This window comes from Nicotiana tomentosiformis, chromosome 2 (genome assembly GCF_000390325.3).
Source record: "Nicotiana tomentosiformis chromosome 2, ASM39032v3, whole genome shotgun sequence".
Lineage (NCBI taxonomy): Eukaryota > Viridiplantae > Streptophyta > Magnoliopsida > Solanales > Solanaceae > Nicotiana > Nicotiana tomentosiformis.
This window is the reverse complement of record NC_090813.1, coordinates 121,070,555-121,142,643: the sequence shown is the minus strand read 5'-3', so window position 1 is coordinate 121,142,643 and position 72,089 is coordinate 121,070,555. Positions and strand designations below refer to the sequence as shown.

Genomic DNA, 72,089 nt, shown 5'->3' with positions numbered 1-72,089 from the left:
TGTTGGTTCGCCTCGATGGCTGCATGTGAATTGACGTCTATTGGCTCTTTGACCCGAGATCCAACGGGATCGACGAGTGGCCTTCCACCCCCGGGGGTCAAGTTGTTGTTATCATCTTGAAGGCCAGCTTCGTTGTCGATAGGTAGGGCCATTAATTGAGAATTTGTCGTTTTTAATCTGAAATCAAAGATACTTCCAAGAGCAAGTGTACAATAGTGCGTTTTGTAGTGATTCGTACCAAACAACCATTGTTATCCTTAGCCCCACGGTGGGCGCCAAACTGTTTACCCGAAAAACGGATAGAGTTGAATTTATACGTAGTTCTAAGGATACATGGTACAACTTGACACAAATCGGAAAGTAAGTAGAAATATACTAGATATTGACTGTATGAAGAATGAAATACCAACCAAATTGAAATAGAAAGCTATTTTATGAACAAGCAAGATGAATCAATGTATATAGCTCACAAGAGGATAATCTCAATATAAATATCAGTATATTTTTCTCTATGAATATCAATAATATGAGAGTGTATCAATGCCTTAATGTTCGATCTCTTACAGAAATAATAGTCATCCCTCTTATAGTAGAGGGATCCTACTTTGGATATAATTAAAAATATATAGTGGGGAACCCATGATAGATTAGTTTTTCCCTAATTCCCGTCGAGATTCTCTCCCTCAGTGCGGCCGTAACGGCTTTTGTCTTTTAGCTCGATCTTGATCGGATTTGATATTGGTCGATTTCCAGATTTAGAGCTCGATATTAACTTGAGGCTCGATATCGACTCGGGCTCGATATTGGTCGGTCTCTAGCTCTTAGACTCGATGACACCACCTCACATCATAGTTCGATTTGGAATCGAGCTCGGTAATGAGTTCGAGCTCGGCATTCGATCGGTCCCAGAAATTTGAGCTCGGTAACCTGGCTTCGGATCTCATCCCGATATTATGAAGATGACCTTCGGTCCATTATGTTCCAATCTTGACTAGTCATACGAAGGTCGAAACTGGTTTTGATCGTATACACATACCTTGCCTTATACGACATTACGTTTCATATCCTACCCCATCTTATAGAAGAGCTCTAATCACAATCTCTAATAATGTTTATTTAAAATAAAAGGAGGCCCCAATCTTGGTAAACACAGAAGCCAATCTCTGATTCTGGTGTCCTATAACAACGTGGGTTTTGTCAGAATTGTATAACATTCCCCACATTACAAACTAGGGGACTCGTCCGAAATTTGCTGCACATGAATCAAAATTCAAACTAAATTTAAATATAGTTGCAATTTGCAAGTATTCTGATATTTTATTTTAAAGGCAGATACACATTATTTCTTTTCCTTTTTAATACAAAATATTTAACGTGGATGTGAGGGTCGAGCTCTTAATATTATAATTAAAATTATTATCTATCGGTCACTAGGTTATTACCTTAATAATGGTGCAATTTGCAAACTTTTCACAAACTCTTTCTTAATATTGAGCAATAGGGCGGAGTTATATATATATATATATATATATATATATATATATATATATATATATATATATATATATATAGAAGCGAAAAAGATTTAACATTTAGTATATATATGGGCTCTTTCCTTTTTCTGGTTGTATGGATCGGACCAGGACTGTGGCATTTGGGCTCTTTCCAGTCGGGTCAGAAAACAACTTTAACTGGCCCAAAACCATATATATATATATATATATATATATATATATGTATTTTTTTATTATAAAAGCATGAATACAATGTCAGTTTACAAAAATAACCTTATAATATTAAGCGTAATAACTCATAATAAAAGGACATAACCGGAATTCTAGATATTAGCCTTATAATCCTATTAATTTTAGGACATAATACTACACGTTAGGAATCGTACATGATTACCTTTAGGAACCATATTAGTATAATTACTTTCGGAATGTCTAATTCATATAGAATTGAACAAGTAAATATATTTAGTCATGTAATCCTATTACTTTTAGGATATACTTCTTAAAAATTACTAATACTAATTTAATTTGAAAACGTATTATAATGTCATATTGCTAATTTAATTTGAGAATGTATTATATTGTCCAAATTCATTTAGAAAAAGGAGATGTGTGTGTGTGTGTGTGTATATATATATATATATATATATATATATATATATACATATATATATTTTATTATAAAAGCATGAATACAATGTCAGTTTACAAAAATAATCTTATAATATTAAGCATAATAACTCATAATAAAAGGACATAACCGAAATTTTAGATATTAGCCTTATAATCCTATTAATTTTAGGACATAATACTACACGTTAGGAATCGTACATGATTGCCTTTAGGAACCATATTAGTATAATTACTTTCGGAATGTCTAATTCATATAGAACTGAACAAGTAAATATATTTAGTCATGTAATCCTATTACTTTTAGGATATACTTCTTAAAAATTACTATTACTAATTTAATTTGAAAACGTATTATAATGTCCTATTACTAATTTAATTTGAGAATGTATTATATTGTCTAAATTCATTTAGATAAAGGAGAGCATGTATTATTATAAAAGCATAAATACAATATTAATATACCAAAATAGCCCTAAAATATTAAGTCGAAGAACTCATAGGGAAAGGACATAACTGTAATAACCTATTTTTTGGACTACAATACCTTCTATGCTAAATTTTAATTTTAAAATTTTGTCAATTAAATTCTTATTAAAAATATGTAGGAAGGTTTAATAAAATCAACTTCATAAGAATCCTCCGTATTGCCAATACATTACCACTCTATAATGTCCAATACCAAAAAAAAATAAAATATTAAATGGATTGCATAAAGAGTTGAAATTAAGAAAAAGATACCCCCACGTTAATATTTTTTTATTTTATATTAAACTATTTTTCCATTCAAATAATATTTATTTATCAGTTTTTCGTGTAATATTGGAAAATACCAAATTATTAAATAACAACTAAGAAAATATTTAAGAATATAAATGTGTAAGAAAGAGAAAAACAAAATGACTAGTATGAGTCAATACCACTAATGATTCTAAAAACATAACGATCTAAAAGTAAAATATCATATCAATTTTTTACTCTTTGAAAATAAATTTTATGATGGATAAAATTATAATTAAGATTAAATATTCAAAACAAGAAATTAACTAATATTAAGATCTGAATCAACATAAAATAAATTATTTTTTATATTAAAACCAAATAATTAAACCTTTTAATTAATTATTTAGCAAGAGAGTCCAATTCAATTATTTTTTGAATTCATCATATGAGTAAAATGCTTATTCAAGTTTAAAAAAATCTTAGGATACATAAATTTATTCCATAAAAAGAGCTTTAGAAAACAAAGTAAAAAGGATAGTATATTATTAAGAATTAAAATGATATACAAGTGTATGAGGAAACACAGTCAAAGCTAAATCCTAATCAAGAATAAGTTTTTATGACAATATTATAAAGAGTCGATTCTGGTATAACGAGATTATTCTTTGTAGATGCCTCCGGCGGAATCGAAATAATATTTCTATATCATGCATTACTTGCAAATATCATATTAAGAGGCATGCCACTATTAATAATAATAGCAAATGGTGTACCAACAATAATTTTATTGCGAGGCCACTCACTTTAGATTTGATATACCTCTTCAAATAATTAAAATAACCATCACAAATATATCAAAGCAGAGCAATGGTGCTAAATTTATAAGGAAAACAAAATTGATAATATGGGATGAAACACTTATGGCTAAGTGTCAAACGATCGAAATAATTGTCCGGAGTTCTAGAGATATATTAGATATTAATGAATCGTTTGTTGGAAAATTAATGGTTTGGGAGGTGATTTATGTCAAGTACTACCAGTAGTTCCAAAATCGACAGAAGCAGAGACTGTATAAGCTATCTAGCCAAATTTATACTGTATAAGCTATCTAGCCAAATTTATACTTATGGCCTCAAATGAAAAAGATTCAATTGACAAGAAATAAAAGAAAGAACAGATCCAGTATCCAGTGTCTTCTTACTTCGTGCCGGAAACGAATAAGAGCATCTAATAAAAGATGATTTGGTTCTTCCTCAACACTTGGTTATCAATCTCAAATGGCAATGGTAGTGCATTTAAAAAGAGAAATATTTCTATCATTAGATTAAAATACAATTTGTGCAAATCGCATGATAGAATTAAAAAGATATCTTAGTTAGCAGAAATTAATATATTGATCAATTAAATAAAAGGTTGATTGCAAAATTTTATAGTAAAAATAAAATATTTTTCGCTTTTAACTCAACATAAAATGATACCAATAATTACTACCAAGAAGAATACTTAAATACTTTAATACTATCACGACCCAAATTAACCCTCCGTAAGGTGTCGTGATGGCACCTAGTTTTTACGACTAGGTAAGCCTAATATTACAAAAAATATAAAGAAAACACAACATTTTTAAAGATCAACAACATATTGTGAATAGCCAAGAGTAGTACCACTCGGCATATACAAAATAATTTCCCAAGACCCGCAATATCACTAAGTCACAAGCTGCTATAATCTATGTAGCTCTATACAAAAGTCTAAATATAATACGAACGAGGGAGTAGAAGGGGACTCCGAAGATCTACGAACGCAAGCAGTAGTACCTTGAAGTCTCCTAAAATCAGCAGCACGCACTAACCTTGAGGTTGATCACTCGCACCTGCATCTGCACACGAAAACATGTGCAGGGAAGGGCATCAGTACACCACAATGGTACCCAGTAAGTGCCAAGCCTAACCTCGGTCGAGTAGTGGCGAGGTCAGGTCGAAGGCCCTACCGGAGTAAATATAATAAATTAAACTGTAGAAGATATTAGTAAAATTTACGGTAACACAGTAAAATAAATTCTCAAAAATTTAACAGTTAAGGGAGCCCTTGGCTCAGAACAAGGTAAACATAGTGTAAAATCTCCCGGGATACCGTCCCGTAGTTCCAAATGAATATGCAGTACAAGGGGATCTCCCGAAATACGTCCGTAGTCCCAAAGTAAATATGCAGTGCTGGGGGATCTCCTGGTAAATGTCTATAATCCCAAAGTAAATATGCAGTGCTGGGGGATCTCCCGGAATACGTCCGTATTCCCAATTTAAATATGCAACACAAGATGAAATGGAAGGTATGCCATCGAGTTATACAGTTTATACTGAAAACAAATAAGGAAAGTAGCGACTTAACTAAGCATGGCGTACAGAATGTCAAATAGGCAATTAAAACATGTAATCATGCTCCTCTAATCTAAGGTAAACAATTAAACGTATTAGTGCAATTTAATAAGGGAAAACAGTTTATGATTTAGAAAGGAAAAATGGGATTTTTGCAATAATATCCCATGTACATACTCGTCACCTCACGTACACGGCGCCCACACATCAATTAATATCAAACATCTTAAGGGAAAAGTTCCCAACACAAGGTTAGGCAAGACACTTACCTCGACCGCTCAAATCAACTTGATATCACGTTCTTGCCATGAGTATCCGACTCCAAATGGCCCGAATCTATTCACATTAATTGCATAATGTAAATATAACTACAAGTAACTAATTTAACTAATTAATTCGAAGCTAAAGCGTGAAATTAGAAAAAATGCCCAAAACGTCTCCCCAGGCCCACATCTCGGAATTGGGAAAAAATTATAAATTATGAACACCCATTCACTCAAGAGTTCACTCGAACAAAAATCATCTAAATCTGACGTCAAATTCCCATTCAAATCTCAGATTTTCAATTGGGGAACCTTTTCCCCCATTTTCAAACTTCTACCCTCAATTTCCTTAATTAGATGAGGAAAGCAACAATATCTTAATGTATTATGATCAAAATAGAGTTAGAATTAGTTACCCAATAGTTCTCCTTCCGCAGATGCGGCTCCGCTCTTGCGGCTCACTCGTCGTATCTGCGACCACTGACTCCCCAGCATAAAAGCGCACCTGCGATCCCAGCCGCACTTCTGCGAGGCCGCACCTGCGGACTCCCCACCGCAGGTGCGAAAACACCAGAACTAGCAACTCAAAAATTTCTCTAAGTCCAAGCTTTCACCCGTTAAGCACCAGAAACACAACCGAGGCCCCCGGGACCTCAACCAAACCTACCAACCAATCCTATAACACCATACAAACTTAGTCAAACCTTCAAACCACATCGAACAATACCAAAATCATGAATTAAGCATGGATTCAAGCCTAAGAATTTAGAATTTTCCAATTTCTACAAACGACGCAGAAACACGTCAAATCTAGTCCGAATGACCTCAAATTTTACTCAGGTCACAAATGACACTACGAACCTACATCCACTTTCGGAAATCTATTCCGAGCTCGATATAAAAAATTCCACTATCGGCCGAAATCGCCGAAAATCTAACTTTCGCCAATTCAAGCCTAAATCTACTACAAACCTCCGAAACACATTCAGGACACAATCCTAAGCTCAAAATCACTCAACGGAGTCGACGAAATTCCATTCCGGATCCGTCTTCACACAGTTTGGACTACGGTCCAATCTCTAAGGATTAAACTCATAACTAGGGACTAAGTGTCCCAAAACTCCCCAAATTCCATAACCAATCACTCCGACAAATCCCAAAAGCAGAAACAAATACGGGGAAAGCAGATATTAAGGGATCGGGGCTCTAATTCTCAAAACTACCGGCCGGGTCGTTACATCCTCCCCCTCTTAAATCAATCGTTCATCCTTGAACGAGTATAAAGACATACCTAAAACTGTGAAAAGATGAGGGTACTGGCTGCATATATCCTGCTCGGTCTCCCAAGTCACCTCCTCGACCGGCTGACCCCTCCACTAGACCTTTACTGAAGCAATATTCTTTGACATAAGCTTTCTGACTTGCCTGTCAAAAATGGCTACTGGCTCCTCAACATAAGATAGATCTTTGTCCAACTGGACTGAGCTAAAATCCAATACATGAGTTGGATCACCGTGATACTTCCGGAGCATAGACACGTGGAATACCGGGTGTGAACTCCTGCTAGACTGGGAGGCAAGGCAAGCTCATAAGCAACCTCCCCAACTCGCCGCAATATCTCAAAAAGACTAATGAACCTCGAGCTCAGCTTGCCCTTCTTCCCGAACCTCATGACGCCCTTCATAGGCGATACCCAAAGCAAGACCCGCTCACCAACCATAAATGCCAAGTCACGAACCTTCCGGTCCGCATAACTCTTCTCCCTGGACTGGGTTGTGCGAAGTCTCTCCTGAAACACCTTCACCTTATCCAGGGCATCCTGGACCAAAATTGTACCCAACAATCGGGCCTCGCCCGGCTCAAACTATCCTACTGGGGACCGGCACCACCTACCATACAAAGCCTCATACAGTGCCATCTAAATGTTGGACTGGTAACTGTTGTTGTAAGCGAACTCTGTAAGTGGCAAGTATTGGTCCCATGACCCTATGAACTCCATCACACAGGCATGGAGCATATCCTCAAGAATCTGAATCGTGCGCTCGTACTTCCCGTCTGTCTGAGGGTGAAAGGTTATGCTCAGATCCACCCTAGTACCCAACTCCTGTTGTACGGCTCTCCAAAATCGTGATGTGAACTGTGTACCTCTGTATGAAATGATGGATATTGGAATACCATGAAGACGGACAATCTCTCTGATATAAATCTCAGCCAACCTCTCAGAAGAATAAGTGGTCAACACTGGAATAAAATGAGCTGACTTGGTCAGCCGATCCACGATCACCCAAATAGCATCTAACTTTCTCAAAGTCCGTGGAAGTAAAACTACAAAGTCCATGGTGATACGCTCCCACTTCCACTCTGGGATCTCTAACCTCTGAAGTAATCCACCCAGCCTCTGGTGCTCATATTTGACATGCTAACAGTTGAGACACTTGGCCACAAACCCAACTATATCCTTCTTCATCCTCCTCCACCAGTAGTGCTGTCTCAAATCCTGGTACATCTTCGTGGCACCGGGATGAATGGAGTACCGCGAGCTGTGGGCCTCCTCGAGAATCAACTCCCGAAGCTCATCTACATTGGGCACACAGATCCGGCCCTGCATCCTCATCACACCGTCATCACCAATAGTCACATCTCTGGCATCACCTCGCCGAACCCTGTCCTGAAGAACTAGAAGATAAGGATCATCATACTGGCACTCCCTGATACGGTCATAAAGAGAAGACCGAGAAACCACATAAGCTAATACCCGGCTAGGCTTTGAAATATCCAACCTCACGAACTGACTGGCTAAGGCCTGAACATCCAAGGCTAAAGGCCTCTCAGTTGCCGGAAGATATGCCAAACTCTCTGACAGGCGACTCAAGGCGTCGGCCACTACATTGGCCTTCTCGGGGTGGTATAATATAGTGATATCATAGTTTTTAAGTATCTCCAACCACCTCCGCTGACGCAAATTAAGGTCCTTCTGTCTAAACAAGTGCTGCAAACTCCGGTGATCAGTGTAAATCTCACAGGGAACACCGTACAAATAATGACGCCAGATCTTCAGAGCATGAACAATAGCTGCTAACTCGAGATCATGAACCGGATAATTCTTCTCACGCACCTTCAACTGTCTAGACGCGTAGGCAATCACCCTACCGTCCTGTATCAATACTGCTCCAAGGCCAATCCTCGAGGCATCACAATAGATAGTGTAGGACCCCGAACCTGTAGGCAATACTAATACTGGGGATATAGTCAAAATTGTCTTGAGCTTCTAAAAGCTCTCCTCACACTCCTCGGTCCACCTAAACGGAGCACCCTTCTGGGTCAGCCTGGTCATAGGTGCTGCAATGGATGAAAATCCCCCTACAAAGCGATGGTAATTCTCCGCCAAATCAAGAAAACTACAAATCTTCGTAGCTGATGATGGTCTAGGCTAACTCTACACTGCCTCCACCTTCTTGGGATCTACCTTAATCCCATCACAAGACACTATGTGGCCTAAGAATGCCACTGAATCAAGCCAGCATTCACACTTAGAAAATTTTGCATACAATTTCTTCTCCCTCAAAGTCTAAAGCACGGTCCTCAGGTGCTGCTCATTATCTTCCTAAGACCGGGAATATACCAGGATGTCGCCAATAAACACAATGATGAAGGAATCAAGATAAGGCCGGAACACACTGTGCACAAATGCATAAAGGTTATTGGGGCATTGGTCAGCCCAAATGACATGACAAGAAACTCATAGTAACCATATCTGGTCCTGAAAGCAGTTTTCGAGATGTCCGGCTCCCGAATCTTTAACTGATAATAGCTAGAACGCAAGTCAATCTTGGAAACCACCCTGGCACCCTGTAACTGATCAAATAAATCATCGATGCGAGGGAAAGGATACATGTTCTTCACTGTAACCTTGTTCAACTGCCGATAATCAATACACATACGCATAGAACCATCTTTCTTCTTCACAAATAAGACCGGAGCACCCCAATGTGATAACTGGGCCTGATGAAACCCTTATCAAGCAACTCCTGTAACTGCTCCTTTAACTCAGGAGGAGCCATACGGTAGGGAGGAATAGAAATGGACTGAGTGCCCGGCAATAAATCAATGCCGAAATTAATATCTCTATCAGGTGGCATACCCGAAGATCGGCTGGAAACACATCAGGGAAGTCTCTCACTATTGGGACTGACTCAACTGTAGGGGTATCAATACTGACATCTCTCACATAGGCCAAATACACATCACACCCCTTCTCAACCATTCGCTGAGCCTTAAGAAATGAAATGACCCTGCGGGGAGTATACTCTAAGGTACCTCTCCACTCTAATCTCGGCAAGCCTGGCATAGCCAGCGTCACGGTCCTAGCATGACAATCAAGAATAGCATAATGGGGTGACAACCAGTCCATGCCCAAGATAACATCAAAATCTACCATATTGAGTAATAACAAATCCGCTCTGGTCTCAAACCACTAAGAGCAATTAAACACGATTGATATACGCGGTCCACAACGAGAGAATCTCCTACGGGAGTAGATACATAAACAGGGGAACTCAATGAATCTCGAGATATCCCCAAATGTGGAGCAATGCTCTCCTCGCTATGCTCATTGCCTGCTGATAAGTGATGTCCATCTCCAACTCCCTGGACATACTGGTTCGAATACTGGGGTGGAGTCCCTCAATGAAGCGACGAACCCTCTATCTAATTGAAGCAACCAGAGCCGGTGCATGGCGAGCTAACTCACTGAAACAGACTAGATACTTCGACACAGCATCCTGACGCAACTGCTCAAACTCTGTGCGCCAAGCATCCCTGAGGCTCTGAGGAACATACTCACGCAAGAACATCTCTGAAAACTGAGTCCAAGTGAGTGAGGCTGCCTCATCCGGACTACTCAGCTCATAGGCACGCCACCACTGATATGCTGCTCCCCTCAGCTGAAAAACGATGAAAGAAACCCCACTCATCTCCACAATGCCCATAGTGCGGAGAATACAATGACACTCTTCAAGAAAACCCAGGGCATCATCTGAAGCTAGTCCACTGAAAGTAGGTGGGTGGTACTTCTTATACCTCTCAAGTCTGAGTTGCTCTGCCTCAGAAGCAGCTACCCTGATCTCATGCTGAACCGGAGCCACTAGGGGCATAGGAATTTACTCTGGGTCCTGATCAAACTGGACCCTCTGCTCAGGAGTGCAGGCTGCGGGAATCTGTGCCCCTCCCCCGGCCTGAGATGTAGCGGGAGCTATCGAAAAAGTCCAGCCTGAGCCAGAGTGCTAAACATGCTCATGAACTAAGCTAAAGTCTCATGGAGGGCTGGAGTATCAATAGGGATCTCTGGTGCTGTCCCTCCAACTAGAGCTGCTGGGGGTTACTCTGATGCAGCTCTCGCAGGTGCTCGGGCTGCACCGCGTGGTCGTCCTCTACCCCGACCCCGGCCTCTAGCAGGAGACTCGGGTGCCTGATCGTCGGTCTTTCCAGTACGGGTCCTCACTATCTGTGAGAAAGAATAGAATAGAGTTTTAGAATTTTGATGTCAATTACTAGAACGACAAGGAAATCAAATAAATATGATTTTTCTTAACAGTTACATAGCCTCCCGAAGATAAGTAAGGACGTCTCCGCACTGATTCGTGAGACTCTAATAAACCGGCTTGTGACTCGCGACTCCTATGAACCTAGAGCTCTGATACCAACTTGTCACGACCTAAATTAACCCTCTGTAAGGTGTCGTGATGGAACCTAGTCTTTACGACTAGGTAAGCCTAATATTACAAAAAATATAAAGAAAACACAACATTGTTAAAGATCAACAACATATTGTGAATAGCCAAGAGTAGTACCACTCGGCATATACAAAATAATTTCCCAAGACCTGGAATATCACTAAGTCATAAGCTGCTATAATCTATGTAGCTCTATACAAAAGTCTAAATATAATAAAGAAAGTCTCTAGGCGAGGGAGTAGAAGGGGACTCCGAAGATCTGCGGACGCAAGCAATAGTACCTTCAAGTCTCCTAAAATCAGCAGCACGCACTAACCCCGAGGCTGATCGCTCGTACCTGGATCTGCACACGAAAACATGTGCAGGGAAGGGCATGAGTACACCACAATGGTACCCAGTAAGTGCCAAGCCTAACCTCGGTCGAGTAGTGACGAGGTCATGTCAAGGCCCTACAGGAGTAAATATAATAAATTAAACCGTTGAAGATATAAGTAAAATTTACGATAAGACAGTTAAAGAAATTATCAAAAATTTAACAGTTAAGGGAGCCCTCGGCTCAGAACAAGGTAAACACAGTGGAAAATCTCCCGGGATACCGTCCCGTAGTTCCAAATGAATATGCAGTACAAGGGGGATCTCCCGGAATACGTCCGTAGTCCCAAAGTAAATATGCAGTGCTGGGGGATCTCCCAGAAAATGTCTGTAATCCCAAAGTAAATATGCAGTGCTGGGGGATCTCCCAGAATACGTCTGTAGTCCCAAAATAAATATGCAAGACATGGGGGATCTCCCGGAATACGTCCGTAGTTCCAATTTAAATACGCAACGCAAGATGAAATGGAAGGTATGGCATCGAGTTATACAGTTTATACTTAACACAAATAAAGAAAGTAGGGACTTAACTAAGCATGGCGCACAAAATGTCAAATAGGCAGTTAAAACATGTAAGCATGCTCCTCTAATCTAAGCTAAACAATTAAACGTATTAGTGCAATTTAATAAGGGAAAACAATTTATGATTTAGAAAGGAAAAACGGGATTTTTGCAATAATATCCCATGTACGTACTCGTCACCTCACGTATACGGCGCCCACACATCAATTAATATCAAACATCTTAAGGGAAAAGTCCCCAACACAAGGTTAGGCAAGCCACTTACCTCGACCGCTCAAATCAACTTGATATCACGTTCTTGCCACGAGTATCCGACTCCAAATGGCCCGAATCTATTCACATTAATTGCATAATATAAATATAACTACAAGTAACTAATTTAACTAATTAATTCGAAGCTAAAGCGTGAAATTATGAAAAACGCCCAAAAAGTCTCCCCGGGCCCACTCTCAGAATCGGGTAAAAATTACAAATTATGAACACCCATTCACTCAAGAGTTCACTCGAACAAAAATCATCTAAATCCGACGTCAAATTCCCATTCAAATCTCAGATTTTCAATTGGGGAACATTTTCCCCCATTTCCAAACTTCTACCCTCAATTTCCTTAATTAGACGAGGAAAGCAACAATAGCTTAATGTATTATGATCAAAATAGAGTTAGAATTAGTTACCCAATAGTTCTCCTTCAAAATTCCTCGAGAAATTATCTCACATCGAGCTCTAAATCGAATTTTGTGTTATGAAAATTCAAACCCTCGAAATCTCCTTTTTCTGCCCAGCGATTTCCGCACCTGCGGACAACCCATCGCAGTTGCGGAGTCCACTTACTTGGGCTGGGTCCGCACCTGCGCGCTTGAGTCCGCACCTGCGGATGCGCTTCTGCGCTCAATCGTCTGCGTCTGCGGAACCTTGGGCCCTTCTCACCTCCGCATCTGCGACTGCCCTTCCGCAGATGCAGCTCCGCTCCTGCGGCTTACTCGTCGCATTTGAGACCACTGAATACCCGGCCTAAAAGTGCACCTACGATCCCATCCTCGCTTCTGCGAGGCCGCACCTACGGACTCCCTACCGCAGGTGCGAAAACACCAGAACCAGCAACTCAAAAATTCCTCTAAGTCCAAGCTTTCACCCGTTAAGCACCCGAAACACACCCGAGGCCCTCGGGACCTCAACCAAACCTACCAACCAATCCTATAACACCATACGAACCTAGTCGAGCCTTCAAACAATATCGAACAACACCAAAATCATGAATTAATCACGGATTCAAGCCTAAGAATTTAAAATTTTCTAATTTCTACAAACGACGCCAAAATATGTCAAATCTAGTCCGAATGACCTCAAATGTTACACACAGGTTACAAATGACACTACGAACCTACATCCACTTCCGGAAATCTATTCCGAGCTCGATATCAAAAATTTCACTATCGGCCGAAATCGCCGAAAATCTAACTTTTGCCAATTCAAGCCTAAATCTACTACAAACCTCCAAAATACATTCCGGACACACTCTTAAGCTCAAAATCACTCAAAGGAGCTAACGGGGTCAATGGAATTCCATTCCGGATCCGTCTTCACGCAGTTCCGACTACGGTCCAATCTTTGAGGCTTAAACTCACAACTAGGGACTAAGTGTCCCAAAACTCCCTGAATTCCATAACCAATCACTCTGGCAAATCCCAAAAGCAAAAACAAATATAGGGAAAGCAGATATTAGGGGATCAGGGCTCTAATTCTTAAAACAACCGGCCGGGTCGTTACAAATACCAAATGGCCTTCTACCATACATGTTTGTTGTCAAGTTTATTATTTCTTACATATATTAGTGTCATCGTATATATAATAGACTAAATTAAAATTAATCTTCCATTGTATATAGGTTAATTTTGAAGAAAAATATGTCCATCATGCTACTGAAAAATTTAAATACGCCGAAGAGCTTATGTAATATCACACAGATGGTATATTGAAAATTTGACAATAACGTCATACATGCAAAAATTATGATACCGGTCAATGTGCTTCTAAGTATATTCTTATCCCTAAATTAAACATTTGTCTTCCGAAACTAAGGAATAACCTTTTAAATTTGTGTGAAAATAATTTTTAGTATGTTTATGTTTTGCAAATATAATAAATAAAGCACAAGGACAAACATCATAAATATTAGATTATATTTACCATAATATGTTTTCTTGCACGAATAATTGTATGTTGCACTTTCAAGAGGGATATCAAGATCGACAACAAGTGTTCTGGTTAAGGCAGAGCAACCAAAGCATTAGGAGGAAACATACACACAAAAATATTGTCCACAAAGAAGTATTCGTTAAGTTACCATCACATTAAAATACTTTTAAACTATAATACATAATTATCTAACTAACATGATAAAATTGATCATTTTTGTAAGTTTTGACGATGTTATTTTATTTTAAATTCATATATTATGCTAATGTAATAATATCTTTCAGCATTTAGATGATTGTTGTATTATTAAACATAAAATTTCTCTCATTAATTAAATTTTATTGTTCCTTCATATAAATAAATGTTTAAATCATCACGTGTCATTATTAACGTGCAACACACGTTCATAGATACTAGTTATTCTAAAAGCATGAATACAATATCGGTTTACAAAAGAAAACTGTCACGACCCAATTTCTCCTCCGTGTGACGTCGTGACGGTACCTAGTCTCTATAACTAGGTAAGCCTAACACTTTGCGGAATAATGAAATAAAAATATAAATTTAACCAATTATTCAAAAATACACAACAATCCCCAAAACCCGGAATATCGTGAATCACAAACTACAGAAGGAAAAGTCTAGTGTCTCTACACATCAGAATCTAACTAAGGAAGATACAGAAAATAATAGATATGAGAAAGAGTAGAAGGGGACTCAGAGGTCTGCGGATGCAGCAGATATACCTTGAAATCTCTAAAGTTGTCCCGGCTCACTAATAGTGCGGCCGATAAGGTGCACCTAGATCTGCACACGAAAAACATGTGCAGAGAGTAGCAAGAGTACACCACAATGGTACTCAGTAAGTGCAAAGCCTAACCTCAGTCGAGTAGTGACGAGGTCAGGTCAAGGCCCTACCGGAGTAAATATAATAAATTAAATAGTAAAAGATATAAGTAAAATTTATGGTAATACAGTTAAAGAAATTCTCGAATATTTAACAGTTAAAGGAGCCTTCGGCTCAGAACAAAGTAAACACAATAGGGAATCTCCTGGGATGTCGTCCCGTAGTTCCGAATGAATATGCAGTACAGGGGGATCTCCCGAAATATGTTCGTAGTCCCAAAGTAAATATGCAGTGCTGCGGGATCTCCCGAAATACGTCCGTAGTTCCAAAGTAAATATACAGTGTTGGGGGATCTCCCGGAATACGTCCGTAGTCCCAAAGTAAATATGCAGTGCTGGGGGATCTCTCGAAATACGTCTTAGTCCCAAAGTAAATCTGCAGTGTTAGGGGATCTCCAGGAATACATCTGTAGTCCCAATTTAAATATGCAATGCAAGATACAATGATAGGTATGGCCTCGAATTATACAATTTACACTAATCACAGATAAGGAAAATAGGGATTTAACTAAGCATGGCTCACAGAATGTCAATTAGGCAGTTAAAACACGTAAGCATGCTTTTCAAGTCTAAACTAAACAATTAAACATTATTAGTGCAATTCAATAAGAGAAACCATTTATGATTTAAAAAGGATAAACGGGATTTTTGCAATAATATCCCGTGTACGTACTCGTCACCTCATGTACACGGTGCCCCCACACCAAATAATATCGAAATATCCTAAGGGGAAAGTCCCCAACACAAGGTTAGACAAGCCACTTACCTCGAACCAAGATCAATCAATCGGTCACAATGCATTTCCCACGAATATCCGGCTCTGAATGGCCCAAATCTAGCAAAAAAAAATTACATATCATAAATACAACCATAATAGACTCATCTAATTAATGAAATCAACATTTTAAACAAAAATTCCGAAATTAACTCAAAAATCTCTGTGGGGCCCATGTCTCGGAATCGGGTAAAAGTCGCAAAATACGATCACTCATTCACTCACGAGTTTACTCGTACTAAAATTGCTCAAATCCGATACCAAAATCTCGATCAAAACCCCAAATATTCGGCCTAAGAACTTTTCTCAAATTTTCACCCCAAATCCGAAATTAAACGATGAATTCAAGTATAGATTAATGGAATATAACCATAAAGGAGTTAAGAATCATTACCCAATCGATATCTCTGAAAATCCCTCAATCCCTCGTCCAAAATTCGAGCTCCCAACTAAAGTGTTTTGATAAAAATGGCATAACCCCCGTTTTTGGAAACTTAATACTGCCCAGACGCGTCCTTCTTCGCGAATGCGGCCACACCCTCGCATTTGCGAAGTACAATTTACTTCGGCCCAAAAATCCTCCATCGCGAACGCGATGCACATGTCGCGAATGCGAAGACCACTCAGCTTGACCCTTCGCAGATACCTTACGCGAACGCGATGAAGAAAATGCCTGCAACATAACACTAAAAATTTGCTATCTTCCAAAGTCCAAAAGTGATCCGTTAAGCATCTGAAACTCACCCGAGGCCCCCGTAACCTCGACCAAATATACCAACCAATCCTAAAATACCATACGAACTTAGTCGAGCTCTCAAATCACATCAAACAATGCTAAAATCACGAATCACCTTCCAATTCAAACATAAAGAACTTGAAACTTCAATATTCTACAACCGATGCCAAAACCTATCAAATCACGTCCAATTGACCTCAAATTTGGCACACAAGTCATAATCAACATTACGGACCTACTCCAACTTTCGAAATCGGAAAACGACCCTGATATCAAAAATTTCACTACCGGCCCAAAACTCCAAAAATTCGACTTTCGCCATTTCAAGCCTAAATGAGCTACGGACCTCCAAAACACAATTTGGACACGCCCCTAAACCCAAATTCACCTAACGGAACCGACAGAATTCCATTCCAGAGTCATCTTCATATAGTTCCGACTACGGTTCAAATCTTAAGACTGAAGCTCTCATTTAGGGACTAAGTGTCCCAAAACACTCCGAAACTCAAAACCAATCATCCCGGCAAGTCACAATAGCAGAAATAGATATGGGAAAATAGTTAATAGGGGATCGGGGTTCTAACTCTCAAAATGACCGGCCGGGTCGTTACAAAAATCTTATAATATTAAGCATAATAACTCATAATAAAAGGATATAACCAAAATTCTAGATATTAGCCTTATAATCCTATTAATTTTAGGACATAATACTACACTTTAGGAATCGAACATGATTACCTTCAGGAACCATATTAGTATAATTACTTTCGGAATGTCTAATTCATATAAAATTGAACAAGTAAATATATTTAGTCATGTAATCCTATTACTTTTAGGATATACTTCTTAAAAATTACTATTACTAATTTAATTTGAAAACGTATTATAATGTCCTATTATTAATTTAATTTAAGAATATATTATATTGTCCAAATTCATTTAGAAAAAGGAGAGCCTATATTATTATAAAAGCATAAATACAATATTAATATACCAAAATTGCCCTAAAATATTAAGTCGAAGAACTCATAGGGAAATGACATAACTGTAATAACCTATTTTTTGGACTACAATACCTTCTGTGCTAATTTTTAATTTTAAAATTTTGTCAATTAAATTCTTATTAAAAATATGTAGGAAGGTTTAATAAAATAAACTTCATAAGAATCCTCCGTATTGCCAATACATTACCACTCTATAATGTCCAATACCAAAAAAAAAAAAATATATTAAATGGATTGCATAAAGAGTTGAAATTAAGAAAAAGATACCCCCACGTTAATATTTTTTTATTTTATATTAAACTATTTTTCCATTCAAATAATATTTATTTATCAGTTTTTCGTGTAATATTGGAAAATACCAAATTATTAAATAACAACTAAGAAAATATTTAAGAATATAAATGTGTAAGAAAGAGAAAAACAAAATGACTAGTATGAGTCAATACCACTAATGATTCTAAAAACATAACGATCTAAAAGTAAAATATCATATCAATTTTTTACTCTTTGAAAATAAATTTTATGATGGATAAAATTATAATTAAGATTAAATATTCAAAATAAGAAATTAACTAATATTAAGATCTGAATCAACATAAAATAAATTATTTTTTATATTAAAACCAAATAATTAAACCTTTTAATTAATTATTTAGCAAGAGAGTCCAATTCAATTATTTTTTGAATTCATCATATGAGTAAAATGCTTATTCAAGTTTAAAAAAATCTTAGGATACATAAATTTATTCCATAAAAAGAGCTTTAGAAAACAAAGTAAAAAGGATAGTATATTATTAAGAATTAAAATGATATACAAGTGTATGAGGAAGCACAGTCAAAGCTAAATCCTAATTAAGAACAAGTTTTCATGACAATATTATAAAGAGTCGATTCTGGTATAACGAGATTATTCTTTATAGATGCCTCCGGCGGAATCGAAATAATATTTCTATGTCATGTATTACTTGCAAGTATCATATTAAGAGGCATGGCACTATTAGCAATAATAGCAAATGGTGTACCAACAACAATTTTATTGCGAGGCCACTCACTTTAGATTTGATATATCTCTTCAAATAATTTAAATAACCATCAAAAATATATCAAAGCAGAGCAATGGTGCTAAATTTATAAGGAAAGCAAAATTGTTAATATGGGATGAAACACTTATGGCTAAGTGTCAAACTATCGAAATAATTGTCCGGAGTTCTAGAGATATATTAGATATTAATGAATCGTTTGTTGGAAAATTAATGGTTTGGGTGGTGATTTATGTCAAGTACTACCAGTAGTTCCAAAATCGACAGAAGCAGAGACTGTATAAGCTATCTAGCCAAATTTATACTTATGGCCTCAAATGAAAAAGATTCAATTGACAAGAAATAAAAGTAAGAACAGATCCAGTATTCAGTGTCTTCTTACTTCGTACCGAAAACGAATAAGAGCATCTAATAAAAGATAATTTGGTTCTTCTTCAACACTTGGTTATCAATCCCAAATGGCAATGGTAGTGCATTTAAAAAGAGAAATATTTCTATCATTAGATTAAAATACAATTTATGCAAATCGCATGATAGAATTAAAAAGATATCTTAGTTAGCAGAAATTAATATATTGATCAATTAAATAAAAGGTTGATTGCAAAATTTTATAGTAAAAATAAAATATTTTTCGCTTTTAACTCAATATAAAATGATACCAATAATTACAATCAAGAAGAATATTTAAATATTTTAATACCAAATGGCCTTCTACCATACATGTTTGTATCAAGTTTATTATTTCTTACATATGTTAATGTCTCTGTATATATAATAGACTAAAATAAAATTGATCTTCCATTGTATATAGGTTAATTTTGAAGAAAAATATGTCCATAATGCTACTGAAAAACTTAAATACGCCGAAGAGCTTATGTAATAGCACACAGATGCTATATAGAAATTTTGACAATAATGTCATATATGCAAAAATTATGATACCGGTCAATGTGCTTCTAAGTATATTCTTATCCCTAAATTAAATCTTTGTCTTCCGAAACTAAGGAATAACCTTTTAAATTTGTGTGAAAATAATTTTTAGTATGTTTATATTTTGCAAATATAATAAATAAAGCACAAGGACAAACATCCTAAATATTAGACTATATTTACCACAATATCTTTTCTTGCCCGAACAATTGTATGTTGCACTTTTAAGAGGGATATCAAGATCGACAACAAGCGTTCTGGTTAAGGCAGAGCAACCAAAGCATTAGGAGGAAACATAAACACACAAAACTTATCCACAAAGAAGTATTCGTTAAGATACCATCACATTAAAATACTTTTAAACTATAATACATAATTATCTAACTAACATGATAAAATTGATCATTTGTGTAAGTTTTGACGATGTTCTTTTATTTTAAATTCATGTATTATGCTAATGTAATAATATTTTTCTACATTTAGATGATTGTTGTATTATTAAACATAAAATTTCTCTCATTAGTTAAATTTTATTGTTCCTTCAAATAAATAAATGTTTAAATCATCACGTGTAATTATTAACGTGCAACGCACGTTCATAGATACTAGTTATTCTAAAAGCATGAATACAATGTCGGTTTACAAAAGAAAACCTTATAATATTAAGCATAATAACTCATAATAAAAGGACATAACCGGAATTCTAGATATTAGCCTTATAATCCTATTAATTTTAAGACATAATACTACACGTTAGGAATCGTACATGATTACATTTAGGAACCATATTAGTATAATTACTTTCGGAATATCTAATTCATATAAAAATGAACAAGTAAATATATTTAGTCATGTAATCCTATTACTTTTAGGATATACTTCTTAAAAATTACTATTACTAATTTAATTTGAAAATGTATTATAATGTTCTGTTACTAATTTAATTTGAGAATGTATTCGAGATCGCGTGTGCAGTGGTTCAGGGTCGAAGCAGTGTTCCTAGAATTGATGGCTCGAGAAGGATGATCCTCGGGAAGGTTTAAAGCTGGTAACGAGCTATTGGTTCAAGTGCTACAGAGACGGATTTTGAGTTAAGGCAACAACTGGGCAGCGAAGGATGAGGAAGGACATATGGAAGGTGCCTTGCGGTGGTTAGGTTCCAAAAAGGCCAAGTGTAAGAAAATAGAAGCAGAGTAGTTGCTTAAAGGAGATGGTTGACCAAAGTGGGAGAGTGGCAAGGTAGCATACGGGTTCTGTGGTAGGATAGCCACACGCCTTGGGGGAAATTTGAGTGATTTGGGATTCATGGTGGACAGTGACTATGTCTACGGGCTTAATTTAGAATATTGGCTGCTATATTGAGGAAGATTGGGTGTGACAGAAGGGAGTTGCTTAATATGAAGAAGGATACAACATGACTTTAGATTGGAATATATTGTCGCACCTTTAGTTGACGTCCATGAGGAGTGAACGGACTGGTGCAGCCGGTGAATGAGCTCGGACTCAGGATGATCTATTGATTTCGTAGTATTTGCACCCAGTGCAGCGACGTTGGAATATGTCGACATGTAATTTCCACAGGTGGGTTATCTCCTGTGAGTAGGTTAGCGGTCACGTGGTGTTGACGAAGCTTCTGCAAAGAATTTTACTTTTTATCCGGTAAGAGATTTAATATGTAAATGTGGCTAGTGGTTCGGAGTGTTTATTAAAGGTTAATAGAAGGATTTCAAGAAATTTGGCAAGTTGCGTGTGCAGGATCATGTCAACGATGAAGAAAGAATCTCGGTGGATTCTAGAGTTATGTAATTGTAGCTTCAAGCTAAGTGGGAGAGCCCCACCATCTACAATTGGATTGCATGGTTGTCTATTTGTGAGGTTCCTAGTTATCGGTGTATTGGTGGGTCATTGCAACTAAGGGAAGAAAATATCAGTAGTAATTTGAGCAAAGGATTTGGGGAATGTGTGCCATATTTGGCCTTATCGATTCATATTCAGGTTTTTGGAAGACTCAGAGTTTATGCTTTGTGTAGATATAATGCACAGAGAAAGTAAGACAGTCGGTGTTTCCTTAAGAAAGTGTCCATGTGCTAGCAGGGCCTTGGAGTTGATCATGTTTGGGAATAAGTCATAGCAAGTGACTCTCGATAACGGTCTTAGAGGGTTCAAAATTTAAAGTACGGTGCCTAAGGATCTCGAGTCCATAGTATGGTTGAGTATCGAGCTTTTGCAGCAGATTATGAAACGAGGCTTAGAGTACTCTGCGTTATCTTCTGATTGTGGTGTAGCATTAGAGAAACGGAAGAAAATAACTTTGAATTCATAAAAGAAGTATCAGAATGGGTGTACCAGTTGAAGAGGTAAAAGTGTGCACAAGGAGGAGTATGAGATGATTCGTGGGTTTTAAAACAGCGTGGTCTCATGAAATAAGGTCACTCGGGATGAGTGTGGATTTGAGTTTGTGATGTAATGAATGAAGTTATTATTATTTCTAAGTCAAGTTGATTATAAATTGAGAAAAAGACGGGTCAGCTAACAATGGTTGAATCGGCATGATGGTGACAATGATCAGTTCCTTCAGCGCATAGAGTTATGCATGTAATTTGTGGCGGTGCGTGCGAGGCTTGGCGACCGCCATAATTGATTTTATTTGGAGGAATTCAAGCATTATGGCATGTTATGTGTAGAGGGATCCCGGAAGAGTTGTGGTGGTTTAGACCACTACTTGAGGCCGGTATTTTTTTGCGGATATAGGAATTCAGTCACGTGTTGCAATAGTTCTCTTGAAATGAGTTAAGTAGAAGGTTGCTATATGATGAAGTGTCTACCCTATTAGTGGTTTAGGAGTTATGATGGAATTCTTGTACTCCTACGTATTTGCGTGATTAAGTGCATTAAGTAGCATGAGATTTGAAAGTTGAGGATTTAAGATTTCGGTTCGGTGTTGACAAGGATGTCACAAGCTCGGACAAGCAGAAAAGGAGTTAGAGGTTTAAAACAAGCTGGTATTGTCTTCAGTGTCACCTGAGATCGGCGTTATGTGCAAGATGCTTTGTGTATTGAATTGCGGATCCTTGATTCTCCTTACAGTATTAGTATGGATGGTGGTATGGATGTGCAGACTTGTTATCTATTATGGAAGGTCGTGAGAGCGTATTCCACGGGAGAATTGTATAAGTATGACAAGTAGTCACCTGATTGATTAAATATTTAACAACCAAGTATGAAGATTCTGGCGATATCGCTAATTCGAGAATTTTTGCCTGGAGGACGCTCGGTTCATTTAGTTGTGGAATGTGGAAGTTTGTTCCGGTTATGATGGTTGTTCTTGTGTGTTAGGGTAAAAAGGGTTATTATGGATCCTTGAAAGGCTATTATCCTAGTACGGTGCGATCAGAATCGGCTTGAGGTCTGTGGATGGCTTTAAATATGAATACGGGCTCTATATCAGGCCGGATGTGTTTATTTCAACATAAAAGCTCCCTATGGAGGAGTATTCAGACGTTGGATGTCGTTTCATCGTCGGTTATTTCATGTAATACTATATTGTGCCGTGTGAGTTGTGAAATGGCTTGATAAATTTCTTATGTGTTGAGGTTCCGCGTAGCAATGGTGTTATGTGAGCAGGATGGCTCTCGAGATTCAGATCATATATCACACCTTAGTTGTTCTTGAGTTTTGTAGCGTATGACACTATCGGTCCTTCCAGGGATGGTATTATGCACTTAGTGTGCTTGTGTCCGATATTCGGATATTTTGTAGTAATGAGCATTCTAGCTCGGTAAGTATTTCCTTATAGATTCTTTTTGTGCGGATCAGGTGGCACGCCGCCATGGGTATGTTGTTTGGATCGGGTTGCACGCCGCAACAGTGTGATGTTGAGTACAGTCCCCTATATTCTATTTTGTGTGTATTGTGTCCCATTTTCTGAGGAAGGTTCATGACACCTTTTCAGTTGTCTAATTAGTCACGTGGGTTGAGTAATCCTTTCCAGAGTTCGTCTTTCCTTATGTATCGCAATTAAGTCCGTAGCTTATTAGCTCATTGTGGTGTCATATGAGGCTTTTTGTCGTGCCTGAGGTGGCTTATTGCTTGGGCAGCTTGTACTGGGGTGAGACGAGACTACTGGACCTGAAATCAGTGCAATCAAATTTATATAAGGTATATTAAAGAATAATTATCGCTATTCGGTTCAGAATATGGTGATGGTCCTTGTGAGGAGGAGAGACTCCATGATTTGTTAATTCGGTAATTGATTATGAATTTCTACACATCTCTTCCGTCGTGGCAACATTTCAAGAGTTGGAGCATGACTTATATGTGTCATGAGGTGTGTTGTGGGCATCGGATTTTGTGGAATTTCGGCTATTGTTATCAGAGGATGTTATTATAGTCATGTGAATAATGCGGTGCATGGTGTGGATTTAGCAAAGGTAAGCAACCATGTATTGGTGCATCGTGTAGTGATTGATATGGTGTTCGGATGATGGAAACAGGCCTGGCGGAGAATTCCGGATGTTGGAATTGGGCTCTAAAGCTTATTTGAATAAAAAAAAAAGAATCTTCATACTGGCTCGGGCTAGTGAGCTCAACTAAGTTATGGTAGCACGGGTAGGTGCACAATGTGTTAAACAATGATTTCAGACAACTCCAGAGCAGTTCTTAGCACGTTCGAAGACGAACGTATGTTTAGGTGGGAGAGAATGTAACGACCCGACCTGTCGTTTTGAGCCCTAGCGCGTCGTTCGGCGGTTTGATTCCCTGAGCAACTTCACTTCAGGTATTATGACTTGTATGCGTGGTTGGAATTTAATTTCGGGAAGTTCAGAGTTGATTTGGAAAGAAAATTCTCATTTCGAAAGCTTTAAGTTGAAAGAATTGATTGATTTTTGACTAAACGACCTCGGAATCGGGATTTGAAGGTTCCAACGTGTTTGTATGTTAATAAGTGTACGAGTCATATTATAAGTTATGTGGGTCTAAGGAGACCCCTAAGTCTAAGTCAAGTTGAAAATTACATGATAGACTAGAGTTCCAAATGAGTACACACAAAACCTAACTTTGGACGAGCATGCCTATATATATATATATATATATATATATATATATATATATATATATATATATATATATAAGGAGTTGTATGGTGTATAACCTATCAAATGAAAGATCTTCGAGTATAATTTCTAACACTTTAAACCGTTCGTCATTTGGATATTTCTACAAAGAGTTATGGACATTTTAGTAAAAGGTGTCCAGTAGAGAAAAACTTGTAATACGAGATGCAACCTGCACAGCGCAAGGTACAACTCGCTGAAGCACCTGTGCCTATATAAGGCAGACACGGGCAGCAGCCATTTTTGGGGATTTTCTTAAGCTAGGGATTGGTTCTTTCATGGTGGATTCGACCTTGGGGACTACTTAAGAATACAAGGTGAGTTTTTTTTTATCCTTTAAGTTAATAACATCCTATTAACACTAGTATTAACATCCTTCAATCTTTGAAATCCTTAGAAATCTTTCAAGTTGTTCAAGAACACCAAATTTTCCCAAATATTGGAATTTTAAGGAAAAGCTTCAAGAAGGTAATACTAATGCTTCAAGCTCATTTCTTATGAGTCGGTGAGAGTAATTCTAATATTTGTTTTAAGTTATTATGGTTGGATAATTGATTTGATAAACCCTAGTTCATGGCATGAATAGTGTTCTTGAAAAAATGAGGGAAAGATAAATAATGTTCTTTGAAATGAAATTAAAAGATGCAATGAACCTATGGAATCATTTTCTAGCTTAGTTGGAAGTGTTCAACTAAGTAATTACCAAATTGAATGTTTTGGAAATGTTGGTTAAGGAAGATTATGAATAGTAATTTGGCGGTGTTGGAGAATTAATGTAGTAGCATTGATGACTTCAAATGGGTATTAAATGATAAGAGTGGAGTTGAATGTGCTAGTAAGTGAACCTATTAGACGATTTGAATTAGAGGCTTGTAGCCAACTTGTGAGCCATAAATGGATATTGATAAATATTTTTGAGTCATATTTTGACTGTAATTGAGATTGTAATTGTAGATATCAATTTGTTGGTGGCGTATGAGCATTTTACTCAATGTTACGATGTCGGAGGAGGATTAAAAGCTTGTGAATTTTTAATAAAGCGAAAGCGAGTTTTGGAGCGTTGGACATTGGTCAAGTTGTTTGAAAGGCTTGGGAGTCGGCTATGGAACTTCGGAGCGAGGTAAGTCTCTTGTCTAATCTTGTGAGGGAAAATTACCCCATAGGTAATTAAAATAATAATTGTTGCTAATTGTGGGGGCTACGTACGCACGAGGTGACGAGAGTCCATGCGTAGCTACTATTAATGCTAAAGTCCGGGTAGTTTAGGACTTTATATATTGTTTATTGTTGGCTAAAAATATTAAAGGATAGAAATCTCATATACTTAATTTTTTGTTTAAATTAATTAATTGTTAAGAGAAATTGTTCTTCCTCCTGAATTCATCTTATAATAAATATACTCTCATTCAGGAGGTACATAAGAAAATTCTCTCCTTTCTTGTGGAACTGGCCGAATGCCTCGGCAGGATAGATGCATCTATGGATCATGTCGCACGTCCCTCGGCAGTGTACACAATATTCTGGATCGGGCCGAACGACCTCGACAGAAATCGTGCTTAATAATAATAATAATTACACGATACTTTGATAGTTTATTGTAGCTTGTGAAGCTAATTGATAAATTTAAAAATCTTTGGAATTTAAGGATTATTATCCCTGCTAGCTAAGGAATTATTGTTATTCATGTAAATGAGATTAATTGATAAATTTGAAATTTATTGGAATTGAAGAAATTTAGTTAACATATTGAGAATCGTTGCATTTAAAGGAATTTAATTATTCTGCTGGTTAAATAAATTATTGTTATATTCTATGAATCATGCTGAATTATATATTTTAGTTTTATTTCAATTATTATTATTGACCCGTAGTGAGTGTGAAAGTCGGTCATCTCGTCTCTACCACTTCGAGATTAGGCTTGATACTTACTGGGTATACGTTGTTTACGTACTCATGCTACACTTGCTGCACTTTTTGTGCAGGACCTGACGCAAGTACTAGTGGGGGATCTATCGTCTTATACCCACGTTATCCAGAGGCATAGTGGTGAGTTGCCTTTCTGAACCGTTCTGCAACTACCAGTGTCTTCTTATATTTACATTCTGTCTATTTTATTTCAGACAGTATTTGGAGTTTATGTATAATCTAATAGATGCTCATACACTTGTGACACTAGGTTTTGGCACACACATTGGTAGAATTTGGTATTTTATTATTTTTCTTAGATTAAAAGTTTAATCAATATACGTTTAATTTATTAGTTGGCTTGCCTAGCTGTAGTGTTGGGCGCCATCACGACCTATAAGTGAAATTGGGTCGTGATATATAACATGATTATTCTTTGTAGATGCCTCTAGAGAAATCGAAATAATGTTTGTATGTCACGCATTACTTGCAAATATCATATTAAGAGGCATGGCATTGTGTCACGGCCCAAAATTCCACCATGGGAGTCGTGATGGCACATAGTCTCTAAGACTAGGTAAGCCGATTTCCATTACATTTTTGAAGCTATTTTTTTAATTAAATAAGTAATCAAAACCAACAGTGGAACAAATATAAATATACAACCTCCCAAGACTGGTAGTACTGAGTTACGAACTCTAACTGAATACATAGAACGATCACGAGGACCGAATGTACAATACTATTTGATTACAAGTTAACAGTACAATGAAATGAAAAGACTACAAGGGACTGCGACGATCGAGCAGCTCTACCTTGAATCCTTACGATCCCGCTTTAACTTTGTTCAAGTCCGCTATCTTCAATACCTGGCTCTGCACAAAAATATGCAGAAGTGTAGTATGAGTACGCCACGGTCGGTACCCAGTAAGTATCAAGACTAACCTCAATGGAGTAGAGACGAGGTACAGTCAAGACACTCACTAGTCTAATAACCTGTGCAATATAATATACAAAATACTAGGAAACAGATAGCAATAAGAGCAGGATAAAACAACCAGTGGTATGCGCAGCAAGACAACAAGAATACCATAAATATCACTCAACAATTAATAAATAAATGTACGCCCAATTAATTCAAGTTTTTCAAATAAATATCCTTCACATTTAATTCTTCCAAATAACTCTTTTTCAAATGTAGTTTTCTCAAATAATTATTTTTCAAATATAATTCTTTCAATAAATCTTTTCAAATATAATTTCCTCAAATAAATATCTTTCAAATACAATTCTTTCATATAATTCTTTTTGAATAAAAATCCTTCCAAATAAATATTTTGAATATAATTCTTTCAATTAAAAAGTCACCATGTGACACCTCATTTCATAGTCATAAAAATACGGATCTCAACCTATTTTCATATTTTTCGTAAACACGGGTCTCGGCCCATTTTCATATTTCCACGGCACCTCGTACCCATAATTAAATCATCATATTTTTCCGGCACCCCATGCCCTCATTTCATCTCACAACTGCACGGACAATTCACGTGCCAAATATCATTATCATTTCATCACAACACCTCGTGCCCCACATTTCATATCACAATTGCACGGGCAATTCACGTGCCAAATATCCTCATTATTTACTCACGGCATTTCGTGCCCACATTTCAATTTATAATCTGCCTGGCAATAGCCACATGCTCTCAATTTTAACATAAATCAGATTGTTATCAATTTACCAACAACAAGACAAATTGCACAAGGTATAAAAGTAAACACAAGAAAATCACAACATCACATGAAAATTATCAACACCACAACCCCACATCATCACATATCGTCCCTGACAATAGCCACCCCTTATCGCTCCTATTGCCACCCTTATCACTCTTATAGCCACCCTTATCGCTCCGCCCAGACAATATCAATAGCCACCCTTATCGCTCTTATTGCCACCCTTATCGTTACTATAGCCACCCTTATCGCTCTGCCCCGACAATATTCTAACAAACACAACAACACTGAAATGTCACCCTTATCTCCCCAAAATAATAACTCACACAGTACAATAATTTACACCGAAAATTATTACGGCAACATAACAAAATCAAATCATATCATAATTTGCCCAATGGCCACAACCAAATTCCAAAGATATAACAAAATCAATTAATTTCACAACAAATAGCCCAAGGCTCCACACAATATATATAACACCCAAAAATAATTATTTGCAGATGAAAAATCCATAATAAAATTAAATTTCAAGAAATATTAACCATCAAACTCACGGAATTCACATAAATATACAAGTAGTAATTTCATCAAATTGTCATATAAAAATAAATTCAACAACAAGGATTTAGTCATAGCAAATAGATGATTTATTAATTATCCACGATTATCCAATTTACTACACAATAATGCCTAAGACTTTAATCCAATAAAAATTTGCACATATAAGCCCGAGTACGTACTCGTCACCTCGCGTACACGGCTTTTCACATTTCACAAATGATACATAAGACTCAATGCCTAATGGGTAATTCTCCCACTCGAGGTTAAGCAAGACACTTACCTCTTTGAAGTTATGACGATATTCCAAAATCGCCTTCTTGCTTGAATTGACCTCCGTACAGCTCAAATCTATCCAAATTAATTGTATAACTTCATTAAAATTCATCGGAAACAATTCTGGATAATAATACGTCGACTTAAAAATTTATTCCAAAAAGTCAACAAAAGTCAATGCGGGGCTCGCCCCTCGGAACCCGACATAATTTTCACGAAATCCGAACACTCATTTCGATACGAGTTCAACCATACCAATTTTATTGAATTCCAATAACAACTCGACCTTCAAATCTTAAATTTTTGTTTTTGGAAGATTTTATAGAAATCTTGATTTCTTCCATTTAAATACGAATTAAATGATGAATATAATCATAGATTCATGAAATATAATCACTTTAGGATATAGAACACTTACCCCAACCAAACTTGTGAAAAATCCCTCCAGAATCGCCCAAATTCGAGCTCCAAAAATTCCAAAACGAAATGCCAAAAATGACCATTTTTGGTCCTTATGATTCTGCCCAGTTTCACACATGCGGACTCATTTTCGCACATGCGTGTTCGCTTTTGCGAGCGAATACACGCTTCTGCGATGTTACTGCCCAGCCACAAAGCTCGCACCTACGGAGCCAGTTCCGCTTCTGCGCTGATCGCAGGTGCGCAGCATTTCCGCTTCTGCGCTGCCTCGTCGCTTTTGCGTAGCAAATATCGCACCTGCGATTGCGCAGGTGCGGAAGGCTGTCCACATCTGCGACCTTCCTCCAGCTCTGCCCAGCTCGCTTCTGCGAGGTCGCACCTGTGCCCAAAATTTCGCAGGTGCGAATCCAACAGCTACTGCCATTTTCCAGCAGCTTCTTCCAAGTCTGAATTGCTCCGTTAACTTTTCGAAATTTACCCGAGGCCCCCGGGACCTCAACCAATTATAACAACATGTCCAAAAGCACAATACGAACTTAGTCGAGTCTTCAAACCACATCAAACAACGCCGAAATTACGAATCGCGCATCAAATCGAATTATAAGTTTTCAAATCCTCCAACTTCTATATTTTGCGCTGAAACGTATCAAATCAATACGGAATGACTTCAAATTTTGCACACAAGTCATAATTGATGTAAGTGAGATATTCCCATTTCCGAAATCGAAATCTGACCTCGTTATCAAAAATTCACCCTTCCGTTGGACTTTTTCCAAAATCTTATATTTTCCAACTTTCGCCAAAATGTGTCAAATTGTCCTACGGACTTCCAAATCCAAATCCGAACATACGCCTAAGTCCGAAATCATCATACGAAGCTATTGCCATCATCGAAATTCCACTCCTGGGTCGTTTGCTCAAAAGTTAACTCTCCGATCAACTCTTTCCATTTAAGTTTCTAAATAAGAATTGTTCTTTTAATTAAATTCCGAAAATCAAACTCGACCATACCCACGGGTCATAATACATATTACGAAAACTTCTCGAGACCTTAAGCCAATGAACGAGGTGTAAATTCTTAAAACGACAAGTCGGGTCGTTACACATTGTTAGCAATAATAGCAAGTGGTGTACCAACAACGATTTTATTGTAAGGCCGCTCACTTTAGATTTGATATATCTCTTCAAATAATTTAAATAACCATCACAAATATATCAAAGCAGAGCAATGGTGCTAAATTTATAAGGAACGCAAAATTGATAATATAGGATGAAACACTTATGGCTAAGTATCAAACAGAGTTCTAGAGATATATTGGATATTAATGAACCGTTTAGTGAAAAATTAATGGTTTGGCAGGTAATTTATGTTAAGTACTACCAGTACTTCCAAAATCGACAAAAGCAGAGACTTTAAAAGGTAGTTTGCCAAGTTATACTTTTGGCCTCAAATGAAAAAGATTTAACTGACAAAAAATATAAAGTGAGAACAGATCCAGTATTTAGTGTCTTCTTGCTTCGTATCGGAAACGAATAAGAGCATCCAATAAAAGATGATTTGATTATTTCTGAACACTTGGTTATCAATCCCAATGATAATAGTAGTGCATTGAATAAAAGAAATATTTCTATCATTAGATTAAAACGCAATTTGTGTAAATCGTATGATAGAATTAAAAAGATATCTTAGCTAGAAGAAATGAATATGTTGATCAACTAAATAAAAGGTTGATTGCAAAAATTTTATAGTAAAAACAAAATATTTTTATGTTTTTGGCTTAGTAGAAAATGATACCAATAATTACTACCAAGAAGAGTACTTAAATACTTTAATGCCAAACGGCCTTCTACCATACATGTTTGTTGTCAAGTTTATTATTTCTTACGTATGTTAGTGTCACCGTATATATAATAGACTAAGTTGATCTTCCATTGTATATAGGTTGATTTTGAAGAAAAATATGCTCGTCATGCTACTGAAAAACTTAAATACGCCGAATAGCTTATGTAATAGCACACAAATGGTATATAGAAGTTTTGACAATAACATCACACATGCAAAAATTATGATACTGGTCAATGTGTTTCTAAGTATATTCTCAGCGTTGAATTCAACTTTCGTCTTCCGAAACTAAGGAATATTCTTTTAAATTGTGTGAAAATAATTTTTAGTATGTTTATGTTTTGCAAATATAATAAATAAAGTACAAGGATAAACATCCTAAATATTGGACTATACTAACCATAATATATTTTCTTGCACGAACAATTGTATGTTGCACTTTAAAGAGAGATATCAAGATTGACAAAAAGAGTTCTAGTTAAGGCAGAGCAACCAAAACATTATGAGAAAACATATACAAAAAAGAATATTGTCCACAAAGAAGTGTTCTTTAAGATACCATCACATTAAATACTTTTAAACTATAATACATAATTATCTAACTAACATGAAAAAATTGATCATTTGTGTAAGTTTTGATGATGTCCTTTTATTTTAAATTCACGTATTATGCTAATGTAATAATATTTTTCAGCATTTAGATGATTGTTATATTATTATACATAAAATTTCTCTTATTAATTAAATTTTATTGTTCCTTCATATAAATAAATATTTAAATCATCATGTGTCATTATTAACGTGCAACGCACGTTCATATATATATATATATATATATATATATATATATATATATATATATATATATATATATCAGATGAAGAAAGCGAAAAAAAATCAACATCTAATATATATATATGGGCTCTTTCCTTTTTCTGGTTGTATGGATCAGACCAGTGCTGTGGCATTTGGGCTCTTTTCAGTCGGGTCAGGAAACTTTAACTGGCCCAAAACCAAGTACGGGATTGGTGGCCCGTGTTTCTTGTTCAACCGACAGCCCTTTAAATTACATTTACGACACCGATGTCTGACCACACATACAAATCCATACACATTCGCACAGATAGCGCGTGCATTACTACTTTAATCATCCAGTGATGGTCAAGACGTCAAGTATCTGAAGCTGGCCACACACGTCACCTAAAGCGCGTGATTTAATCATTCAATTCATACAGGCTCCACCTTAAAATTTGAAATAATATCTAATGTCAGAAATGTAAATTTAAGTTACATAAAGTGTTGCCAGCTTAAAGTATTAGGTGTAAAGTAAAGTTTCAAAATACCTGGTACTGGTACTAGCTTCTCACTTTTCTTGCTTTGCAGCTTTATGTTTTAGCTATGGATCCCAAATTCTAGGGTTATTGTGATTGAAGAATATTTTGGTTGATCAAATTTCAAGTAAGCTCTTCATATTTTTAGCTAAATAAATTTATTTGATGACCTGCTTGGCTGCTTCTATGTTAGTTTAAAGTTTAAACTAAGCAGCATATTGCTGCATTTCCAATTTGATGATCTTATCTCTTATTCATTGGGTCAATATTGCTTAAATTGTCTACCTGACCATGTTTGGGCTTGATTTCATCACACTTAGTATTGTTTCTTATTTGGATTTCAACTATTTTCTGTACTGGTTACTGAAAACTTTGGTTAAGTTTTTTCAGTTTTCTCCTAAGAAAGCTGTTGTTGACACAATTACCATAAATTTTTAAGTTTTCTTTATTATGATTATTGTTCCCAACTTCCTAATCACCCCATATTGACACTTTGAAGCTGATATTGTTGTGTTGTCACTATTAGCTGATCCATAGTGTAATTCAAGTAGTATTTGTTCAGTAAAAGCTAGTATCGTATACTATGAAGTGCTTTGATTTTAACTCCTTTTGCTGTGATATCCAGAATATAGCCTGAAATTTTATGACGGACTCACTTATTAGTGCTTTTCATCTGATTTTTGGTTCCGCTAAAATGTATGTTATGCAGATTCTCGAGCTGTATAATTTAGTAGTCAAACTGCAACATGGAGAATATGCACAGCTATTGGCAATTTGGGGATGAGCTTCGAGGCCAATCAAAAGTGTCGGAAGATCATAAATGGACAACGGCTGCTATAAAATTGGCGGAGCAGATAAAGTCCAAGGGTGAGCGGAGGAATAACCTTGACTTTTCGAAGGGATCAGCGGAAATTAGGCCCAGGGATTATCTTGGTTATCAGGAGTATAACAAGTGTGAAAGCCTTAACTTTAACATGTTAAATTTGGATAGCATGATGACTGAAAATATGACTAAGAGTTCCGTTAGGAATGGCGTTTGTAACATTAATTCAGTTTATCCGAAACCCAATGTCAACGGCTTGGGAAATATGTCTTTTATCAAGTTCAACAGCAACCACATGAATGAACAATGCAACATCAACAATAGTGAGAATACGAATGGGAATAATGCTGTTGAAAAAAGGTTTAAGACTTTGCCTGCTGCTGAGACACTGCCCAGGAATGAAGTTCTTGGAGGGTATATATTTGTCTGCAACAATGACACGATGCAGGAAGACTTGAAGCGCCAGCTGTTTGGTAACTTTTCTATGATCTTTTAATCTTTTTTTTAACTAAATGGACTTGTTTGTTTGGCATAAGAAAGTGTAGAACTTATGGCTTGTATACAGTAGGTTATAAACATCTTCAGTGCATATTGAACCTAACCTGTTTGGTCAACAGCGTGACTGAAATAATGAAGTAATACCACATTTAAGAGAATGAATGTTCTCTTCTTGGTTGACTAGTTAAACCATCTTTACTTCTTTAGCAAGATAGTTGACTAGAGTAACCACCAGTAGGATTGGAGGTTATGTTTATGTCCCCCCTACTTTGTACTTTTTGTTAACAATATTAGTATACGAGGTCAATGCCAAACTCGGCACCACCGCAGCAGGTGAAAGCATGAGTGGGGATTTAACTAAAAAAGAAGTCCTTTTCTTGAAATGTCAGTTTTTATGCATTTTAGCTGCTTTAACATTTCACTGTTTGTGGCTGATGAGAGTTTGAATCACTTGTGAGAGGGGAAAAAAAGTGAGATCCTAATTTTATAGAATCTAAAAGCTTATACAGTTCAATTTGTGCCAATAGAGCAAACTGCAGAGAAAGTTGAAGTCATTGATAAATATGGTGCTGGAAGTATATTCGTTTTTATCACATCTCAACTCCAATCTTTCTTTTTCAGGTCTACCTCCAAGGTATAGAGATTCCGTGCGGGCAATAACACCAGGGTTACCCTTGTTCCTCTACAATTACACTACTCACCAGTTGTATGGCACCTTTGAGGTTTGTCCAACAACACTGTTTTTGCCGGTGTTCTAAAACATGATAACATCTGCTTGTTCACATCTTTATAAATAAAGGGTGTTTAACGCCCATAGAATATTGCAAGACAAAAGCATCCTCGGACATGCACATGGCTGCTGTGCATATTATAAGAATTTTCTTCATAGAGCAGAGAAAAACAACTTTTTTGTAGTTCTATTTTCTTTTAACTATAGTGTTAGGACTTTGTTATCTCCAAAGGTTAGGGTTTGAAGCATTGCCGTGCAGTGATACTGGTGAGGGCTTCATACTACTACTTTTGCATTGAGTATTAACTCACCGGCCTCGTTCTTGTCAAAATTAGTTCCAAGTACTATAAATTGTTGAAGATGAGCACTACTAGCTTCCTTTTTCAAGATAGCTTCTCTAAAGGGATCATTTTTCTGCCTTAGTTGTTTTATGCGATAAACAAAGATGTCAGAACAAGTATCAATCATTCAGATTTGAGTATTCGTTCATGCGTCAACAGCAGCACAATGAATCTCCACTATAACAATCTCTGTAACTATTTTTCTTGACAGGCAGCAAGTTTTGGAGGTTCCAACATTGATCCAACTGCTTGGGAAGACAAAAAGTGTAAAGGAGAGTCAAGATTCCCTGCTCAGGTAAAGTAATGAGTTACTGCTCATTTTCCTCTAGGTTCTTGAAGGATCTATTTAGTTTTGAGTTTTCTGTACTTCACATTTAGGTGAGGATCCGTGTTAGGAAACTAGGTAAGCCTTTGGAGGAAGATGCTTTTAGACCAGTTTTGCATCATTATGATGGACCCAAATTCCGTCTTGAGCTCTCTGTACCCGAGGTAAGATGAGAACGTATATCATAGTTTTGAGTCCTTATGTAAGTACTATCGCAAGAGTGGAGAGTCACGATGCCTAACACCTGATTTGTTTGCAGACTTTGGACTTGCTGGATCTCTGTGAAAAATCTGGTGTTTAAGCGGCAGCCTTTCATGAACTACTTGGTATAAATAAACTCTAGCAGTCTATGTGAATGATGTTGTTTTATGGCGCTTTTCACTGTGTGGAATGTGTTTTCCGCCGATTTCCAAAGTGCAAGCTTTGGTACAAGTCTGGCTGAGAGAGGTTCTGAATAGTAGGGTTGGCTAATTTAGCCAATTAAGTGTGTGATTTTGTCTGGAGATGCTTAAATAGAAGCGTTCCAAAGTTAGTCTTGTAATCTTACAATGAACTTGAGAAGTAATGATGCCTATGTAATGGGTCAAGATTGAAATGTCATTTCATATCTGCATTTCGACTTTGTTTCATCCAATTTGTGAAATAGGACATTCAAGCCGTTATTTCTTCTCTTTTTGAGGGGGTGCAGTGGGCTTGTCCACCAAATTCTTCGGGCTACAAGGGTATTGAATTGAATGGTGAAACTGTGCCAACAAAGAATATCCTTATTTTAGAACTATCTTGCAAATTATAGACCACAACTGGAGTAAGATCCTAGCAAAGACATCACCCCGTTGATTATCATAGAAACACACATCGAGTAATTAAAGCCATGATAAAACTCGTTAAGCAAAGGAAAGAATGATGGATCAGGTTGACGAGGGATTGAAACTGTTATGCCCGACTACCACAGCGGATGATGCACACAAATCATTTTAGTTTAATAATCATGATATGTTCTATTTTATGTAATACTTTCCTTACTAATCCCATCCTAAGACAATGATTACATTTTTAACTACAAATCGCACGCCTTTTATACCCACAGATATGTCATGTCACGTTTTTCACAAGACTTTCTTAAACAACATGCCCGAATCAAATTCAGCCACATAAAGTGAATTAGAGGGAGTAATCAATTGCCTGTTACCTACATATGCTCAAAAGGATGTTAAAACCCCTCGATGCTTTGGCGCTTTAGGGTACAGAGGTCAGACGCAAGACAGAAGCAAACTAAGATGGTGAACCCAAATCTTTATGCGTGTAAGAATTAAAACAAAGCCAGAGAAAACACATCCAACTGCCTCTTACCAAACCCCAGTACACAACAATAAAAAAGTGAAAACAGAAGGGGGATTGTGCTGCGCAGGTAATGCAATACAAAACTACTCTTAAAGGCCAGCAACAGTCAGAAAACAGATAATTTGGACACTAAAAGGTGAGGGGCGATGCAGTGGTTGAACTCTGAACTGGCCCCTCAATGCAGACAACCACCAATGACCCATCTTCTCATATGGCTCCAAGTTCCTCCATTGTTGTCATAATCTAGACCAGGAGCGCCCCAAGATGAATGAGTCAAAGCATACCCAGCATATTCACCGTTACTGCTACCTTCTTCATGCATATGAAGCTGTTGAATCAAAGAGTGGCTGAAACAAGAAATGTACGAATTCTTTGTAGCAGCTCAGCTTTGATGGAATCAGGTATTGAAGCTGCAATTCAATAAGCAGCAGAAAACATTTAACAAAGGAACACCAATGTGTATATTCTATCAAATGCAGGCAGTATTTATTATTTAAAACATTCCAATAATCATGAAGCTGGGAAATTGAGTAAGAGACGGATCACAAAATCTAATCTCCCAATGCCGTATGTTTAAAGGAACCAACAGCACTCAAGGAAATATGTCAACTTCAATGCACTCTTATTGCTTAAAAGGATACAAAGATAATCAGAAGGAGTACATTTTAAGCATACAGCCATTCCTCCTTCAGGTGTGTGTGTCTAGAAAAAGTGAAAGAGAAGACAGAACCCTTACCTCTACCTTTTGGGGTAATCACATGTACAAGGTCGTCGACAGTTACATTGTTCCGTCCTTTCTTCTTTACATATTCCCTAAAGTAAAGTATTGATGAGAGAATGAATGTGACAAAAGTTACGTGTCAAATTGAGAATCGATTGCCGTATACACAAAACACACGACCAGCATACCAAAGATCATAAAAGATAAAGAAATAAGCCACAAACTTGGAATAGTTATTCTTAACTACCCTCAGAGGTAGTAACAGTTTAAGTGCATATCAAAAGCTGAAAGCTCGAGAGTAATAGTTGCCATAACCCTCACCACTTAAACAAAACTTGGTCTCGAAGACCCCCACCCCAACCTTGTTATAATCAAGACTTATTATTGAACAGGGCGATGAAAGAAAATACAGGGAAAACTCATAGATCAATAATAACTCGAAAGAGACATTTTTTGGTTCTTATCAATCATTTATTTTCCTTGTACCTCCAAATGCTACACATAGCTCCCTTCTCTTTAGTTGTCCAGCTAAACAACCTTTTCATTAGTGAACTAATCTACTTTCCATTCATATTATACTCAAGTTCTGCCACATTAAGCGTCCTAAGTTGGCTGTAATTACCAATAAACCACCTCAAAAATAGATAGTTCACATAAAATTTTCAAACTTAAAGATAAAACGGAGTATTACCAAATAATTAAGTTTTGGCCACAAAATACCACATAATTTAAGAAAAACATATCTTAAAGTAGTTAATTTGGAAAAAAGGTATGTATTTTCCTATTCTTCAAGGAGAATAAGTTACTGTACTAATAAAGCAAGTCTAGCCTCGCTGCTACCCTATTTTGCCTATTTCTCTTCATGCTCATTTCCCTCCCACCCTATCCCCAACATTCCTCCCCTTCCCATCTCATATCCCCCCCCCCCCCCCCCAAATAACCTACTTTGACAACCTCACCTACCAACTCTGCAATCGTTTAACCTCCAGTAGACCCCCAACTCTCACTTCTCCCCTTACCTTTTAACAATTTCTTTATGGCTCCCTAAACCCTTCTTCTCCTCCTTTGTACATCCTCTTCTGTGATGTTTTGTATCTCATTTCCCTTACTTGCTTTAGATCCCTTATCTCCTTTCCATCTCTATCCCTTCTCATCCTCTTCTAGGCCCTCTCCAACCTACCTTCAAAATCTAAACCGCTGCTTGTTGTCAAAGTTCAATCCTTCTTGTACTGCAATTGTTTCTAGCAACATTTGATAATCCTATTTAAGCCGCTGCAATTACTATAACTAACGAACATGCTGAAGGACTTTCACTTCTAGAAATCATTTTTCTTTCCAATTTATTGATTCTTTTTAATCTGCGTGTCTGGTTAAATGAAAGAACATCTTGTGACTTTTTTGTCAGGGTTCTGGAACTACAAAACAAAAGTTCATTAGTTTTAAAATAATCAGGGGCAGCGATCCGATTTGAGAGGTTTTTGAAGGTTGGACTTCAGAGTTATAATAGAGTTTCTTCCTTTCCTTTTCGCTGGTTGAAATAGAACTAGTTGGGGAGAGATGTGGAGTGTGGACACTGGTAGAGCTAGGGTAGCACAAAAGGTTTTTCTGTCCTTTTTTTTTTTTTGGGGGGGGGGGTGGGGGGGGGGTGGGGGTTTGGTATGCAGATGGTTGGTGTATGTAAGACCACATAGATAATATTTTTCTTACATTTTTCATGGGTGAGGAAAAGTTATGTCAAAGAGTAAAGGGGGAAATCAATCAATTATAAGAGTTAAGTGGCAGTTGGAGCACCCTACTTGTAAGTGGCTCCATTTTTCAAGACTTGAATTACCTTAAATTCTTGTCAAACACCATTTGGGATCTTTCCCCTTCATTTTAGGGTGGGGAAGGTCTGGGGTGAGGAAAGAGGAAAGGAGAGGCCTGGTAAGAATCGAACCATGCACCTCTAGGATGCAAGGTATGGATGTAGACAATTGTATATATCTCGCCAGCAAAATAAACAGAACAAGATTGTCAAATAGGTTGTTATTTCACTTGCCAGCAAACTAAGAAAAGTGATTAACTTTCAATTGGGGCTTCATTGTAGCAAAAGAGCAAGGAAGTAGTTGCTATGAAACAAATAAAACTCATCTAATCTTCTCTGTGTTGTTCGAATTTTATCAGAAACACTCATGTATTGAAAAAGTAGCTAAGTAACACATTTCTCCTAACAATAGTTTTTATCCTTCCAAGTGTTTGAAACAAGGTCAGAGAGAGACATTACCTACAAAGAGCTTTCATTTCATCCTTCCACCCAGACTCCACAAGCCTTTCCCTCAAAAGCTCCTTCAACCGTTCTTTTTCCCCACTCTCAATCAACTGAACAAGCAATTAATCAAACATTCAGAAATTATACATCTGATGAATAATCAAAAACTGCAAACTATGTATCCAAAAGAAATTTTTGATAAAAATTGACCTTAATGTTGATAATTTCATTAAGGGTAGGCTCCTTTTCTTGATCATCCCGTGTATCAGGTGTTGGTGGACGATTTACCGAATGCCTCCTATTATTATATACAACATTACAATTCACAGCCAAAAACTATTAACGATTTTGATTTTAACAGATAAATCGTAAATGGTAAGTTGTGTTCCAGAAAAAGAAGAAGAAGAGAAATTACATGCTTTTCTTGTGCTAAGAAAACCAAACAATTAGGTCTCCACAGTCCGATTGAAGCTTCTCGCCTGTTTGTTCTAGCCCTACCGCCAATTAAAGCTGCGTCTAGAGACTTCTATTACCTCCTTGTTATTTAAGCCAAACTGATAGGATTTATAGCCAGTTTGGCTAAACTTGTAAAACTTTTAGTAGGAATTGATTTGTATTTGACTAATTTGAAAAATATTTTTGAGCAGTAATTAGTCAAGTTTTTAAAAATTATTTTTAAGAGCCAATTTGGCCAAGTTGTCAAAATCTGCTTATTTTGAAATGTACTTTTTTTTAGAAGTACTTTTTTTAGAATTACTTTTGAAAAAAAAACTGTTTGTGTTTGGCCAATTCATTTAAGATTTTTTTTTTGTAATATTTGGCAAACAAATTGTGTTTGGCCCATCTTTTTAAAAAGTACTTTTGAGTGTTAAATTACCAAAAAGGACAGTATCAAGGTCTTATCATTTTTTTAAATAGAAAAATGAACTTAAATATTTATCGAAAGAGACTTTTATTATTATTTTATTTTATTTTATTAAAATATAAAATATAAAGTAAACAAACATATTACAAAATTAAATCAATTTTACATATATAGTTATACCAAAGCATATGATATTATCTAGTATAATTACTTATTATTATATGATGATTTGAATAACTAAAATACATCATTCAGTATAAATTAGAAGTCTATCCACAAATTACTATATATTGATAATCCATCATAAAATAATAAGTAAAGTCACTCACACATGATAATATTTTTCAACAATTTTATCTCTACTTCTATCACACAATGCCTCCATATTAGTAGAAGACTTGCCTCGCATTTCTAAATATCAGAAGGCTCATCTCCTTTGTCAATCTCTGCACTAATGTCTTCATTAGCATAATAGTTGAATTCTTTATCGGTAGAAGAATGTCGTCAGATGAAATTATGTATAGCCATGGTAGTTATAACTAGATAATTCTGAGCGTCAAACTTGAAAGATGGCATTGAGCATAAAATAGAAATAATTTTAAATATATAAAATAAACCATAAAATAATAATTAAGTATGTTTAAACTAATTCAAAAGGAGTAACTAATTATTAACAACACATGATGTATAATTTAATTTTTTTAAAAATTTAAATTTAAAAAGAAACTAATTATTACCTAACCTTACTAACTTTGTCCTAAATTGCCAATTGGCCTATTGTGAGGCTGTCACTTGACTTGATGTGGATACATTTTCTTCTTTTTTTAATAATATATAGATAGATTATGCAATGCAATTGTAAATTTATTACCTATTTGTAGGTCATTTTCACAAATTAGATTTGATTATTGTTTTAAAGATTCGGGAACTAATAGCATATAATAGAAGAAATTATAAATGATTATTTGTAGGAAGAGAATTGATAATCCAAAGAAGGATATAGATAATTTGTTTAGTGTGAAAAAAGAAGAAGATAATTTGGAAAGTTACGAGACATTACACACAAAAAAAAAATCAAAAACAAGAAAAGTCAATAAAGAATTTGGAAAGTTACAATATGATTCATATATATAATATCTTTAATTTTAATAGAATGGTAAAAACTAGAAACAAAAATGAAAAGGAAAAACTTAAATTAGTAAGGGATAATTTGAAAAATATAAATTTATGGTGAGGATAGTTTTGTCATGAATAAATTAATTTTTTACTTCTGCTTTTGCTTCTTGGAAGAAGCTAGAATTTTCTGCTTCTTCCCAAAAGAAGAAAAACTGCTTCTTCTGCTGGCCAAAAGTAATTCTCTGTATTGGTCAAACAACTCAATTTTTTTTTAAAGTACTTTTTTGGGGGGAAAAGGTATTTTTGGCCTCCTAGAAGCTTGCTTCTCAAAAACTAATTGTGCTTCTCCCAGAAGCACTTTTTTTTTCTTCTACAAGTTTGGCCAAACACATCAATTTTTGGTCAAAAACACTTTTGGCAACAAAAAAAAAAAAAGCTTGGCTAAAGAGGCTATAACTCCCACTTTTTTGTTTATTAATGATCTCCATAAAACTCATTTCTTTAAACTATTGCATAGTACTTCATTCGGTCCACAATAAGTGACCAATTTGTCCTTTTATTTTAGTTCAAAATAAGTGTCCATTTATATAATCAAGAAAAAATTCAATTTGTTTTTCCAAAATTACCTTATGTACGTATCCCTAAAAAGTTTTTTACTCCTCACATTAAATTATGTTGTAACATTTAATCAAGGGTTATTTAGTCACACTAACTATTTTTGTCGAATTTAGTATTTCCTTAATGTGTGTGCCCAAGGCAAATTGGTCACTTATTGTGGACCGGAGAGAATACTAATTTGCTGATTATTCGAGCTAAGTTAGATTAAGCTAATTATTTTTATCAAAATTTATAGATCTAGAGACTTATAGATATAAAATTTTGCAAATTTTCTTATACTAAAATCATTCAACTAACTTCAACTCCAAAGTCCAAACTAGTTAACTCGACTATGTGAATCGTTTATATGTGTACCCCTCCGTTGGATTCATTTTACTCCACCATCCACAATACAAAGTCTTGTCTAAATAGTTCCTATTTCTGACTACCACTACTTAATCCACCTTTCATAAAATTTTCTACACAAATTCTTTTGAAAAAATATTTTCAAAAAAAGGACAACGAAGAAAACTTCTCCAGAAAAATTGCATAGTGAGATGTGGATTTTAGAAGCATTTCCAATCCTCTTGGAAAGTGTAACTGGAAAATCTTTAGTACATCAATACCATTTTTACATCTAAGTAACAAACCCAAATAATATCAAGTGAGGTGGACCTGGAGAAGAGACTGATGGAATAACAAACGGACAGCGAATACAGTGACATCGGAAGCTGGAAATTGGAATACTAGAATTTTACATGATCAGAATACCAAAGCATCCAACTTCTAAGTCCTACAATAATCTATTCCTAATATCAGACATCTCAAAACATCCAGATATCCTACACTTTTACATGCTTTGTCGCACATAGCAACAACTTTTTTCTTCCAAAATAATGAAAATACAAACATTGAACTTCTATTCGTAGCACAGGAAGACGCTTGAACAGCCAACGTCTTTCCTTGTTTCAAAGAAATTCTTCCCTCTAACCCACCCAATATTGCAAGAACCTACATTCTTAACTTCTTGAGAAAACAATGCTAGGATGTTGCACAAATTCCACAAAAAACAATCCGATACTAGGGAAGAATACAGTTCAGTTCACCCGCTTCCAGGGGCATCAGAAGCTGGCTTGCGATTCAGGTAGCGAATAACAGCATCCTCAACCCTGACAATGAAAAATAATGCTCATTAATGTCTCCAAACATCACAGTGCACAATTGTGCACCATTAACAAGGGGAAAATATCTCTTATAGACAAGCTACCAACAATCATGATGAGGTCCACAAAATCTCGAATAAAAGAGTTGATGATTACACCACCAACTTATCTAGTTGTAAAAACACAATGTACCTTTTGGTTAAACTTGTCTTGGAGAAAACCCTCCTTTACTTAGTCAGTACTAAGTTTCATTTTGAGTGATATTAATAATTTAATGCATCTTTAACTTCTTTTAAAAGTGATCCATCCATAAACCATTTGTGTTTTGCCCATATCTTAAAGGGAAGTAAGTACGAGAAAACTTTCTTTAACAACTTTAGTTAAAAAAATTTCTTAAAATAAAGGGAGGCAACTACAAAGGAAGTTAGTGCAATGAAATAAAACAAAGACGACATGAGCTGTCACAAAATCACATGAAACAATGATCAAAGTAATTGCAACTGAACTCTAGTCTCTACTAGTTGTCAATTTAAGCCAGTTAAGAAGAGAAATATTTATGGGGATCTTTTTATGTTATACACACTTTTATCTTGGTGAGAATTGTTGTATTTCTTACCAAATTACTGAAACTATAAATATTAAGCTACTTCGGATGGTAACAAGAAATTTAACTTCCAAGAATATAATATACTCAAAATGCAATGGCAAGTAAAATCTAGTAGCAGCGGAGTTAAAATACCATGGTTGGCTATAAAACTGAGACCGCCGTTCTTTCTCAGCATTGCGACTCGCCTCCCCGGCAACAACTTTCAGATCCTTGGTCTGGGATTCTAGAAGTGCATTAATAAACTCAATAGGAGATTGACTAAAACCAAGAAAAAAAGCCCTTCTCCTCCGATGCTCATGGATCTTCCTTATGGCACCACAAATTGCTTCATCACAAGCTTCAATCTCTTTGGTCTTTTCTGTATTGGCCAGCAGAGCATTCAGTTCCCTCTGAATGGGAAATGGCACATCGACCAATACATCGTAGCATGCAGTTCCAGCAGGATTATTACCAGAAAGTTTAATCCTGTGTTCCAAATGTATGGGTTGTGGAGGAGACAAATGGGGCGTGATCTTTTGCGTGACTGCAGTAAATTTAACCTTTCCTTCCCCGAAAACTTTCTGAAGCGGAGGATCACAGTTGAAGTAAGAAGGATCGTCAGGGTTCTGCAACTTTCGAGCCTTAACATAATGCCAGATAGAAGAGATAATTCTCGGACGAGTCTCAACCTCAATACCAAGAACTTCAGTTAAAGCTGGTGAAAGCTTATATTTCTCAGGCATGTAATTCAATTCTAGTCTTAAATTAACAGTGAACTCTTGCTCTCCCTTTCTCTTGACCTCGAAGCCGTCCTGAGGTGCAGGCGATCTCGCAGAATCCCAAATTATAATATGGTTATCAGGATACAGTTTCTGGTCCAAAGAAATGGTGACTCTTTTGAAAAAAGTTGAAAACTTTGGATACATGGAGCTTGATTTCTGAAACATGGCAGCCTGATCAGGATCCATTCCCTCCTCCAAAATCCTTCCTACGATTTTAAGGGTCCACGTAGGCAGTTCAGCATTCGGCTTCTTAGGAATAGTACGAATCTGATTAGCAAAAGTATTGAATACATATATACGAAGCGTCTTCTGAATAGTAGGCGGATTCTTCAAAGCCTCCTGGATGTCAACTTTCTTTCTTGCCAAGGCAGAATCAACCCGAGATTCAAACTCAAGGAGCTGAGTATAAAGTGCAGATTCGGGCAAAATCGCAGCCACCTTCTCGTGCAAGTGCTTCTCGGGAAGCTTCTGCTTTTTCCTTCTCGCAGCAGACGAAAGCTCCATAGTTCTCATTGGGGAAACCGTGTTAGCAGCGGCGAATGCAGGTGGGCGCACCGGAGGTTTCTGAGGCAAGCGTTTTGCGGAGGCACTTGCAGAACCAAAATTGCCAAGAGCATGGGCTTGGTTAAGGGACAGACCCTGAGCTTGTAACTGGGCCTGAAACTGAGCATGGGCAGCTTGTGCTTGAGCTTGCGCGTGTGCTTGAGCTTGGACTTTCGACTGTGCTTGAGCAATGGCTTGGGCATGAGCTGCAGTGAGCTGAGATAACTGAAATGACCCGGGAAATCCGGAGGGCATCTGTTGTTGGGGTTGTGATTGGGATTGCAGGTGTGCAATTGGGTTTGAAGGAGGTGAATTGCCAAAGGAGGATGATCCTCCCATGTTCTTGTTAGGGTTATTGTTGTTGTTAACAGACATAGCTAACTAAAGCGAGCAAATTAGATGCAATAGTTTAAAGAATCTCGCATAGGCATCAAAATAGGGTTTTGTTTTTAAATAAACTCAAAACCTAATGGTACCAGTGAATTTGACTGACAGAAAAATAAGGGCTTTTTATCTTCTAGTGAAAGAAGGGAAGCATGAAATTAGAAAAGGAAGGAATTAGAGACCCAGATAGTGAAACTTACAGCTTGATTTTGACAGAGAAAGAGTTCGCTGTAGAAAAGAGGGGTAGAGGAGCGTTTGCAATCGCCGGAAAGTGGATGGAGCTCGATTCAAAGAGTAAATCGACCTACCCTTGGAGATCGGCGGGTCCGAAATCATTCGGGATTTGTGTTGAAATTCAAAATCCAAACTGCTATTTGGGCTTCTGAATTTAAAGATTAACGAGGCAAGGCCCATTCCAAACAAAAGACTATAAGGTATTTGGGCTTGTTAATTGAAAGGGATATTTTTACCTATATGTACTACATTAGAAACTTATTTACCCTCACTGTTTAGGTTTTAAGTTAATTACAAGTTGATATACAATTTACTAATTATATACAAATTAGTATTAATGAGTATCTCATTATATTAGGAATTGAATAGGGAATTCCATCTTAGCTCTCTCTCTCTCTCTCTCTCTCTCTCTCTCTCTCTCTCTCTCTCTCTCTCTCTCTCTCTCTCTCTCTCTCAGTATTCTTATATTAATATCTTCATGTGGATTAACTGAAAAAATGATACTACTGTTAAGTGAAAAAAAGAGAAGATTAGTACCTAGCAAAGTTCTTGCTTCAAATCCTATGAAATCGAGGAAGTAAATAAGAAAAAAAAAATTAGCTATGATGAAGAGAATCATTTTAGTTATCATTCTTTTAGCTTTTTGGAATCAATAAACAAAATAGTATTAATTAGAAACGAGTAGATTGAATTGGAAACTATGTTAATTCATTAAAAACTCCATTGACAATCATTAAAAAGCTTTAAAGCTTTGAATTCGAAAATGAAATTTCATGAATTTAATTTTTGTTTTGATTGGGTGTTGTTGCAAATGATTGGGAATATCCTTTGGAGTTTATATCTCAAATTTGAGATAATTTGGTGAAGATTCGAGGTGGTTTTGGTTAAAATTTCAGATTGAAACTCGAAAAAGAAGACATGAACAAATTGTATATATTGGGCTTGTTAATTGAAATGGATATTTTTACCTGTATGTACTACATTAGAAACTTATTTACCCTCATTCTTTAGGTTTTAGGTTAATTACAAGTTGATATACAATTTACCAATTATATACAAACTAGATTTAGTGTATGTGTGTTTCACGTATTTTTCGCGTTTATCAATAAATAAGTGTATAAAATTTAGAGTAAAAATAATTATTTGTAATAGCAATTGGCGTCGAGATAGTGCAACATTCATTTAATTAAAAAATAAATATTATTGACAAAATAGTTGAATGCAGAGTTATTAGATATCTTCTGAACTTGCAAAGATTAAGAATTTAGGTAGGTTAATTATATAATTTTTGTATTTACATATATTTTATTGTACGAAGATAATTATGATATGTTATATGTTTATATCTGATCTAATATCTCTTTATAGACGGCGTTCTTGGTGTAAAAAATATTATTCCTGTCACGATCCAAAATTCAAAAAGGCCGTGATGGTGCCGGACACCACTATCAGGCAAGTCAACCATAATCAATTAACTTAATTACCCATTTTAGTATTTTTGAAATAAAAATTTCTTCAATGAAATTGTAAAGATAAAACTCATAGAGTAAATGATAAATATTTTTAGCAACTAAATTTCTAAACAATTCACAACCATTCCCAAAAATCGATGGCACAAGTGCATGAGTATTTAGTAGGGAATGAAAAATAAAATACAACATCTGTCCAGAATACAAATTAGACAGGAAAATATAATAACTCTGAAAGAGACTCTGTTAGCTGCGGATCGTAATATAGAATGCAACTCACCTATGTCCCCACAATTATTAACCACACCTCTGCGCCCACAAGGCCGCTATACATAGATGTACCTGCACAATAAAATGTACAACAAGTGCTGTATGAGTACGAAAATAACGTGTACCTAGTAAGTATCAAGCCTAATCTCGAAGTGGTAAAGACGAGATAGCCGACTTTGACACTCACTATGGGTCAATAATAATAATTGAAATAAAACTAGAATATTTAAATTAGCATAATTCACAGAATTTACAATAATTTATTTAACCAGCAGAAATAATCAAATTCCTTCAAATGCTAATTAAATTCCTTTAATTCAAATAATTTCTAATTTATCAATTAATCTCATTTACAGGAATAATAATTAATTCCTTAACAAGCAGGAATAATAATTCATTAAATTTCAAGGATTCTCCAATTTATCAATTAGCTTTGCAAGCTGAAATAAACTATTAAGGTATCGTGTAATTATTATTATTAGGCACGATTTCTGCCGAGGTCGTTCGGCCCGATCTAGAGTGTCGTGTACACTGCCGAGGGACGTGCGGTACGATTCATAGATGCATCTATCTTGCCAAGGCGTTCGGCCCGCTCCACAAGAAAGGAGGACATTTTTCTTATGTATCTCTAGGAATGAGAGTATGCTTATTATAAGATAAATTCGAGAGGATGAACAATTTATTTAATCTAAACAAAAATTAAGCATATAAAAATTTTATGTTTTACTACCTTTCATAACAATTCACAATATACACATCAATTAATTTAATTAATAAAGAATACAATTTACACAAGTAATTCATGCTTTGAGTCCTAAACTACCCGAACTTTAGCATTAATAGTAGCTACGCACGGACTCTCATCACCTCGTGCATATGTAGCCCCCGCAATTAACAATAATTATTTAATTCAATCACTATAGGGTAATTTTCCCCTCACAAGATTAGACAAGAAACTTACCTCGTCTCAAAGTCCACTTTCCGATTATCATGTCTCGTTGAATTCTCGATTCGACGCCGAAAAATCCGAAACTATCCAAATATTATACAAAATAATTAATATATGCTAAATGATTCGAAATTTATCTATTAAATAATTACCTTATCCAAAATGGTAAAATTTCTAAAATTTATCCGGGACCACGTGCCCGAATTTTGGAAATTTTCGGAGGGAATCGTTACCTATAATCTCAAGAACTCAAATATATAATTTCCATCCAATTTCATAACCATTTCCGTGGTGAAAAATAAAAATAAAAAATAATTTCTAGGTTTTTCTTCAAAACTCCAAATTTCTACAAATTTTCATGTCTAAATCCATATATAAACCATATATTTAACTTGCAATAGGTGTGAATTAATTTACCTCCAAGTTTCTAGGTGAATGCTCCTCTCAAGAAGCTCCCAAGATCGTCCAAGAATGAAGAAATGAGCAAAAATGCTCAAATCCCCGCTTTAAACACTCACTGCCCAACGATCATCGCGCCCGCGGTAAAATTTTTCGCACCTGTGGCTTCGCACCCGCGATGAATTTTTCGCACCCACGATGGAGTTTTCGCACCCACGGCTTCGCACCCGCGATGGAGTTTTCGCACCTGCGGCTTCGCACCCGCGATGAATTTTTCGCACCCGCGATCACACCAGATATCAGCTGCCTCAACTCTTCTTCAAATTCCAAATTCGATCCGTTAACCACCCGAAATCCACCGGAGACCCTCGGGACCTCAACCAAATATACCAACAAGTCTTACAACATCATACGAACTTATTTGAAACCTCAAATCACATAAAACGACGCTAAAACCACGAATTATGCTCCAATTCAAGCTTAATGAAACTTAAAATTTCCAACTTTTACATTCGATGCCAAAACCTATCAAATCAACTCCGATTGACCTCAAATTTTGCACACAAGTCATAAATAATATAACGGAGCTATAAAAATTTTCGGAACTGTATTCTGACTCCGGTATCAAAAAGTCAACTCCTCGGTCAAACTTCCAAACTTAAATTCTTGTTTTAGTCATTTCAAGCCTAATTTCACTACGGACTTTCAAATAAAATTTCGATCATGCTCCTAAGTCTAAAATTACCATACAGAGCTGTTGGAATTATCAAAATTCTATTCTGGGCTCGTTTGCACATAATTCGACATCCGGTCACTATTTGAACTATTTCATCAAAATTTCATATCTCGGGCTAGGGACCTCGGAATTTGATTCCGGGCATACGCCCAAGTCCCAAATCACAATACGTACCTACCGAAACTGTCAAAATACTGATCCGAGTCTGTTTACTCAAAATGTTGACCAAAGTCAAACTTGGCCTTTTAAAGCCAACTTAAGGAATCAAGTGTTCCGATTTCAATCCAAACACTTCCAAATCTCGAACCAACCATCCCCATAAGTCATAAATCATTAAGTCACATACGAGAAGTTTTATTTAGGGGAACGGGATTCTAAAAGGCAAAATAACCGATTGGATCGTTACATTCTCTCTCACTTAAATATACGTTCGTCCTCGAACATGCTAAGGAGTGTTCCGAAGTTATCCAAAATTATTGTTTAACACCTCGTGCACCTACCCGTGCTACCACACCCAGTTGAACACATTAACTCAAGCCAATCTTAAAATTCTCCCCTTTATTTAGGCAAATAAACCTTAGAGCCCAATTCTAACATCCAAAATTCTCCACCATGCATGTTTCCACCTATGAATGTCGTATCAATCACTACACGATGCACCAATACATGATTGCATACCTTTGTTGAATTTAGACCATGCACCGCATCATTCACATGACTATAATAACATCATTCGATAACAATAGCCAAAATTCCACGAATCTGTTGTTCACAGCATACCTCATGATACATTTAAGTCCTGTTCCAACTCTTGAAATGCTTTCACGATGGAAGAAATGTGTAGAAATTCATAACCAACTGCCGAGTCAACAATTATTGAGTTTCTCCTTCTGACAAGAACCACTGTCTCCTTATAACCAAATAATGGTATTTGCTCTTTATTACACTCCATATAATCCGATCGCGGTGATCCCGAATCCAATAATCTCGTCTCACCAAGTATAAGTTGCTCAGGCAATAAACCACCTCAGACACGATCAAAAATCCTCATATGATGCCACAATTAGATAATAAGCTACGGACTCGATTGCGATACATAAGGAAAACGAACTCTCGAAAGGATTACTCAACCCACGTGACTAATTAGACAACTGAAAAGGTGTCATGAACCTTCCTTAGAAAAAGGGACACAAAACACACAAAATAGAATATAGGCGACTGTACTCGACATCATAGTGTTGCGGCGTACAACCTGATCCACACATGATACCGTTGCGGCGTGCAACCCTATCCAAAAAATATACCCGTGGCGGCGTGCTACCCGATCCGCACAAAAAGAATCTATAAGAAAATACTTACCGAGCTAGAATGCCCATTACTACAAAATATTCGAATATCGGACACAAGCACGCTCAGTGCATAATATCATCCCTGGAAGGACCGACAACGCCATACGCTACAAAACTCAAGCACAACTAAGTTGCGATATATGATCTGAGTCTCGAGATCCATCCCGCTCACACAACACCATCGCTACGCGGAACCTCAACACATAAGAATTTTATCAAGTCATTTCATAACTTACACGACACAATGTAGTATTACATGAAATAACCGACGACTAAACGACATCCAACATCCGAATACTCCTCCATAGGGAGCTTTTATGCTGAAATGAACACATCCGGCCTGATATAGAGCCCGTATTCATATTTAAATCCATCCACAGATTTCAAGCAGATTCTGATCGCACCGTACTAGGCTAATAACCTTTTAAGGATCCATAATAACCCTTTTTCGCATAACATACAAGAATAGCCACCATAATCGAAACAAACTTCCACAGTCCACAACCAAATGAACCAAGCGCCCTCCAGGCATAAATTCTCGAATCAGCGATATTACCACAATCTTCATACTTGGTTTCAATCTTCACTCAATCAAGTGACTACATGTCACTCTTACACAATCTTTCCGTGAGACATGCTCCCACGACTGTCCGCCCCACGTAACAAGTCTGCACATCCATGCTACCGGTTACACTAATGATGTAAAACATATCAAGAATCCACAAATCAATACACAAGGTTTCTTACACCTGACATCTACCTTAGATGATGCCAAAAACAACACAATCTCACTTTAAACATCTAAATCCCTTTCCTGCTCATCCGAGCTCACGACATCCTTGTCAACATCGAACCGAAATCTTAAATCCTCAACTTTCAAATCCCATGCTACTTAGTTCACTTAACCACGCCAATGTGTAGGAGTACAAGAATTCCATCATAACTCCCGAACCACTAATAGGGTAAACACTTCATCATATAGAAACCTTCTTCTTAACTCATTTCAAGAGAACTATTGCAACACGTGACTGAATTCCCATATCCGTAAAAAATACCGGCCTCAAGTAGTGGTCTAAATCACCATAACTCTTCTGGGATTCCTCTACACATAACATGTCATAATACTTGAATTTCTCCAAATAAAATCAATTACGGCAGCCGTCAACCCTCGAACGTACCGCCACAAATCACATACATAATTCAATGCGCTGAAGGAACTGATCATTGCCATCATCGTGCCGATTCAACCATTGTTAGTCGATCCGTCTTTTCTCAATTTACTCTCAACTTGCCTTAGAAATAATAATAGCTCCATTCAAAACCCACTAATTATCTCATATCCCTTCGTGTGCGCAAGTTTTACATCTTCAACTAGTACACCCATTCTGATACTTCTTTTATGAATCCGAAATTATTTTCTTCCGTTTCTCTAATGCTACACCACAACCTGAAGATAACACTGAGTATTCCAAGCCCCGTTTCATAATCTGCTACAAAATCTCGATATTCAACCATACTATAGACTCGAGATCCTTAGACACCACACTTTAAATTTTTGAATCCACTAGGACCGTTATTGAGAGTCACTTGCTCTGACTTGTTCCCAAACATGATCAATTCCAAGGCCCTGCTAGCACATGGACACTTTATCAAGGAAACATCTGACTGTTTCACTTTCCTGTGCATTACATCTACACGAAGCACAAACTTCGAGTCTTCCAAAAACCTGAATATGAATTGATAAGGCCAAATATGGCACACATTCCCCAAATACTTTGCTCAAATTACCACTGATGTTTTCTTTCCTTAGTCGTATTGACCCACCAATATACCGATAACCAGAAACCGCACAAGTTGACACTACGCAATCCAATCATAGACGGTGGGGCTCTCTCACTTAGCTTGAAGCTACAATTACAAAATTTTTGGAATCCACCGAGATTCTTTCTTCATTATTGACATGATCCTGCACACTCAACTCGCCAAATTTTCTCGAAATACTTCTATTAACCTTTAATAAATACCCTGAACCACTAGCCACATTTACATATTAAATCTCTTACCGGGTAGCCAGTAGAATTCTTCGCAGAAGCTTCGTCAATACCACACAACCGCTAACCTGCTCACAGGAGATAACCCACCTATGGAAATTACATGCTGACATATTCCAACATCGCTGCACTGGGTGCAATTACTATGAAATCAGTAGATCATCCTTAGTCCAAGCTCATTCACCAGCTGCACCAGTCCGTTCACTCCTCGTGGACATCAACTAAAGGTGCGACAATACATTCCAATCCAAAGTCATGGTGTATCCGTCTTCATATCAAGCAACTCTCTCATGTCACACCAAATCTTCCTCAATATAGCAGCCAATATTTCAAATTAAACCCGTAGACCTAGTCACTGTCCACCATGAATTTCAAATCACTTCAAACTTTCCTCAAGCCATGTAGTTATCCTACCACGTAACCCATATGCTACTTTGCCACTCTCTCACTTTGGTCAACCATCTCTTTTAAGTAACTACTCTGCTTCTGTTTTCTTACATTTGGCCTTTTCGGAACCTAACCACCGCAAGGCACCTTCCACATGTCCTTCCTCATCCTTCGCTGCCTAATTGTTGCCTTAACTCAAAATCCGTCTCTGTATCACTTGACCCAATAGCTCATTACTAGCTTTAAACCTTTCTAATGATCATCCTTCTCGAGACATCAATATTAGAAACGATGCTTCGATCCTGAATCACTGTACACCGTGATCTCTAACGAGTGCTTTCCCTATACCAATTCCTAACACCCCGTCGTGAAGGCGAGTTGAAGAAAACCATAACACTGGCGAACCTTAACTCATTTTATAAGGCGACGACACCACATCAAAATTGAGAACTCTACCACACTCGAAAATATCAAGTTTCGTTACTTCATCAACCCCAAACCTGAACATTCATAGTCCGATTGACTTTTCTCTGCTGGAATTAAAACATGGAACCTCTGAATCATGTATTGAGAAAATCTTTTTTCAAGTCATTTACTGCCTTGGCACATAGACATGCATTCTACCATTACATAAATACTGTGCGATAACAACGCACGAATCGTCGTAACAATCAATGCTAAATTTCAAAACCTTAGGTAGTACTGATACTTAACTTGAAACGACAGAGCGTCCTTCCGCAAGGCAACGACAATAGCCCAATTAATTACACAGGGAGAAGCATCCTGCAATACATCTGTAGTACCATTAAAAATTTTCTCGATCCTCAATATATAACAAGCGTTTCATGTCGCATAAGATTGAATATGAAGGAAGTGTAGGCATAAGCCTCAAAGGAATCGAACCGCACAATGAGGAATCAAGAAGGGAAGTATTCCTAATAGCCATGTAGCCTCTTGAAGATAAGCACAGACATCTCCGTACCGATCCTCAAGACTCTACTAGACTTGCTAATGACTCGTGAGACCTAAGTGAACCTAGTACTTTGATACCATGTTGTCATGACCTAAAATCCAAAAAGGTTATGATAGCGTCGGACACCACTGTCAGGCAAGCCAACCATAATCAATTAACTTAATTATCCATTTTAGTGTTTTTGAAATAAAAATTTCTTCAATGAAATTATAAAGATAAAACTCATAGAGTAAATGATAAATATTTTTAGCAACTAAATTTCTAAACAATTCACTACCATTCCCAAACCCCAGTGTCACAAGTGTATGAGCATTTACTAGGGAATTAAAAATAAAATACAGCATCTGTCTAGAATACAAATTAGACAGGAAAATATAATAACTCTGAAGGAGACTATATTAGCTGCGGATCGTAATATAGAATGCAGCTCACCAATGTCCCTACAATTATTAACCACACCTCTGCGCCCACAAGGCCGCTATATATATATATATATATATATATATATATATATATATATATATATATATATATATATATGTACCTGCACAATAAAATGTGCAGCAAGTGCAGTATGAGTACGTAAACAACGTGTACCCAGAAAGTATCAAGCCTAATCTCGAAGTGGTAGAGACGAGATAACCGACTTTGATACTCACTATGGGTCAATAATAATAATTGAAATAAAACTAGAATATCTAAATTAGCATGATTCACAGAATTTACAATAATTTATTTTACTAGCAGGAATAATCAAATTCCTTCAAATGCAACAATTCTCAATATATTAATTAAATTCCTTCAATTCAAATAATTACCAATTTATCAATTATTCTCATTTACAGAAATAATAATTGTCATAATACTTGAATTTCTCTAAATAAAATCAATTACGGCGGCCGTCAACCCTCGCACGTACCGCCACAAATCACATACATAATTCAATGCGCTGAAGGAACTGATCATTGCCATCATCGTGCCGATTCAACCATTGTTAGTCGATCTGTTTTTTCTCAATTTACTCTCAACTTGCCTTAGAAATAATAATAGCTCCATTCATTACATTACGAACTCACATCCGCACTCATCCCAAGTGACCTTATTTCACGAGACCACGCTATTTCAAAACCCACTAATTATCTCATATCCCTTCGTGTGCGCAAGTTTTACTCAACTAGTACACCCATTCTGATACTTCTTTTATGAATCTGAAATTATTTTCTTCCGTTTCTCTAATGCTACACCACACCTGAAGATAACACTGAGTATTCCAAGCCCCGTTTCATAATCTGCTACAAAATCTCGATACTCAACCATACTATAGACTCGAGATCCTTAGACACCACACTTTAAATTTTTGAATCCACTAGGACCGTTATTGAGAGTCACTTGCTCTGACTTGTTCCCAAACATGATCAATTCCAAGGCCCTGCTAGCACATGGACACTTTATCAAGGAAACATCTGACTGTTTCACTTTCCTGTGCATTACATCTACACGAAGCACAAACTTCGAGTCTTCCAAAAACCTGAATATGAATTGATAAGGCCAAATATGGCACACATTCCCCAAATACTTTGCTCAAATTACCACTGATGTTTTCTTTCCTTAGTCGTATTGACCCACCAATACACCGATAACCAGAAACCGCACAAGTTGACACTACGCAATCCAATCATAGACGGTGGGGCTCTCCCACTTAGCTTGAAACTACAATTACAAAATTTTTGGAATCCACCGAGATTCTTTCTTCATTATTGACATGATCCTGCACACTCAACTCGCCAAATTTTCTCGAAATCCTTCTATTAACCTTTAATAAATACCCAAAACCACTAGCCACATTTACATATTAAATCTCTTACCGGGTAGCCAGTAGAATTCTTCGCAGAAGCTTCGTCAATACCACACAACCGCTAACCTGCTCACAGGAGATAACCCACCTGTGGAAATTACATGCTGACATATTACAACGTCGCTGCACTGGGTGCAATTACTACGAAATCAGTAGATCATCCTCAGTCCAAGCTCATTCACCAGCTGCACCAGTCCGCTCACTCCTCGTGGACATCAACTAAAGGTGCGACAATACATTCCAATCCAAAGTCATGGTGTATCCGTCTTCATATCAAGCAACTCTCTCATGTCACACCAAATCTTCCTCAATATAGCAACCAATATTTCAAATTAAACCCGTAGACCTAGTCACTGTCCACCATGAATCCCAAATCACTTCAAACTTTCCTCAAGTCGTGTAGTTATCCTACCATATAACCCATATGCTACTTTGCCACTCTCCCACTTTGGTCAACCATCTCCTTTAAGTAACTACTCTGCTTCTGTTTTCTTACATTTGGCCTTTTCGGAACCTAACCACCGCAAGGCACCTTCCACATGTCCTTCCTCATCCTTCGCTTCCCAATTGTTGCCTTAACTCAAAATCGGTGTATGTAGCACTTGAACCAATAGCTCGTTACCAGCTTTAAACCTTTCTGACGGTCATCCTTCTCGAGACATCAATATTAGAAACGATGCTTCGATCCTGAATCACTGTACACCGCAATCTCTAACGAGTGCTTTCCCTATACCAATTCCTAACACCCCGTCGTGAAGGCGAGTTGAAGAAAACCATAACACTGGCGAACCTTAACGCATTTTATAAGGCGACGACACCACATCAAAATTGAGAACTCTACCACACTTGAAAATATCAAGTTTCATTACTTCATCAACCCCAAACCTGAACATTCATAGTCCGATTGACTTTTCTCTGCTGGAATTAAAACATGGAACCTCTGAATCATGTATTGAGAAAATCTTCTTTCAAGTCGTTTACTGCCTTGACACATAGACAGGCATTCTACCATTACATAAACACTGTGCGATAACAATGCACGAATCGTTATAACAATCAATGCTAAATTTCAAAACCTTAGGTAGTACTGATACTTAACTTGAAACGACAGAGCGTCCTTCCGCAAGGCAACGACAATAGCCCAATTAATTACACAGGGAGAAGCATCCTGCACTACATTTGTAGTACCATTAAAAATTTCCTCGATCCTCAATATATAACAAGCGTTTCATGTCGCATAAGATTGAATATGAAGGAAGTGTAGGCATAAGCCTCAAAGGAATCGAACCGCACGATGAGGAATCAAGAAGGGAAGTATTCCTAACAGCCATGTAGCCTCTCGAAGATAAGCACAGACGTCTCTGTACCGATCTTCAAGACTCTACTAGACTTACTAATGACTCGTGAGACCTAAGTGAACCTAGTACTTTGATACCATGTTGTCACGACCTAAAATCCAAAAAGGTTGTGATGGCGTCGGACACCACTGTCAGGCAGGCCAACCATAATCAATTAACTTAATTACCCATTTTACTATTTTTGAAATAAAAATTTCTTCAATGAAATTATAAAGATAAAACTCATAGAGTAAATGATAAATATTTTTAGCAACTAAATTTTTAAACAATTCACTACCATTCCCAAACCCCAGTATCACAAGTGCATGAGCATTTACTAGGGAATTAAAAATAAAATACAACATCTGTCTAGAATACAAATTTGACAGGAAAATATAATAACTTTGACGGAGACTCTATTAGCTGAGGATCGTAATATAGAATGTAGCTCGCCAATGTCCCCACAATTATTAACCACACCTCTGTGCCCACAAGGCTGCTATATATATATATATATATATATATATATATATATATATGTACCTGTACAATAAAATGTGCAGCAAGTGCAGTATGAGTACGAAAACAACGTGTACCCAGAAAGTATCAAGTCTAATCTCGAAGTGGTAGAGACGAGATAGCCGACTTGGACACTCACTATGGGTCAATAATAATAATTGAAATAAAACTAGAATATCTAAATTAGCATGATTCACAGAATTTACAATAATTTATTTAACCAGCAGGAATAATCAAATTCCTTCAAATGCAACAATTCTCAATATATTAATTAAATTCCTTCAATTCAAATAATTTCCAATTTATCAATTAATCTCATTTACAGGAATAATAATTAATTCCTTAACAAGCAGGAATGATAATTCATTAAATTTCAAGGATTCTCCAATTTATCAATTAGTTTCGCAAGCTGAAATAAACTATTAAGGTATCGTGTAATTATTATTATTAAGCACGATTTCTGCCGAGGTCGTTCGGCCCGATCCAGAGTGTCGTGTACACTGCCGAGGGACGTGCGGCACGATCCATAGATGCATCTATCTTGCCGAGGCGTTCGGCCCGCTCCACAAGAAAGGAGGACATTTTTCTTATGTACCTCCGGAAATGAGAGAATGTTTATTATAAGATAAATTCGAGAGGATGAACAATTTTTTTAAACAATTTATTTAATCTAAACAAAAGTTAAGCATATGAAAATTTTATCTTTTACTACCTTTCATAACAATTCACAATATACACATCAATTAATTTAATTAATAAAGAATACAATTTATACAAGTAATTCATACTTTGAGTCCTAAACTACCCGGACTTTAGCATTAATAGTAGCTACGCATAGACTCTTGTCACCTCGTGCGTACGTAGCCCCCGCAATTAACAATAATTATTTAATTTAATCACTATGGGATAATATTTCCCTCACAAGATTAGACAAGAGACTTACCTCGTCTCAAAGTTCACTTTTCGATTACCACGTCGCGTTGAATTCTCGATTCGTCGCCAAAAAATCCATAACTATCCAAACATTATACAAAATAATTAATATATGCTAAATGATTCGAAATTTATCTACTAAATAAATTACCTTATCCAAAATGGTAAAATTTCTAAAATTCACCTGGGCCCACGTGTCCGGATTTCGGAAATTTCCGGGGAATCGTTACCCATAATCTCAAGAACTCAAATATATAATTTTCATCCAATTCCATAACCATTTCCGTGGTGAAAAATAAAAAATATCAATTTCTAGGTTTTTCTTCAAAACTCTAAATTTCTATAAATTTTCATGTTTAAATCCATACATAAACCATGTATTTAACTTGCAATAGGTGTGAATTAACTTACCTCCAAGTTGCTAGGTGAATGCTCCTCTCAGGAAGCTCCCAAGATCGTCCAAGAATGAAGAAATGAGCAAAAATGCTCAAATCCCCGCTTTAAACACTCACTGCCCAGCGATCATCGCGCCCGCGATAAAAATTTTCGCACCTGCGGCTTCACACTCGCGATGGAGTTTTCGCACCTGCGACTTTGCACCCGCGATGGATTTTTCGTACCCGCGATCACCCCAGATATTAGCTGCCTCAACTCTTCTTCAAATTCTAAATTCGATCCGTTAACCACCCGGAATCCACACGAGACCCTCAGGACCTCAACCAAATATACCAACAAATCCTACAACATCATACAAACTTATTTGAAACCTCAAATCACATAAAACGATGCTAAAACCACGAATTATGCTCCAATTCAAGTTTAATGAAACTTAAAATTTTCAACTTCTACATTCGATGTCGAAACCTATCAAATCAACTCCGATTGACCCCAAATTTTGCACACAAGTCATAAATGACATAACAGAGCTATAAAATTTTTCGGAACTGTATTCTGACTCCGGTATCAAAAAGTCAACTCCCCGGTCAAACTTCCAAATTTAAATTCTTGTTTTAGTCATTTAAAGCCTAATTTTATTATGGACTTCCAAATAAAATTTCGGTCACGCTCTTAAGTCCAAAATTACTATACGGAGCTGTTGGAATCATCAAAATTCTATTTCGGGGTCGTTTGCACATAATTCGATATCCGGTCACTATTTGAACTTAAATTTTTTAATTATTTCATCAAAATTTCATATCTCGGGCTAGGGACCTCGGAATTTGATTCCGGGCATACGCCAAGTTCCAAATCACGATACGTACCTACCGAAACTGTCAAAATATTGATCCGAGTCTGTTTGCTTAAAATGTTGACCAAAGTCAAATTTGGCCTTTTAAAGCCAACTTAAGGAACCAAGTGTTCCGATTTCAACCCAAACACTTCCAAATCCCGATCAACCATATCCACAAGTCATAAATCATTAAAGCACATGCGAAAAGTTTTATTTAAGGGAATGGGGTTCTAAAAGGCAAAACGACCGGTTGGGTCGTTATAATTCTAAGCATTAAGTGTTATATATATATATATATATATATAATCCTTTGTAAAATAGTTTTTAAATTATATGCTTTTTTGGATTTGGTTAAGGTTATTTAAATGAGTGAATAAATTATGATAAAGTTTTCTTCTCTTATTAATTACTTAGTACTTTTATTTCCCTCTTCAAGTGTTATTTCTCCTAATCTACGTATATTTATTTTTATACTTCTAATGATTTAACTTTTCAACGTCAATTTACTTTTTCTAAAATAACTATTTTTCTTATCTCTTTTGATTGGTTCATAAACGGGAAAGTAAAACTTTTTAAATTTTTCTCGTTAGTACATGAATTTCAAGAAAAAATTGAAGGTCTCTTATTATAGTTTGGCTTTAGACCATCAATTTTATTGCGTCCCGATGATTAAATATGAAATTTTATTTATTTAATTTTGTATTTATTTTTTCTATTCTTCAATCTTAGTGATTACTTCTCTTGCAAGTCAAGTCGGTCTAACAAATTGACATTTAATATTTTTAATAATCCATCATATTACTCTAAGTTTTGACCATCAAAGAACAAAAGTTTATATTTCAAGACATGTTTAATGAATATTATTTTCTTTTCTTTATTTCACCTGCTAGGCTCCTTAAATTTTTAAATTTTAATAAAATTTAGTGGCTTAAAATTAAAGATATTCTTTAGACATGCATCGTCATATATTCAAGTCTTTTCAAGTGAATTATTTGATCATTTACTCATAAAATGTGGCCGGTGGTACATGATAATACATATAAAAAGTGACAATCAGACCATACCCCAAGGGTGGCCAAGTTGATTGAGCAGGAAATCCCCAAATGAGAGGTCGTAGGTTCAAACCACCTGCATGCTTTCTCGGTGGAGCGATTCCCTAGTTTACAAAAAATATTCTATATCTCTAAAAATATGTCCACGCTATAAAAGGTTACAAAATATGATTTAAAATCACAGATGAGTTAATATACGTCTAAATTAAGTTTATTATGAAAGAATATAACATATATTACACTAATATTAAGAAAGTTATCACATTTGATTTTATATTTGCTGAAGTAATTCTTTCCAAATTTATTTTATACATGAGGGAGTAATATATCTCTTCGAAAAAATTATTAAATTAAATATTATCTAATTTTATTTACCTGTAGGCTATGGATTATTTGACTTTGTATCCTACATATCTATCTTTGTATCCAAAATATCTATCTGCGCATGGTCATCACCAAGAGGAGTCTTGAATTGTCTGCCACACAAATAAGAATTATTAATACAAAAAAGTGGTTTAAAAAAAAGAACACAATTCAAAGAAGAAAAAGATTATATAAACTAAAATTTAATCGATTTTAAAGTCCTAAATATTAGGACTTTCAACATAATTCAAATAATTGAGGAAAATTTAATAATTAAAATTTTAGTTGATATTTCTATATATTTAATTATTTAGCAAATATTATTTCAGATCAAATAGATATCAGTACCGCTCACTCAATTACAAAAAATATTAAGAAAAGAGGAAGAAACTTAAAAATCAGGAAGAAAAATAAAAACTTGACTACTCATGTAGGTTTAACCAAAAAAAATGTGCAACACACAACAGAAAGACACACATTAGCAAATACTATTTCAGATCAAATAAATATCAGTACCGCTCATTCAGTTACAAAAAAGTATTAAGAAAAGAGGAAAATACCTAAAACTTAAGTATAAAGAAAAATAAAAACTTGACTACTCATGTAGTCATGTAGGTTTAACCCAAAAAGTTTGCGCAACACACAATAAAAAGATATACATTACAAATTTTTTAATTAAGCTTCAATGAAAAAGGATAAACAACTATTTACTGAAGATAATTTTAAACTGATATTGGTACAGGGGATATCATAAATAAAAATCAAAACCTACAAGCACAAAAAAATTACCTCCGCACACGTCCACGTTATCAAGACTTTATGATAAAAAATATGAAATACTGACTCCTTTTATAGAGTGTTTAGCTCCTTATTCTAAATGGTTATTATTTTAAAATTGTAGAAAACCTAACTTTTTTGTGTGTGTGTATCCTTCGGCAATTTTAGTAAAAGAAGACTAAACCTAAACTAACATTAATTGATGCAAACCTAAACTAACATTAATTGATGCTTCCTGTTCGATTTTGGTAAAAGAATACCAAGCCTAAAGCAAAAATAAATGCTGCTTCTGATTTCGTTTTGGTTTAAAATTCTAGACAACAAAAAATTAACTTTGTAACCTACGAAAATTATTATAAGTACTATTAAAAGAATACTAAAGCTAGTGTCATTAATTGTTGTTCCTTATTTACTTTTGGTTTAGAATTCTAGAAGATCAAAAAGTGGCTTTAATTATGATAAAAGAAATTAAATCCAGACTAACATTAATTGCTCGGCAATTCTGGTAAAGAATCCTAATCTAAAATGACACTAATTACGTTAGAAAAATATAATGCTAAAACCTAAAGTGACATAAGTTGTTAGGCAATTCAATTTTGGTTTATGCGAAATACCTTTTGTATTATAATTACGAATTTATCCAACATAAATTGTACTGACAAAGGATAAAAAAAAAGCGAACAACATTTCGCTAAGTACTTTCGTGCTTTTAATATAGTATAGATTAGTATTAATGAGTATCTCATTATATTAGGAATTGAATAGGAAATTTCCTCTTAGCTCTCTCTCTACCTCCCTCTCTCATTCTCTATCAGTATTCTTATATTAATATCTTTATGTGGATTAACTGAAGAAATGATACTACTGTTAAGTGAAAAGAAAAGAGAAGATTAGTACCTAGCAAAGTTCTTGCTTCAGATCCTATGAAATCGATGAAGTAAATAAGAAAAAAATTAGCTCTGATGAAGAGAATCATTTTAGTTATCATTCTTTTAGCTTTTTGGAATCAATAAACAAAATAGTATTAATTAGAAACTAGTAAATTGAATTGGAAACTATGTTAATCCATTAAAAACACCATTGACAACCATTAAAAAGTTTCAAAGCTTTGAATTCGAAAATGAAATTTCATGAAATTATTTTTTGTTTGGATTGGGTGTTGTTGCAAATGATTGAGAATATCCTTTGGAGTTTATATCTCAAATTTGAGATAATTTGGTGAAGATTCGAGGTAGTTTTGGTTAAAATTTCAGATTGAAACTCGAAAAAGAAGACATGAACAAATTGTATATATTTTGTATGTCGAAAGTAGAAACGGAATAAAAAATATCTACAACTTACATAATTGTATATAAGTTGTATATAAATTGTATGTAAATTATATTTTTTGATCGGATTCTATACAAAAAATATGTATTTATGTTGTAGATAAATTGTAGATTTTGACCGGATATGTATATATTTTGTAAAAAACTTTTGTTACTTCTCGTAAATATAAAAACTTAGACAAAATCGGGTAAATAATTTTAAAATCTTGTATATATACGAAAAGTCCCTTTTTTCTTTCCTATACAGTATACACTATATGAAACCTTATTATCAAAATTGTCCCAGTTTTGAAAATTATCCGTCCTAAATAAGGTTTGCTTACAATTTATATACAATTCATTATTAGTATCTTAAATTAGGGGATTAAGTTATACCTATTTCCTTTTTCTCTTCTCTTTCTCTTTCAATAAGATTCCTTCCAATCGTGGATTACCTATTTTAAGCTAAACAAAGACAAACTCGTCCAAAAACAAGAGGACTTGCTCCCAAAAAGAGTGGGAAAGACTAGAAAGTACGAAAATTGATTACTGTCCAGATTTACAAAAGGATGGCATACTGCAGATCTATAAGAAACACCATTGCAATTCTAATTCATTACTGTCCACCATATTAAATTGACTTCTTTTGGTGCTTTATTAAAAAAGTTGAGATCGCCTACAAAAGGAATTGGAAAAACTATCGAATAACATATTTGACTAGAACAAAAAAGTTGAAAGATATCAGTGTCGACACTAATAGTTAATTTAGCACGTGCAATCAAATGTTACCTATGGATTGCCATTATCAGTCACTATTGCTGCTATAATATTTAAGTTTTCAGTTTATACAAACACTAATCAGTGTATATGAGTCAATTTTGGAATTCATTCTCTATTTTTTTTTCTTTAATAAATCGAGTAAGGAAAAAATAATGTATGGTACAACAACATATAAATTAAAAATAAATTTTGTACAAATTTGATATAAAATTGATACATCTATAACAACATATAAACTAAAAATAAATTTTATACAACTAATTATATAATATACAACTTATTTATAACTTATCTACAACTTTCATACATCATTTTACCCAGTTAAATACAACTACGACATCATACAATTTAAATACAATTTTCATACAAATTTTATACAATATGTCTTCTATATGTATTTTGTTAAAGATTTGTATATATTTTGTATGTGGTGTATTCTTCTTCCTCTCTGAAATTTCAATCAAAGTTTCCTCTTTTAATACAATTTTGAGATATATCAACAACTTTATGTAAAAAAAAATAAATAGTATTTATAACTTAAATACAAATTTCATACAACGATTCATATATTATATAACTATTTTTCAACTTTCATACAACATTCAAATAAAAATATATATACAACTACAACAGAATATAGCTTAAATATAATTTATATACAATTATAAAACAAGTTTAATACAGTTTCGTAAGTATATTATATGTCATGTGTTCTTCTTCTTCTTCTTCTTCTTCTTCTTCTTCCTTCTTCTTCTTCTTCTTCTTCTTCTTCTTCGAGTTTCAATATGAGATTCGGCCAAATCAAGTTTAATCTTCACCAAACACCCTCAAAATTGAGATATAAACTCCAAACAATATTCTCAACTGTTTGCAACAACACCCAATCCAAACAAATAATGATTTTTGAAAACCCAAATTCGAATTCAAAGCTTCAAAGCTTTTTAATGCCTGTCAATGGTAGAGAGTCAAACACCTTCAAAATTTATTGATTAACAATTTTAATTTGAATACCAATTGTGCAACATGAAAGGAAATTGCTAAGTTAAAACTCTATAGTAAAACGATTGAAATCCATTGATAAATTTCATTAAAAATATATACAACATGAAAGGATAAAAAGTAGAGAACATTATAGGAAGAAAAATTGGGAAAAGAACACACACACACACACACACACACACACAGAGAGAGAGAGAGAGAGAGAGAGAGAGAGAGAGAGAGAGAGAGAGAGAGAGAGAGAGAGAGAAAGAGACAGAGAGAGCGTGCGCACAAGAGATAGACGGAGAGAGAGAATAGGGATGAGAAATAATTGATTCCTTATTCAATTCTTAATATAAAGGGATACTCATTTAAAACTAATTTGTATATAATTAGTAAATTGTATATGACCATGTAATTAAGTTAAAGGCATAATAGCCTAATAGATACCTCTACTTGTCCCGTTTTGAGATCCCGGCCCTCATACCTTACGAAGTTTCATTCAGGCACCTCAACTCGTTCAAAATAACTTTTTTAAATCCCTCTGACTATTGACCAAGCTTATGCGGCGCTAAGGCGGCTGAGTTGGACGAGATGTGTGAGATGCAGGCATATAAAGCGAGTGAAAATAATGAATTTGATTTTAAAAAGATTAAAATAAAGATAAAAAGAAAAGAAACTTAAAAATAATTGCCAAGCAAACTTTCCCATTCCCTTCCCCGTACTCTTCCCCCACCATCGTGAATTCCCTCGTCTGTACTCTTCTTCACCCCCATACTCTTCTGCCCTACCCTCGCATCTTCCTATACTCTTTAGTCTCAAGATACATGCAATAACAACTGTTAGACGGAGCAATAACAGGAAGATTTTCTGCTCCTATTTCAAACTCCTCGCAGATCCATTGCTTTGATACCAAGAAGAGTTGTGTTCCACCTCCGATTCTTGCTTCTATTTTGTTTGTAAAAGAAGAAAATATAATCTGAAGGTAAATTAGTAAACAACAACTAATTGAACAACGATCTAGGGCAGTGAGTGAGATTTAATGGAGATATGAGAAATTATATTGAAGTTTAGTTTACTCTAGAAGGTGATTTTAGTTCCCCTTTCATAGAATTTGCTAAGACTTGCAAATATATTTGTTGAAATTATTTGTCATTTGTTAGTTTAATTTAATTTAGTTTATGTTGAAATGCTTTTAGTTTTTTTTTATATTTAATTTTTTTAGTGTATATGTAATGACCCAACCGGTCATTTTAACTTTTAGAACCCCGTTCCCTAAAATAAAATTTTTCGTATGTGCTTTTAATGATTATTGACTTGCGGGGATGGTTAGTTCGGGATTTGGAAGCGTTTGGGTTGAAATCGGTACACTTGGCTCCTTAAGTTAGCCTTAAAAGGCCAAGTTTGACTTCGGTCAACATTTTGAGAAAACGACCCCGGGATCGGGATTTGACGGTTCTAATAAGTTCGTATGATGATTTTGGACTTGGGCGTATGTCCGAAACGGGTTTTGGATAACCCGGGAGCATTTTGACGCTTAATAGTAAAAATCAACTATTTGAAGGTTTAAAATTCTTTAAATTTGGTTTGGAGTAGGATTTTGAGGAATTGAAGTCCGTTTGGAATTCTGAATTTGGGAATAGTTCCGTATAGTGATTTAAGACTTGCTCGCAAATTTTCGTGTCATTCCGAGTAGTTTAAGTATATTTCGGCGCATTGGAAGTAAATTGAAGAACTTAAAATTCTTAAGTTTGAATCAATTTGGTTTGGGGTATGATTCTTAGATTTGATGTTGTTTTACACGTTCTGTGAGTTCGAGCGAGTCCGTTTTATTATTTCAAACCTGTTGGTATGTTCGGGCGGGGTCTCGGAGACCCCGAGTGTCAATCGGACGAGGCTCGGACCAAGTTGGAAGTTGGGAGCCAAACATGAAGCTCCCAGCTACTGTCAGAATCGCACCTGAGCTTGGCCAGTCGCAGGTGCGACATTCACAGATGCGACAGAAGCTCGCAGGTGCGACCCTCGTAGATGCGAGCTTCAATCGCAGAAGCGGAAGGGGAAAGAAGGCTTGCCATCGCAGGTGCGGAACATTTGGGCGCACCTGCGAACGCGTAGGTGCGAGAATTTTTGCGCAGATGCGACCGTGGCTCAGGCGAGTGGAACTCGCACCTGCGAGGAATTTCTGCAGGTGCGAAAGCCGCATGTGCGGTACCCCTTCCGCAGGTGCGAAAGACCTGTTTGGCAGAAAGCTTAAAAGAACGGGAATTCACCATTTTTGCCCATTTTCTTCTATACTTGGGGCGATTTTGGAGCTTTTTGAGAGGAGATTTCAACTAACAACTTTGAGGTAAATTAATTCTACACCCTTTGAGTTAAATATATAGATTATAAGTAGATTATAACTAGTAAATCTTAGAAATCAAAGGTTTAGGTGAAAACCCTAGATTTTTATAAAAATGAGATTTTAACCACGAAAATAGTTATGGAATTGGGTAGAAATTATATATTTGAGTTCTTGAGATTATGAGTAACGTTTCCATCCAAAAATTTTCAGAATCCGAGCACGTGGACCCGGGGTGAATTTTAAGAATTTTACCATTTTGGATAGGATAATTTATTTAATAGATGAATTTCGAATTATTGAACATATATTAATTATTTTATATAACTATTGGATAGTTTCAGATATTTCGGCATTGAATCGAGAATTTTACGCGACGCGATAATCGAAAAGTGGACTTTGAGACGAGGTAAGTCTCTTGTCTAATCTTGTGAGGGGAAAATTACCCCATAGGGATTGAATTGAATAATTGTTGCTAATTGCGGGGCTACGTACGCACGAGGTGACTGTAACGACCCGACCGGTCATTTTTAGAATTTGAGCCCCGATCCCTTAATATTTGCTTTCCCCATATTTGTTTCTGCTTTTGTGATTTGCCGGAGTGTTTGGTTATGGAATTCGGGGAGTTTTGGGACACTTAGTCCCTAGTTGTGAGTTTAAGCCTTAGAGTTTGGACCGTAGTCGGAACTATGTAAAGACGGATACGGAATGAAATTCGGTAAACTTTATTAGCTCCGTTGAATGATTTTGGGGTTAGGAGCGCGTCCGGAATGTGTTTTGGAGGTCTGTAGTAGATTTAAGTTTGAAGTGGCAAAAGTAAGTTTTTCGGCGATTTCGGCCGATAGTGAAAATTTTGATATCAAGATCGGAATGGAATTCCGAAAATGGCTGTAGGTTCGTAATATCATTTATGACCTGTGTGTAAAATTTGAGGTCACTCGGACTAGATTTGATGTGGTTCGGCGTCGTTTGTAGAATTTGGAAAATTTTAAATTCTTAGGCTTGAATCCGTGCTTAATTCATGATTTTGGTGTTGTTCGACGTGGTTTGAAGGCTCGATAAGTTCGTATGGTGTTTTAGGATTGGTTGGTATGTTTGATTGAGGTCCATGGGGGCTTCAGGTGTGTTTCGGATGCTTAACGGAATGAATTTGGACTTAGGAAAAATTTGGTGGTTCTGCTGTAATCGCACTTGCGCAAGGCTGCCCGCATGTGCGAGAAAATTCACGCAGAAGTGGACTTGGGTGGATTGGTCAAGGGTCGCAGGTGCGTGGGAAACGGCCACATCTGCGATGCCCGCAAATGCGCAAGACTGTTCGCAAGTGCGCAAGTTACCCAGAAGCGGAGGGGATTTCCGCAGGCGCGCACGTGCAGGTGTGGCTCTTTCGTCGCAGGTGCGAAGGCACAGGGGGCAAGTGAATTGCGCAGATGCGCACTTTTTCTGCACAAGCGCACCCGCAAGTGTGAGCCCAGGTTACGCAGGTGCGAAAATACCTGGGCAGTGGTTAAAACCCAAGGAATTCGCGATTTTTGTCATTTTTGACTTTGCAAACTCGGTTTAGGGCAATGTTTGAGAGCATTTTCGAGAAAATTCTTGAGGTAAATCCCTTGTGCTTATTTTTGATTAATAATCTTGCCTTGCCATATATTTTCCCACCTAGTTAGTGTGTATTTAAGGTGTAAGTTAGAGGGTAGGGATTTGGAAGTTTGATTTGTGGATTTGGAGGACCATTTGGTGTCAGATTTTAGTAAATTTGATATGGTTAGACTCGTGAGTGAATGTAGTTCAAAATTTGTAATTTTACCCGGTTCCGAGACGTGTGCCCAGGAAGACATTTTGGGCATTTTTTCTAATTTCACGCTTTAGCTTCGAATTAATTAGCTAAATTCGTTACTTGTAGTTATATTTACATTATGCAATTTATTTGAATAGATTCGGGCCATTTGGAGTCGGATACTCGTGGCAATAACGTGTTATCGAGGTGATTTGAGCGGTTCGAGATAAGTGGCTTGCCTAAGCTTGTGTTGGGGACTTTCCTTTAAGATGTTTGATATTAATTGATGTGTGGGCGCCGTGTACGTGAGGTGACGAGTACGTATACGGGCTATTATTGCAAAAATCTCGTTTTTCCCTTCTAAATCATAAACTGTTTTTCCTTATTAAATTGCACTAATACGTTTAATTGTTAAACTTAATACTCTATTGGTTGCTAGTAAGTTTGGAATAAAACCTGAGTTGGTTAAACCTTTTGAGGTATCCACACATGTTGGGGATTCAGTGATAGCTAGGCAGGTATATAGAGATTGTATAGTAATAGTTCATAGTCGATCTATAGTAGCAGACCTAATCGAGTTAGATATGGTAGAATTTGATGTTATAATTGGTATGGATTGGTTGGCTTCTTGTTATGCCAACGTTGATTGTAGATCAAAGATGGTCCGATTCCAATTCCCAGGGGAGCCTGTTTTGCAATGGAAAGGTAATACGGCATCGTCGAGAGGTAGATTTATTTCCTATCTCAAGGCAAGGAAGATGATCATAAAGGGCTATATTTGTCACTTAGTTCGGGTGCAGGATGTGAAAGTAGAGTCACCAACCATTCAATCTATCCTTGTGGTTAATGAGTTTCCCGATGTTTCCCCGATGAGCTTCCGGGTCTTCCGCCAGAGCGAGAAATTGAGTTTGCTGTTGACCTACTACCGGATACTCAACCAATATCTATTCCTCCCTATAGAATGGCACCTGCGGAGCTGAAAGAGTTGAAGGAACAACTAAAGGACTTGCTTGAAAAGGGCTTTATCAGACCTAGTACATCACCGTGGGGAGCACCTGTGTTATTTGTGAGGAAGAAAGATGGTTCCTTGCGGATGTGTATTGATTATAGATAGTTGAATAAGGTGACGATCAAGAATAAGTACCCGCTCCCGAGGATTGATGATTTATTTGATCAGTTGGAAGGTGCCAAGTATTTCTCGAAGATAGACTTGAGTTTCGAGTTCCATCAGGTAAGGGTTAGAGAGAAAGATATTCCGAAAACAACATTCAGGACCAGATATGGTCATTTTGAGTTTCGCGTTATGTCATTCGGTTTGACCATTTCCCCAGCAGTATTCATGGATTTGATGAACTGTGTGTTCATCAAATTCGAATTTTAGCTCAAAATCGCCCGTGGGGCCCACATCTCGGAACCCGATAAAAATTACAAAAATTTGAAAGCCCATTCAACCACGAGTCTAACCATACCAAAATTACTAAATTCTGATAACAGTTCGGCCCTCAAATTTCCAAATTTATCCAAGAGGGTTTTCAAACTTTTCCAACTTAATTCACCAATTAAATGATAAAAACAACCATGGATTCGGGTAATTTAACCAATATTGAGTTAAGAACACTTACTACATTGTTTCCTCTAAAAATTTCCCAAATATCGCCTTAATCCGAGTTTCAAATCGTTAAAAATGGAGAAGTCCCATTTTCTGAACTTAAACTTTCTGTCCAGACCTCTCTTCTTCGCGAACGCGACAGGTCCCTCGCGTTCACGAAGCACAACTCAACTGCCCACAAATTTAACCCTTCGCGAACGTGACCGTGGCTTCGCGAACGCGAAGCTTTACCATCTTATACCTTCGCGAACGCGACCACCACCCCGCGATCGCGTAGAACAAGGACCTGGGATCCCCAATAGCCTCACTCCTATTCGCGAACGCGACACCACTCACGCGTTCGCGATGCGCACACAGACCATACCTTCGCGTTCGCGTCCTCCCCTTCACGAACGCGAAGAACAAAACCTCACACTCAGAAAACACTCTTTGCGAACGCGAGGGC

At 36.3% G+C, this 72,089-nt stretch overlaps 3 protein-coding genes across 3 annotated transcripts; 1 reads left to right on the top strand and 2 right to left on the bottom strand.

The window, feature by feature from the left end:
* Positions 1-32,866: 32,866 nt before the first annotated feature.
* LOC104096494 (B2 protein-like) lies at positions 32,867-36,254 on the top strand. The gene is made up of 6 exons (XM_009602873.4): positions 32,867-33,035; positions 33,618-34,204; positions 34,851-34,951; positions 35,512-35,595; positions 35,679-35,789; positions 35,885-36,254. Exons 2-6 carry the CDS (start codon positions 33,655-33,657, stop codon positions 35,924-35,926), a joined length of 888 nt encoding a protein of 295 aa, XP_009601168.1. The 5' UTR covers positions 32,867-33,035; positions 33,618-33,654; the 3' UTR covers positions 35,927-36,254.
* Positions 36,255-36,903: 649 nt separating this feature from the next.
* LOC104096495 (transcription and mRNA export factor ENY2) lies at positions 36,904-40,503 on the bottom strand. The gene is made up of 5 exons (XM_009602874.3): positions 40,351-40,503; positions 40,146-40,233; positions 39,951-40,045; positions 37,703-37,779; positions 36,904-37,376 (listed from the first exon to the last, which is right to left on the bottom strand). Coding segments are annotated over exons 1-5 (336 nt in total). The 5' UTR covers positions 40,353-40,503; the 3' UTR covers positions 36,904-37,302.
* A 2,724-nt stretch (positions 40,504-43,227) lies between these two features.
* On the bottom strand, positions 43,228-46,329 carry LOC104096496 (SWI/SNF complex component SNF12 homolog). Its single transcript, XM_009602876.4, has 2 exons — positions 44,416-46,329; positions 43,228-43,682 (listed from the first exon to the last, which is right to left on the bottom strand). The coding sequence occupies exons 1-2, from the start codon at positions 45,960-45,962 to the stop codon at positions 43,616-43,618; spliced, it is 1,614 nt and encodes a 537-aa protein (XP_009601171.1). The 5' UTR covers positions 45,963-46,329; the 3' UTR covers positions 43,228-43,615.
* Between the last annotated feature and the right edge of the window lie 25,760 nt (positions 46,330-72,089).

Bases quoted from the DNA above. Each gene is read 5' to 3' on its own strand.
- LOC104096496 (XM_009602876.4), bottom strand. From the start codon at position 45,962: ATGTCTGTTAACAACAACAATAACCCTAACAAGAACATGGGAGGATCA. The intron at 43,683-44,415 runs GTATTTTAACTC...TTTCATTGTCAG, and splicing joins CAGTTTTATAGCCAACCATG to GGTTGAGGATGCTGTTATTC.
- LOC104096495 (XM_009602874.3), bottom strand. The intron at 40,046-40,145 runs GTCAATTTTTAT...TTGCTTGTTCAG, and splicing joins ATGAAATTATCAACATTAAG to TTGATTGAGAGTGGGGAAAA. The intron at 37,780-39,950 runs GTAATGTCTCTC...ACTTTACTTTAG, and splicing joins GAAATGAAAGCTCTTTGTAG to GGAATATGTAAAGAAGAAAG.
- LOC104096494 (XM_009602873.4), top strand. From the start codon at position 33,655: ATGGAGAATATGCACAGCTATTGGCAATTTGGGGATGAGCTTCGAGGC. The intron at 34,205-34,850 runs GTAACTTTTCTA...TTTCTTTTTCAG, and splicing joins CTTGAAGCGCCAGCTGTTTG to GTCTACCTCCAAGGTATAGA. The intron at 35,790-35,884 runs GTAAGATGAGAA...ATTTGTTTGCAG, and splicing joins TTGAGCTCTCTGTACCCGAG to ACTTTGGACTTGCTGGATCT.